Source organism: Varanus komodoensis, unplaced genomic scaffold (genome assembly GCF_004798865.1).
Source record: "Varanus komodoensis strain SLA01 unplaced genomic scaffold, ASM479886v1 scaffold15, whole genome shotgun sequence".
Lineage (NCBI taxonomy): Eukaryota > Metazoa > Chordata > Lepidosauria > Squamata > Varanidae > Varanus > Varanus komodoensis.
In genome coordinates this window covers 8,128,100-8,199,328 of record NW_025335440.1, presented here as the reverse complement: position 1 = coordinate 8,199,328, position 71,229 = coordinate 8,128,100, and the positions used below count along the sequence as shown (strand labels likewise).

The 71,229-nt window shown below is 47.0% G+C and overlaps 2 protein-coding genes and 1 long non-coding RNA gene across 3 annotated transcripts in view; 2 read left to right on the top strand and 1 right to left on the bottom strand.

The window, feature by feature from the left end:
• LOC123020639 overlaps positions 1-167 on the bottom strand; it is an 18,369-nt gene extending 18,202 nt beyond the window's left edge. The window contains exon 1 of the long non-coding RNA XR_006414164.1: positions 158-167. This is a non-coding gene — a long non-coding RNA (uncharacterized LOC123020639). The remainder of the gene's footprint in view (positions 1-157) is intronic.
• The window catches only part of AQP1 (aquaporin 1 (Colton blood group)), a 29,109-nt gene extending 27,239 nt beyond the window's left edge, over positions 1-1,870 (top strand). Inside the window, exons 3-4 of the mRNA XM_044424574.1 lie at positions 1-70; positions 660-1,870. The exon at positions 1-70 is cut by the window's left edge and continues 11 nt beyond it. Coding sequence (XP_044280509.1) covers positions 1-70; positions 660-833 — 244 coding nt within the window. The 3' untranslated portion in view covers positions 834-1,870. The remainder of the gene's footprint in view (positions 71-659) is intronic.
• An 18,211-nt stretch (positions 1,871-20,081) lies between these two features.
• Positions 20,082-51,392, top strand: GHRHR (growth hormone releasing hormone receptor). The gene is made up of 13 exons (XM_044424987.1): positions 20,082-20,252; positions 37,587-37,689; positions 39,976-40,083; positions 40,364-40,461; positions 41,791-41,888; positions 43,081-43,213; positions 43,594-43,747; positions 45,406-45,466; positions 46,995-47,064; positions 48,554-48,645; positions 48,954-49,083; positions 50,182-50,223; positions 51,267-51,392. The coding sequence occupies exons 1-13, from the start codon at positions 20,082-20,084 to the stop codon at positions 51,390-51,392; spliced, it is 1,386 nt and encodes a 461-aa protein (XP_044280922.1).
• The last annotated feature ends 19,837 nt before the right edge of the window (positions 51,393-71,229 follow it).

Sequence of the window (71,229 nt, the reverse complement as noted above, 5' to 3'; positions counted from 1 at the left end):
CGGTTGTGGAATTAATCCTGCCAGATCTTTTGGATCAGCTTTGATCGCCAATGATTTTGCTAATCACTGGGTAGGTTTCTGACCTTGCCAGTGAGTGGGTGCATGTTCATTCGACAAAGGTCCTTTGTGGTACCAAGTGATGTGAGCTGCGTGGTACAGCAAAGCATGGTGCTTTTATTTCATGTTCCGCACGCGTGCATGGTCTCATCTAGATTGGAACCAAGGGTCTAGCATGGTTTTAGAAACCCTCCTCCCTCCATTCTTCTGGAAGTCCCCTTCATTACCACCACAGAGAGATGAACTGAAGAAAATCTCCATTAGATCCAAGGAGACCTTAATGAACCTCTCTTGCGGGTGGGAGAGAATGATTACCCTTAGCCTCCTGAAACACAAGAACTTCTGAATCAAGTCATTTAATTTGACTCTTACAGAGTTTGGGATGTTGTTGGTGGGTTGGAAGCCTTGCCCATGGATGGAGAAGGCACCCTCGCACCGTTGTCCTCCCCCCGTGCCAGCCCTTGGGTCAGGACGAGTTGACCATCTCTCCAGTCCACAAGGAAAGAGGGCAACTGTTGGCCAACCATTCATGGGATCCTTTCTTTGAATGTTCTGTGTGAGCTACCTGAGCCCACTGACCCACTGTTGGCCCTGTGTTTCAGATCTTTTGGGTTGGTCCGATCATTGGCGGGGCCGTGGCCGCCCTGATTTATGAGTTCATCCTGGCTCCGCGGACTGGCAACGTAACCAGCCGCATGAAGGTGTGGACCAGTGGCCATGTGGAAGAATACGACCTTGATGCTGATGACTCCAGAGTGGAGATGAAACCCAAATAAAGGGAAACGATGGAGAGAAGAGACGCAACAAGACATTTCTGAAGATTTGTATCCGTATTATAGACTCTTTGTAAAGCAACACACCGTTCTTCCAAAAGTTTTTATAGAGTTTTCCTTCTGTTTTTTTTTTTCTCCCGTTCTTTCCAGACTTTAGACCTGTGGTGCCCAGAGAGAAAGAAAAAATACGAGTGTGGTTGATGATTCTATTTTCATGCAGAAATGGCAGAGAGAGCTTGTGTGCAACAATTCTAGATGCTTGAATTTCTCTTTATCCAAAGGGACCAACTTCTCCTAAAAAAGAGTGCCAGATGGTCGTCTTTGGATCTGTTACAGACACAGTCCAAAGGGGAGACCACTGAAATAGCATATTTTGCCCCTTGTGGAAAAAAAGTGGAAAGTAATGTTTGTCCCTTCTGGAAAGTATATTTAGCCATCCCCTGATCGAAACTGGCAGAAGGCAAACTGTTTTTTTTTTCTGTCCTAGAGATCCAATTTAGATGCCATCAACCAGGGTGTTCTCCTATTCAAGCATCATCAAAATGAATGGCAGTCATGCAGAAGTGGTCGTAAAACTCCTGTTTATTCCCGCAGAGGAGAGCTTTCTGGTAGATGGAGCTATTCAGCATTTTGTACATAATTCACGATATGGGACAAGCCAAATGCTACTCTTGTCTATTAACAAACATTTGTCATCATGGTGCATCGTTAATTCTATTGCATGTAAAAAGCTGCCAAAACCAGGAAATGTTTACATCGTTTTATACATATATACTCCCTATCTGTACATACCCACCCATGTAGCCATTTCTTAAAGAAAAGGGAATGATGACTAAACTGAAATACGAGAGCAGAAATTAAAACAAACATTTGCACAGCTTTTAAATCCGTTAAGAACAATTAGAACTCCAATTGTGATTGAAATCAGATTTAAAGTCCTACTGTTTAAACTTTTGCTTTGATGGGTATTTAACATAAAATATTAAATATTGTCAACGAACTCTAAGCATCTGTATTAAATTTTAGCTTGCCAAAGTCAACATGCTGATTCTCTTGCACTCCTTGTTCCCAAATGTACAGCAATGATAAGGACAACTGTATATCTCATTGGGAGTGTTAAAAATATAGATTAAGGGTGCAGTTTTATGCACAGGAAAAAATATCCTACAACCCTCTGCAATAGAATCGTTAAGCTCCAGCCAGGCATACTTACTGGAATAAGTGCCTTTGAGCTCAATGGAAGTTATTTCTGCGGAAACATACATGGATCAAAGGTGCTGTGGCAGCTGGGCCATGCTGGGAATTATGGGCTTTCTAAAATATGTATAGACTTGCATATTGAGTGTATTCAAATTTAAACGTCACACACAGCGTTTAGTTGGTTCTGCTGAACAATGGTAAGTATTGACTGTTGTTTAAATCCTGGTCTTCTTCCACAGCTAGGGTCAATGTGTCTTTCTTCTGATGTGCTTACTCTTCACAACAACCCTTTGAGGTAGGCTTGGCTGGGAGACAGAATAGTTTGAAGTCACCCAGAAAGCTTCATCGCATGTGGGAGTTTGAACCTGAATCTCTGCAGTCCAACTTCACTTTAGCACTGCAATCTAAGTGATATTATTTGGCTTAACGAGCATGCGTCATAATTATAGGTGGGATCAGACCTCGCCCCGCACTCCACAAATACGCACAAGTGGGGGAGGGTTTGCATGAATGAATTCTGCTCCTTGGCTGCTCATGCGCACCAGGCCACCTCTGGCTATTCTGCAAGAAATGGTCTCAGGTCTCCGAAACATGCTTTGAACACACGGCACGGTGCTTTTGGGGCCTCGGAATGTGGCGAACACGGGACTGGCTCGTGTGATCCCAAACCCCTGCAGTCTAGCTGAGAGGGTAGTCGAAACACCCCTTCCCTCAGGTCAGGGTGGAAGAATGTGGAATACCTGACTTTGCCTGGTTTCTCCAAACTCTGCTTCAAATTTTGGTTAACCTCATGCCTGTTCTCATTTGCAAGCTGGTTTTACTTTTTGTTCCATGGGAAAAGTGTGCATTTCCCTGCACCCAGCAGCCAAAATCCATGATGGTTTGCCTGTCTGTCTGGGTTTGCAGAAATGCACATGGTAAAGGATGCATTTTTCTAAAACCAAACGATCCAACATGCACGATTGAAATGTAAGGACACCTTTGGGAACCGGTGATCTTTTTCAGGAAAAGGCAAACCTGTCTGTATTCCAGGATGCAAAGGGAACAAGCTGAGAAGATTCTCAAATGGAAATGAAATTCTTTACATTCCTCATAGCAGAAGGAAAAGGCATCAGAGGTGTTGCTTCCCAATAAAATCCACATGTAGCTTCATGGACAGGTCAACACTCGGAGCTATTATAAAAGTACACTGGTGTGGAACTGCACCTCTGAAATCCATGCAGGAAAGTTTTTCTACCCGAATTGTCCTGCAGGATGGGAGAGAGTGATAGATAGAAAGTTCATGGCACTAATGTTCTGCTCAGTCACTCATTTATCTGGATAAAAGCCGCAGTTCTCTAATTGATTAAAAGCTTGCATGCTTGACAAGTCTGCCTGTGCTAAGCTCTCAGGCATACCTCTGCAGAAACAACCCTTTCCCCATTTTCTAAGCCAATTCTCGGAAATTCAGAGACAAAATGACACAGAGGACTTTAATAATTAGAGTTAAATGTCTGCTCCTAGAAATATTCATTATCACAATGGGGCTTGTTTCTGCTTTCTATACAGGCACATATATAGTGGTACCTCGGCTCACGAACACCTTGGTTCGCAACCAAATCGAGTTGTGAACAAAAATTCCATGAACATTTTGACGTGGGTCGTGAACTCTGCACTGGGTGGTGACCAAGATCGCAGCCATCTCCCCCTGACCCAGGGTGGGGAGATGGCCACGATCGCAGTTGTGTTCGTGCAGGGAAGACGTGCGTGATCACGGGCGCGCTCCTGCGGGAAAGACGGGCGCCATCTCGGCCATCCCCCCGCCCCAACCAGCACGATCGCGGCCCTCTCTCCGTCCCCCAGTGCACCCCATTCGTGCCCGTCTCTCCCTCCCTCAGTGCGCCCGTGATCGCGCCCATCTCGCCCCCCCGGAGCACGCCGGGATGATGGCCGCATGCAGGGATGACGGGCGCGGGGAGATGGGGTGGGGGGGGGGGAGATGGCCACAATCTTTGTTGTTCTTTGTCACTTTGCTTCACATTTTTCTGATTTTAAAAAATGGTTACAGAACGGATTAACCTTATTTACATTGAACCTTATGGGGAAATTTGACTTGACTCACGACCAATTTGGGTCAAGACCAGAGTCCTGGAATGGATTAAGTTTGTGAGCCAAGGTACCACTCTATGTTTATAATATGTATAAGTTTTGATAAAGAGGGTGATTTGCAAGGACACAGATAAAGAGAAGTGCCACCAGAAGTAGACTACACACACACACACACACACACACACACATATATATATATATACACACTGGAATTATAGAGGATGTTAACACAGAGCATAGGAACCTTAACTCTTCTTGTATTATTACTTCTTGAGTGAATCCTGGGAATGCTTATGGCACATTTTGCCAGATCATGGCCCTCTAATTCACTTTTTGAAAGTCCTGAAGCATAGTTCTACACTGACTTCTGAACAAACATGGAAAAAATATAATTGGTTTCACCCAAATTCTTTCAGCTTTCCTCAAAAAGTTCTCAGTTGCTCTACATGAGGATATTGGGACTGATTTTAGTTAAATTTAGCTTGAAATGGAATTTGGTGACAATTTTATTATAGGCAGAACTTGCATCATTGCACAGTTCTTCAGGAAAAAATGCTTTTGAGGGCACAAACTCCTTGTGATAGGATTAGATATGGTTGTTTGTTCACAAATCGACCTTTCCTGCATCTAAAGTGTGAAACTGTTCATTTTATTTCCTCAATTTGAGGAATTCCTGTCACTTCAAACATTTTTGTCTACCATCTTCTGTGAGAAGTGAAAGGGTGATTCTGGCCAATTTTCAGCAAGGCTGAGACTTGAGAGTGGCCAAAATCCTCAGGGACCACTAGATCATCTTCCAGAGCTGGCCGCCATTTCCCCCCATGAAAGTTCCTATAATATAGCATCATCACTGGTTTGGTTCTGGGGGCAGGGGTGCATCTGTTAGAAGGCACTCCAAAACTGGGTGCTGAAATTTACCCCCTCAATTAAAAAATAAAAATTACTTTGCATCCTATTCCCCAGAATTTGCCAGTGGAGTAAATTCCCCCCATTGAACTGAGCCAAAAGTTCCCAAATGGGAGTCTAGCTTCAAGAGACATGCATCTGGGAAAGGTTTGGCCTCATTGGTGAGGGTGTTCAAAGATAGGCCGGACATGCACATGGTGGGCATGTCATGAGTGGAGCCGGCTGGAGTGGGGGGTCAGACTACATGGCCCGAGAGACCCCTTCTGACTCACTCTGCTTATTATTTATTTATTTATTTATTTATTTATTAAAACATGTTTATGCCGTCCCATTCGCTGAAGCCTTGGGGCGACTTACAACAATAAGTTATGTCATCATAAGTAAAAATTCAAATATATACATTAAAATAAAATACAACTATACAATATAAAATAAGCTGCCCTGGCCAGGTAAAATTCAATAATATTAACATTTAAAATGCTGCTTAAATAAAAAGGTCTTTGCCTGGCACCGAAAAACAAATAACTTCTGTGTTTCTATCCCCTTCATATCTCTTTTTGTACAAAAGCTGATGTGATCCATGGCTCCATGGGACAAGCATGGTAGCACCCAAGCAAAGCGCTGAGAAATCACATGCATCAGGTACAACCAGCCCCTAAACTCGTTGCTGGATCACAAGAACTACACAAATTTCACCTCACCAAACCTCTTATGGCTCTAACAGCCGATGTATTCTGGCATTCATGAAACAGCGTGGGCCCAAGAGGGGTCAATGCATTTTGAGGTGGTCCCAACTACAGATCAATAACTGAAGAAATGAAAATCATTTGTGTTATTACTTCTTGAGCCAGTGCCGCACAAAATTTCTGGTCACGTGCTTGTAAATCTTACAAAGTATTTCTATGCCATATGCCGTAATTGGACGCGTGACTGGCATGTGATCAGAGTAATTGAAGTACAAACTCACTTGACTTCAGTGCAGATTTCGGATTTCACTTCAGCAAAGGAAAAGCGAGAGGAAGAAGGCTCTGCCTAGCCTACCATTCTTACTTTTCCACTTGCAGGAAGCGTTTTTGTCTATCGGAGCCCTGAAAAATATCTCCCATAGTTGCAATCTGGGGTGTGACTCTGTTCCATTTGCAGCTTGTAATCCACGGCTGGACAAACATCACACACACAATTCTCTGTCAACAAAGCCCTGTGCCACTGGCTTTCATTCTCCAGCCTCCAGGTTGAGCCTTTTAAAACCCAGCAGAGGAATTGCAGAGATGGGATTGAGCTCCAATCGGAGGCAGAATCCAAGCCAAGGTGGTGGGGGCGGTGTGGGGGTGGTCTGCCTTGCACCGGGGTTGTTCGGGTCTGGACAGAAGTGCTTATATTTTCAAGCGCTCCATTTTCAAATAATCATCCATCCGTACTGGGGCATAAGTCATCCAAGGAAAAAATTCCCATGTTTCTGTTGACTGCTGGACCTTTGGAGCATTTATTATTAGAACATTATTATTATTAGAACATTTCTATGCCGCCCCTTGCCGAAGCCTCAGGGCGGCTTACAACACAATAAAATACAATACAATATAAAAATAACAATATAAAATTAAAATTAATAATATAAATAAAAAATATAAACGATATAAAAGAAGTTATAAAAGAAAAGTTATAAAAGAAAAGAAAAGAAGTCGCCCTGGCCAGATAAATAAGTAAATATTGTTAACAATTAAAATGATGTTTAAATAAAAAGGTCTTCACCTGGCGCCGAAAAACAAATGACGACGGCGCCAGGCGGACCTCTCTGGGGAGCGCATTCCATAGGTTGGGCGCCACCGCAGAGAAAGCTCTCCTCCCAGGAGGGGTTCAGCCTATTCCTTTCCTTTCCTTTCCTTTCCTTTCCTTTCCTTTCCTTTCCTTTCCTTTCCTTCACACACAATTGTTCACCATGTAAGAGATGACACAAGCCATCATGAAGGTGAGCTTTATTCTTCCCCTCTACCTGCATGAACACTTGGGAATAATTTCCTATATATTTTCCCCAAAGGACCCCATTTTATGAATTTTTCAAATGCCCCATTTTCTCCCTATTATGAAAATAGGCTTTTTATTTTAAGTTTCAACAGAACAAAATTATACCAATAAAAAGAGGAAAATATGAGCCACACATATACCAAATATCCATGAATTTCAGCAAAGGCAGACCAAATAGCCATGCATTTATGCATTCACAGGTGGAACCTGAATGCGGCCCACGCAAAATGTTAACTGCACCAATCCAGTGCAATAGAGGAGGCAAGTTTTCATCTTCCCAGTATTGTCATATCAGTCTTTTAGCAGTGGAGAAGAGATAGAAAATCCATTTACCTCGCCCATGTATTTGCGCTAGAAGCACTTCTATTAATGAAAGTATGTTTCACTAATGTTTTTCAGAAAAACACAATTTTTATCTTCATTTTGCCCACACATGCTGCTTTTACTCTGCTAATCACACTGCGAACTTGGATGTATTGGCCCAAATTTGATTTAGGAGGCACAAATGGATAAATGCTGTTAAAAGCAGGCAAACTCTGAAAAAGGGTTTTTCTGACATCCCTAGATTATGGAAAGAGCTTTAATTTAGAAGTAATTCTGGCACACTAGAAGAATGTGTTGAAGCAGAGCTGAGGGTGTGGGGGCTTTACCCCAAGATCCAGTGTTTGGACTACCTGTGCTTGCATTAGCTGTGCCTAGGAAGGCGTCAGAAAGTATAGGCAGCCTATAAATATGTAAATACATACATACATACATATATACATAGGATGGATGCTTCTGAACAGGGCTGATGCTCTTCAGGGGAGTTGCTTCCCACCGTCATCTGACAAGCATCAAATGTGCAGAAAGATCACGGAAAGCCGTGGAATCAGAGAAGCGGCCCCAAAATGACGCTCAGCAGATCTCTAGCTTACTCGGAGGGCAGAAGGGCAGGCCCCACAGGCGGGCCCCTTTCTCTGCACCCGTCTCAGCGTGAGTGACAGCACGCCAGCCAGACTGAAGCCAGGCGCTTCCATCACACCTGGAAGCCGGAGGTCGAGCAGGAAGGGAAGAACAGCCCTGGCCAGGTAGAGTCAGTGTGGCAGAATCTCGGTTTTCAATTTGTGAGGAATGGACACTCGGATTCGTGGGGAATATCAGACGTTTGAACCTCTGTGGCTTTATTGATGGTGGCCCATGACGTGGGCCGGTCTTCGCATCACTGGGAGCGGAGACTCATTAAAGAATCCTCCAGAGCATTTCTTTGCAGGGGCGGCGAGAATGGTGATTGTGCCGTGCCAGGGTCATGCATGAAGGGTGCAGTCCTCTCTCCACTCCAATGCTGAGTGACTGGGACGGCCGGTGGGGTGGGGTGGGGAGGATGTCTGCCGCGACCATGCCTTGCAGCCTGCGTGTTTTTCGGGATGTACGAGGAATCTGTCGGGTTCCCGCCCCACACTCTGCAAGCAACGCCCCTCGTCCGTGCCCGGCAGTGCCACCCTGGCTGCTCTGGGAGGGGGAGAGGGGAGATTGCGGGAATGCAGCCTTGCGTGGCCACTCACTACACCCCTGCTCTGTGGGGAGCTGCCCGGTGTGCTACGTGGGTCCATCAACTTTTGCTGGCTCCTTCTTGGCTCGGCTCACTTTGAGAGCAGATGTTCGAAAGATGCACGGCAAAGGCTCCTGCCAACCCTCTGTTATCTAGATGGCCATTTTCTGCCGCCTGGATTCGGCACCGAGGAGGAGGAGGAAAGGAGGGGGCTTGGGGACACCAAACGCCATGGGCGGAATTCTGCAGTCCGAGCTCGTCTCTTCCACACTTCCTGGCACACTCCTTTCTCCGGCTGGGAGGCCCAGCTGCAGCCTTGCAGGGGGCAGGCAGCCGATCTTTCTCCACCAGTTTTTGGGTGGTTGGGTGGGGACTCGGCCTTCAAGTGGGTCAGGCAGCAAGGACACCCCCCCCAAACGATGTCATGAGGTCACTGGACACTGTAGCCTAAAGGCTTAGCCTAAATGTAACAGCAAGAACAGCTTTTGAACATCTATTATGTACTTTTGGGTCAGTATCTTTGCAAACCAGTTGGCGTGATTCCACCACAGAAACTCCAGAACAAATGGTGCTCATAAAAGGAAAGGCTTAGCAAGGAGTTTCAAAGGATTATTGTAGTAGCTACATCCTGTGGTAAGGACAGAGGTTATTAAACAAAGCAACTGTATACTGTACACAGCCCATCATCTTTCCAATTCATAGAACAAAGAACTTGGATCCTGTTCAGAAAAAAATGCAATCTCATTTTATTAATAGTAAACTAGTGGAGTTAGAAAGGCCCCTTCACTTGAAAGAAGGTGGCATACATAAACTTGGTGCTGCCAAGTTTTCCATCTGGTACTGCAGAACGTTTCAGAATCATTGATATGTTTATATTCTAAACTGGACATGGTATGTTTATTAACTTTGGCTTGACTTTAAAAGGGGAGTGGACAAATTCATGGAGGTTTACTATGTGGAACCTCCAGCTTCAGGTGCAGTGTATCAGTGAGCATCAGTTGCTGCATAGTTTCTGGTTTTCGAGGAAGCATCTGTTTGCTGACCACTGCTGGAAACAGGGTCCTGGATTAGACAGAATTTTCATCTCATCTGCAAGATCATTTTTATGGCTTTTTAATGTAATATATTCACTACAGTTTTATTATACTATGCTTTCTCCACATTTCTTAGGTTGGTGGCTCACATGTGCCTTTTTAGCCACACAAAAAGTCTGAGAGGTAAACAGAGATCAAGGCTCCACCTGTCCCAGTTCAGCTCTACCTGTCCCAGTTCAACAGTGAAAACAGTGAAGTTTGGAGACTCTGTGGGGATTTAAACCCACCTTTTGGTGCAATGAATCTCTAAGTTTGCAAACTTGAAAGGCAAAATGCAGAGAACTCCTTTCACCCAGAGACCAGATTGATGATTATAAGAGTGTAGAATTTGTCAGTTCCAGCTTTTTTCTCTCTTTCTCTGTCTTAAATTTGGCTTCTCTTGAACGTTGAGGATGCATCTAGTCTTCATTTTGGTTCAGACTTAATATTAAGATTTTCCCAAAGCACGCATGCAAATTCATAAGTATCACTGTGGATATTTCCCCTCATGAATTCACTTTTGTTCATTGTACACATTTGCACAGGTGAGTTTCCTGAAATAAGGCATTTTAGACTTAATTTTCTGAAATATACAACTTTGTCTGCATACTTTGGAGAGCTCCACTACCAAATTTGCGAAGCTCAACTTTCAGGCCCCTTAGGCCAGGCAAATAGGTTTGTCTGTCTTTTGACATACCAGGGATGTCGAAATGTCCTGAGGTCTGGAACGGTGGCCGGGGGTGGAGACGAAGATCAATGCTGGTTGTGCGTCACCACTGAAGAGAGTTGCCATTAGTTCACAACGGAAATTACACAAATGGCCGTCTGAAATGGTCTAAGACCATCTAACACACGTGACCTTCTGAGGGTCTCCTAGAAGTTCTAAAACACGTGGTCCTCTGGAACCATCCAAGACGATCTCATGCACCTGGTCTTCTCCTGAAAATGGCCATCAACGATCGTTCAATCCGGATTACAAAGTTTCCATTGCAAAGCACTGCACTCCCTCACTCACATGGTTATTTATTAAGTAAACAGTTCGAGAATGTTGCCATTGCCTTTTAGGTCACTCCTCCTCCATCATTTTGGTAGGTTCCCCCTGTTCTTCTGCATCTTGTTGTTGTTATTATTATTGAGTTCCTTGCGGATATATCCAGTTTAAAACGTATCACATTTTCCTTTAAAGTTTAAGCAGATCTCAAAAATATTTTTTAGGAAGGGGGTTTTGTTCTTGCTTTAAAGAAATAATGAAAAATGATTCTGAGCAGTGGGGAAAATATCAGGTTGATTTCATAAGGGCAAACCAGTCTGAGATGGCGTTCCCTGGAAGCCTCCAGCAGTGGCTTCTTCGGAGTGGAGCTGGGTGTTTATTCCCAAATGGTAAAGGTCCCAGGAAGAAACACAGGAAGTTGCCTGGCTCAGTATTGTCTTGATGGCCTGGCAGATGTTCTGCAGGTGTTCAGATGGGGATCTTTCCCAGTCCTTCTTCTGCATGCGAAGAGGTGAGAAAGATTCCTGACTTCAGTCCTTCCTTCTGCTCTTACTTCGGCAGCCTCTGAATTACTTACAGTACTTAAATTTTTTCATGTGTTATACTTCAGTTCTTAGTGAAATCAGCTAAAGGTGTATAGATGCAAAAGAAAAATGTACTGTACATGATAACGGTGGCCCAAAATGAGTTTGAGGGCAGTTCAAGCTTCATTTCCCAGCACGAATAATGCACACGCCCCCTGAAAACTAACATTATCTGAGCAGGAAGTTTCTATTGTCCTCCAACACACCCCAAAAGGAACAGCTGCCCACAGATTCTTTTGTTACAAATTAATATCATTTTCTATAACAATATAGTTCTGAAAGGGACTTACTGGGTTTTTTTGTGTTTTGGCAGGCTTACACATCAGACTTGGAGAAAACCAGGAAGCACAAAAACAAAGACAACGGCACAACACAGAGACGGCAGCCGTCTCCTGGAAAAAGAAATAAATGAAATGAAATGGAAAGAATGGATTGGGTTTGTTTCTCCAAGTCGGATGCATTTCCAGCTTGGTTCTCACTGGGACAGAAGCTAAATTAAGAGTTCATTAAATACACAAAGAAGAGAAGGACTTAATGCCTAAAACATAGGACAAAGGCAAGGACCTATATGGTAACTAAAGAACATGTTTTGCAGAAAACAGGGAGGGCCAGGTCCAATTCCTGAGATCTCTCTTTGAAAGGATGAAGGGGTAGATACGAGATGTTCTCTGCCTGTTGGAGAGGATTTTGCAGCTGAAGCAACAGGGCTGAGACAGATAGAGCAACAGGGGGCTCTATCCCTGTGGCATCCGCAGGCTTGCTCTCATGAGCAGCCCATTCCTGCAAAATGAGCCAAGTCTAGAGGAAGTCTGCGAACACTTATGGACCCCTGGCTGCCCACCTGGCCACCTTCCCCAAAGCGCGGCTGCAAGACACAGGAGTGGGCGCTGCATGCAGTTGCAGCTGGTGACATTCCCGGGGACCAACCTTGCTCCTGCCTGGTGCAGGAAGGGGGGCAAAGGAGGGCCACACCGCTGCCCTTGCTGGTGGCTTCCCATCTCCTGCACTCACTGGGGGGGGGGGGGGCGAGCGCTCCAGGCGCAGAAGACGGGTTCTGCGTAACGCAGTGCATGGGACACGCTTCCTGGCTCGCCAGGGTCTTGGACTCGGATGCTGCAAAGTGAACCAGACTCCAGGAAGCGGAGCCCAGATTTCAGTGGATGCTGGTCCCTAAGCAGATGCCTCTCCCTTCCCTAACGGGCAGCAGGAGGGGCGAGCAACCACTGTGTCCGTGCAGCTGCTTTGCAGGAGCGATCCCTGATGCTCCACAGTGGCGGATCTATTTGGGGAGTGTTCAGGACCACGGACAGCTCCTGGAATGCCAAGCAAGGGCTGCAAGAACTGTGGAGCTCCGTTGACATGCAGTGGGTTCGCACGACACAACAAGCCACGGTGGTTATTTACCAGGGCTGGCCTGTTGTGCCGTCAGTATGCCGTCATGGTATTTCAGCTTGGTGTCCCTAGCCTTTAGAAACCCCTAATGGAAACAGGGGCCTGTTTTATGGCTTCTCCAAGCCACCAAGGCTTGCCGTGTCCTCAGAACCCAGAAAACACAGCCTGCCAAAGTAGGCAGGCCGGAACCACAGGGTCATTTGGCAAGAGCAGCCGATGCTGTCCTTGCCAAGCCACTGGCCAGAGAGCACTGCTGACAGCTGCCATTTTGGGCCCCTGTCCCTGCTTCCCAGAGAGAGCCTCACTCCTCCGGCAGTGTCCCTTGGGATGCCTCTGGAGACCTGTGAACGAAAGAGGTGGCCAGAGGGAGCCAAGCTGCCCCCAGGTGCTTGGCCATCTCTCTGGCTCATCGAGGTCAGAAGCCACTGCTGGCTAACCGTGTGAGGTGGAGCTTCATGATGGGAGGACCCAGCCATGGAGTCCCGGACAGTCCCAAGGATGGGGAACCTATCCGAGAAGGCCGAATGGCTGCTCACCATGCCCCAGTTAGTGGCATCCTTGTCCTTCCTCTCTCGCTTTCCTCCATTCTAACCAAACACAGAGTTTCTGCCTCTCCCAGAGCGCATTAACAAACTCGCCCTGTGCAGAAAGCCTTGGGCGGAGCTGGGAAGAGCTGCCACTTCTCACAGTGCAAAGAACCTGTGGGATTCCTGCTTTCAGTTTCCCAGCCTCCAGTCTGCTTTGCAGCAGCCCAGACCTGGGAAGGTCCCCGGGGTTTGTGGGGTGCTGGCCCAGAACCAGGCGCACTGCACACGCATCGTTGCTCTTCCATGTTGCGGCTGCCAGGAGCGGAGAGCTGGGGAAAAGCTTGTCCACCAGGAATGGCTGTTTGGGACAGTCCCTGGCTGAGCAGTTGGTAGTCATAGAATCATAGAACAGTAGAGCTGGGAGGGGCCATGAAGGCCATCCAGTCCACCCCCTGCTGTTGCAGGACACCATGTTACACCATTCCATTCGGATGGCTGCCCAGTTTCTTCTTGAATGTCCCAGTGTGGGAGAGCCCCCCACCTCCCCAGGAATCTGGTCCCACTGCCGTCGTGCTCTGACAGTGAGGAAGCTTCTCCTGATGTCCAGCCTGAACCTGGGTTGTCGCAACTTGAATGGATGATTCCGTGTCCTGCACTCCGGCATCAGCAGGAAGAGATCTTCACTCTTGGTCTAGCACTAGGGCCTCGTCTGCCATGGCCCCAGCTGCAAGGATTCCCCCAGAACTTGCAGTCCGACCCGTTTCAACCTGGACTCATCCTGTGCGTTCTCTGACTGATCTTCCCTGAACAGAGGTTCACAGTTTGGCTGCCGACTAGGCTTTGTGCTCAATTTCCTCACCATCAAATCCTGTGCATGGATACTTTCCCCCACCCTTTTTTTTCTGCTTTGCATGTCTGAAATGCTGTCTTTCCTTCTTATTGTAACAAGTGGATTGCGCATGACCAATCATTTGCCCAAGTATAATCCATGTTTAAAAACACCCTTCCGTTGGGAGTGACCTGCATGCGCACAAGCCTTTGGGACCAATTTGCTAAGATGCACATTTGCTAATTTGCTAATTTGTTGAGTAAAGAGCCTCTTGATGCGGGTGAAGGAGGAGAGTGCAACAGTTGGCTTGAAACTCAACATTAAGAAAGTTAAGATCCTGGCATCCGGTCCTCTCACTTCCTGGCAAATAGACGGGGAAGAAATGGAGGCAGTGACAGATTTTATTTTCCTGGGCTCCAAGATCACCACAGATGGGGACTGCAGCCAAGAGATTAAAAGACACTTGCTCCTGGGAAGGAAAGCTATGGCAAACATAGACAGCATACTAAAAAGCAGAGACATCACCCTGCCAACAAAACAGCGTATAGTCAAGGCTATCATTTTCCCAGTTGCAATGCATGGCTGTGAAAGCTGGACCATAAGGAAGGCTGAGCGCCAAAGGATTGAGCCCTTTGAATGGTGGTGCTGGAGGAGACTCTGTGAGTCCCTTGGACCGCAAGGCGATCAAACCAGTCAGTCCTAGAGGAGATCAACCCCGACTGCTCTTTAGAAGGCCAGATACTGAAGATGAAGCTCAAATACTTTGGCCACCTAATGAGAAGGAAGGACTCCCTGGAGAAGAGCCTGATGCTGGGAACAATTGACAGCAAAGGAAGATGGGGACGGCAGAGGATGAGGGGGCTGGATGGAGTCACTGAAGCAGTGGGGGTGAGCTTAGGTGGACTCCGGGGGATGGTGGAGGACAGGAAGGCCTGGAGGAATGTTGTCCATGGGGTCACGATGGGTCAGACATGACTTTGCGACAACAACAATAACAAATTTGTTGAGTTCCTTAATGGGTGTCTTTCAGAACAGATGCACCTACACACAAATGCCTCGGAGGGGACATTGGATGGAAATCATTTTGCAACTTCTGCACCAGCTGGACCTCTTGTCACTCAAGTTTCTCGTATCGATGTGCAGAGATCAAACAGAGTTGAATATTTCAAAAGCACAATGAATACATAGTGTAGCAAGCCAGAACATGGACAAATCAGGAAATGTAATCTGAAAAAAGTGTGGAACGCTTCCAGTCTAACTTCCCAAATAATAAACATGTCAGAGAAAAGGTCATACAGTTCCAGTTCCAGCTCTTACGTTCAAAACACCATGTCCTGCAGTGTTACTCAGGTTAGCCTTCGGTGCAATGCCCACATCCTTCTGGTGAGCTACGAAGGCTACGCTTGTTCTGAATTTTCAACAAACTTCTACATTTTCTGATGGGCCACACAGAGCACATGCACACTGATGAAGTGTAGAATCTGGGGACAAACCAACGTGGCATTTTTTGGCATAGTTTGCATGATGCAAAAACCAACCAAGGATAACAATCATTGCTCGGTTGTTGTGTTGTATGAATCCAGCTTACATTACCCATGATAGGCTGTTTCATCCCCAACAAAGGAGAACCCATTGGTTCTCTTGCGTTGATATTTATTATTTTATTTTTTTTATAGGCCATCCATCCATGACTCTCCAGGAGCTTGGGAACCCATGACAGTGATTCTTCCCAGGTTTCAAGGGAATCTGAGCATGACTGACAGGTGGCTTGGATGGGTTCCCTTAAAACTGGTGCTGGGAAGTTGAGCTGGAGCTGGATGGATTTGTACCTTTGAATAGGTTGCAGTCCAAATTCTTGAGATGCCCAATTTGTTAACAGGCTGGGTCCAATGCAAACCTGAATCCAACTTCCAGTGGCCAAGGAGGTATGTATTGTACATTCCTTGGCAATCTCCAAATTCCCCCACCTTCCTGTGCTTCAGGGCTTTCCCACTGCAGCAAATCACAGGCAAAAACCTCCTCCCATGGGACTGTTTTAGATCAGGAAATTGGGCAGATATGGGGATAATGGTCAAAAGAAGGAAACTCAGCATCTTGGACACGTGGATGATAAATCTGCTCAAAAACATCACACACAAATTCTAAAGGGCACGACGCCAAAACTCTTTATGGGTGTGTGTTGGGGAAAGTGGAGGGCAGATTTTGGCAGAACACTGCCTTGCCTTGCTCCAAGCCAGAGAAGCAATTTTCACAAGTGCAGATCAGTTTGGAAAAAGAACCCAACAGAGGGAAGTTAGCCGGTCAGAGATCGGGATGTAGGAGGCCTCCTTCTATTGAATCAGGCCCTCCCCGTGCCTCAGCCCAGGACTGCTGACACTGACTGGCAGAGACTCCCCAGGGTTCCAGGCAGGGGTTGGCTGAGGTTCCCTGGAGATGCTTCCCGGGAATGAAGCCAGCTCCTCTGCATGGGAATGTGCACCACCACTGAGCCGCGGCCCATTCCCAGGACGTGTCCAGATGCCCATACACTGACGTCAAGGGGAGGCGTGCGGGGACACCTGCCAAGGGCCTCCACCCAACAGGGCCAACTGAGAAGGCCATCTATGGGCATGGTGGGGGCCAGGTGGACTCACTGGAGGAGGAAGACAATCGAGGTCACCATATCTCCTACAGCATTTTGTGCATTCGCCATGAGCACCTTCCTAAGGAAGTTCTCCCAAGAGGTACAAGCAGCATTCTTATTTTCTGGCGCTGCTGTTGGGACTTCTGCAGTAGGAGACAAGCTCCGCCTGGCCCTCAAAGGGACTGGGGCTGGCCAGGTAGCCAGCCCCCTCTCTGCCTCTTTCGGACCATGCCCAGCCGCTTCCTTCGTGCCTCGGTTGCACGGTGACTGCTGAAACTCTTTAAGAGCTGCTTCTCTTCGCTGGCTGACAAGCTTCTTCAGTGTGTGGTGCACAGGCCCCGAAGGCAGATGGTGGTGGAACTGAAGTATTTATTCATTCGCTTTGCCATTTGAGAGACAAAAAGCTCCCTTGTGGCCCGGGGAAAATGGAGGCAGCGATCCTTGGCAAAGACGGGGAGTTTTTCAGTGCCTTTGCTGGGAAGTGCTTGGGACTTCTCTTGCTCGCTTTCTTCCCCCCTCCCCCCCCCCCCCCCAGCCTCCCATTTGGAAGCACACGGACTGCTGTCTGCTGAAGGCTGCATTTTGGGGCCATGGATAATAGGGCGAAATGAAAGCAGGCTTTTCAGTCCAGTGAAGGGGGGAGGTGCGGAGTCGCCGGCGTTCCACTGCTCTTCCTTTTCAAACATTTCCCCTACACACTCCTCTGACAGGCAGATGCCATTTTGCACCCACAATGCACCAGGAATGAGGCTGAGCTATCACAAGCCATCCTTCTGGAGAGCACTGGTTGGCAATTTGTGGCTCTTCAGATGTTTTGGCTGGTAACCGTGGAAAATGCCAGCACCCCTGTGCACGCAGTCGGCCCCGGGTTCAAGAGGTGGCATCACCAGGAACAGCTGGAAAGAACTGCCTGAAAACCTGGGAACAGCTGCCAGTCAGTGTCAGTAAAACTGGCTTAGATGGACCCATGGTCTGATTCCATATAAAGCAGTTTCCGATTTCACCCCCATGACCCCTCACCATGGGCTGTGCTGGCAAGGGCTGATGGGAGTTATAGGCCAAAACACCTGTAGGATCACTAACTGCCCATACCTGGCAAAGGGAATTTTGGGTCACAAAATGGCAGCCGCAATGGAAAACACGTCACTAAGGCACAGATGACTTTGGTTTGGATCCAGAGTCAGTTGTGTCTGGAACAGAGCAACTGAAGTCAATGGGATTTAAGTTTGTCATGGCTTACAGTTCCATTAATATCAATGGGCCTACTACTCTAACTAGGACCAAATCTGGGACTAATCCATTCTTTCAATACTGGGGCATTTTGTTTTAGGAGAATCAGACTCCAGCTGCTTGAAGAATACAGTAAATTTCATTTGCTATGAAATACCAATACCACCTATCAGATTTCTTTTTGGCTCATCCTCAGTGTAAATTTCTTCCTGGCTTGTCCTTATTATAATTTTAGAGTAGAAATCATACTATGGAGAGAAAATCCAGCGGCCAGGTAGCCTGAGATGAAGAGGCATACCGGGTCTGGTTTCACAAACTTCTTCTGTTTTTCACAGCCAAGTCCATTCCAGGCTTGATTCTGGGCATCTGTTTAGTTTTGTGCTCCCACAACTCCATATGGCTGCTTTGGTGCGGTTTCCATGCCATGTGAATTTTTGTGCCGGTCTTTCAAACTGTGCTCCTTTTCATATGGGGCTACCTAGAAATTCAAGGACTCAAATAAACACTTTTATTAGGTAGATAGTTTTTCATTGTGCACTTTACAAAAGTCTCCATTTCATTTCAGCAACTAGATTTTAGTTACTATAATTTAAAGGGGGATCCAGTCCATTTCTCCATTCTGGGGAAGGCTGTAGCCAGGGGAAACACACACCCTTCAAACAGAGGATCGCCCTCAGTAAATGAGGTCACCTGGCTACCCACTTGTGCATATCTGGCTGGTGGAATAGGAGCCTCTACGAAGAGAGATAGAGAATGACCATCACAACCTACCTTGGCTTAGGTCCTAAAGCAACCCCTCTTCACTTGGGAGTAAATCCTGCAAACATCAAGAAAACATCAGAAAAGAATTGAGAAAATTTCAGTGTGTAACTGCCACGAAAATATGCACAGGAGAAGACAAAATATCTTGCTTTTTGGTCACAATGGAAAATCGTAGGTGTAGGCCTTACTGGGGAGAGAGGAAGAAGATGAGCATTGCTTGAGATTCAGGAGTAATGGGGCTATGAGCGTCTGTGCGAAATATATCCAATATGGGACCCACTCAGAGCCTTTAAGTAAGAGCAGGCTCTGACTCACACTACTGGCGGGCTCCTGCCTCCCAAATCCGCAGTGCCCAGGCCTCGGCCATTCCCCTTTCCTCCAAGCCCCCTCCATTCTGCTCGCGTCTCCTCTGCAGCTTTCAAGCACGGGCTCAAGCCAACCTCAGTCCTGCACAACAGAAATGCTTCCCCCTCACTCTTTATAACCCCTGAGCAACTGAATATTTACTCCTGTCCTGAATCCAGGAGAAAGAGGGCAAGTAGTTCCATGCCAGGTTCAAACGGCCCAACTATGGCCCAATTTCTTTGACCTCTGAGCCCGCGGGAGTCAGAATGGCTACTTTGGGGAAGTGATGTCTTTTTGAAGACAAAGCAAAGCACAGAATGCTCCTTTTGAGGGCTCAGCGTGTGAGTAGCGGAGTGGCCGTAACTTTCCTTGGAAACTGACAGAGCTCCGTGTGTCCTGGGAGATCCCGATTCCTTCAGAATTAAAATGCTCTCTCTGGCTCTTCTTTTCTCTTCGGAGCATCAAGAGTTGCCAGCCTGTGCCATTTTTGAAATCTTTCCTGGCATCTCTTCTGGGAAGCAGCCAGTGGGGTTGGTTCTGAAGCTGTACAGAAAGTCTATTTTTCTGTTTGGAAAAAACGGGTGGGGGAAAGCACCTCAGACACAGTGGGAAAAGCCAGAGAGAAAAAGAATTTGACTCACTTGACATTATGAGAAGTCAAAGGAACAGCGGTTCAAAGGACTGCCCGTGTCATGCCCGTACCCATGTCTAGATTGTAACAGAATGCAGCATTTTGGTGTTGACATCACTTTGGCAAAAACTGTATATCAGAGAAGAGAAATAAGCATTTAAATAAAAAAGAAGAGAATTGAAATGTTATCCCTCTCTCTCTCTCTCTCTCTATAGATATATATATATCTTGTACCAGAGTAGATCCCGATGAGTTCAATGGAACTTACTTTCAATAAGTGGGTACAGAATTGTAACCAAAAGTTGCAATTGCATGGAAAGGTTCTTGGGAATAAGTAATCCGTGTTGGAGTTAGCAGACCCTTTCGCTGAGCCAGCATGCATGGCATCTGCAATCCAGAGGGTTGCCCAAGGTCCGCACATCCCTGCCGGGGACTAGTCAAAGCTGAACTCAGTCGGACTTACTTCTTTACAGTTAAAAAGCAATTCTGCATTGAACCTTCAGCTTCATCTTTATCTTGGATGAATGTCGATTCTTGCATAGGAATTGGCTTCCGTGAAAATCACAGGTTTGCTGAACGGTTGCACAAAGGATTTGACAAGGTTTATCTCCTGTGCTTCCAAGTTGTAGATTGCCATGACAAGGAACTGGGCAAAAGCCCCCACAGGCTGAACTTTAAGGTTCCAGGGAAGGTACGTCCTTGAGCTACCAACATGGCACAGCCTAAAGGGGGCAAGCAGGCAAGATTTCCTGCCTATATAACCAGGAAGAGTAGCTTTTCCTAGCCTGGCATTCCCCAGATATCTCATATCAGGAAAGTGTAATTATCCATGACTTTCTTTTTCTCCAAAAACACAATTTAACTGGGTTGTCTAGCTAGAAAAATAGCGATTTGGCTAACAGATGAAGGATGAGGCAGAACTCATCAAAAGGAATCCTCTGCCCTTATCCTTCCATGCCACAGGGAGGAAAACATGTGTGAAAACTCTCTGGGAGCTCAGAGTTTGTTGTTACAAGTGAAGGAGATGGCCCGGTTATCCTTGGGCATGGATATCGGACAATCTCTGTGTTCTTCAGTGTGTGAATGAGCAGTTAAGAAAAACCCATTCCTCTCTGAAAATTGCATCTCAGAGTTTTCCTGAAACTGTGAATTGGCTTTAGCAGTGGTCTCATAACAGTTGTAAGGCAATGCCATTCATTGCTGGAATGGAATTTTTCTCTCCTGCTGTACTGCAGTAAGATTTCTAAGGCAGTTTGCAAGCCAAAGCATATTATTTAAACGTCATTTTAATTGTTAACAATATTTACTTATTTATCTGGCCAGGGTGACTTCTTTTCTTTTCTTTTATAACTTTTCTTTTATAACTTCTTTTATATCGTTTATATTTTTATTTATTTTATATTATTAATTTTAATTTTATATTGTTATTTTTATATTGTATTGTATTTTATAATGTTGTAAGCCACCCCGAGGCTTCGGCAAGGGGTGGCATAGAAATGTTCTAATAATAATAATAATAATAATAATAATAATAATAATATGCACAATCAAAGCAAACTGATGTTGGAAGACTATGCCAAGCATGTCTGGGGGCTAGAGAAATAAAACACTGACCTGAAGATGCTTAACTGGGGTCACAAGCAAGAAGACCCTGAGCGGGACACGCCCCTCACCCAGGCCAACGCCTCCTTAGAAGGGTGTTTCCAATGGACTTTCTAAAAACCCCTCTTCCTAGATCTAGAATATGAAGTTAGAAATGCAGCAGGAATCAGGACTGAAAGGGATGGACAGAATGGACCATTGGTATGGCTCAATGATTCCTTGAGTCTTCGTATATTTCTAAATGGGAGATATCCAAGAAACAAAGGATTAATTTTTAAGTCCTCTAGTTTGAAATCAAAGCCAAATCCAAAACAAAGGGAAAAAGGGGCAAACATAAAGTAAAGGATGGCAATTTTCTGACATAGATCTATTCCAGACAACCTGGATATTCTATATCCACCTCTGTCTTGTATATGCAGCAAGACATATTATTAGTAAAGATTATTATGCACAAACTTCAACAAAAGCAGCCCAAACACCCATATTTTGGTTCATTCATAAACTGTAGTTAAAAACACCAACCTCGAAAGCTGAAACTGTTATTATTCTTCCAAAAATCTTAGACTTTTATTTTTCCTAAGGCCATGGAGAATCCATGGAAAATGGCAAGAAATGGGTAGATACTTAAGAGGTCCTTGTGCATCTGAAAATATGGAAGAACTTTCCATCACCTAATTTATTTGAATGATTAAGGGAAATGTTTTATCCAGACCAGTCAGTCAATAACTGAAGGATAGAGATTTGTATATTTCCCTGTAACATCAATGTTTCCCCCACATTTCTTAATCCAAACTTTCCCTTCATAATTAAGAAGATCCCAGAAAAATCTAAAGTTTTGTGTTGAAAAGCTAGAATCTATCCCATCTAGGAGAAACATAAAAAGCTGGTAATTGGGGCTTGTTTTTGTAGACATGGTTGAAGGAATAACCCACAAGAGGCACGATTCAATGAGCTGTTAATAAGGGAAAACTGAGCAATGGATTTGCAAGGTGGCAGGGTGAAATTAGATTAGCTGTGTGTGTGTCTGTGGGGGTGGGGAACATGGGGCCCATCGTAGTTCCAGAAGAAGTGCAGGCTCGGCTCCAGCCCGCCAAGAGCGGAAACAGATTCATGCAAGGGGAAAATGGGGGACTAGGCAGGCTCTGTGAATGGATAATCTAATTGCCTCTGACTGCAGAGGAATGGGCCGGCTGGTGCTTTGTTGAGTTGACACAATCTTCTCAGAAGGAGATCCTGGCCCTCGTGCATCCTGAAGACATTATGCCCACGCTAACGGGCAACCTTGCTTGCCATGTCTGAACGTGAGCTGGGGAAAAGCCACTGCAGGATACACTACCATCTTTGCTCACACCGTGGACCAACACCAGCTGGCACTGGTTGGGGTCACAATGCAACTGGACCAGAGAAGCAAGGAGGAATTTGGCGGTGCGGGTGTGGAACCCCAGATGTGAAAGCCACCCTGCATTAGGCGTGGCCGTGTGTCCTGCTTTGCGGAGGGCAGTTCTCTGAAGGGCTACTAGAGGACAGCACCATATCTGGGGGCTAGAAGATAAAGAATGACCAGCAGAGCACCTCCCCCAGTCATGATCCAGCAAGACCCAACCATTAACAGAATTTAATGAGTTAACTCATGAGTGCCAACTCTGAGGAAGGCTTGGAGGACATCAGCAACGGGGAGAAGCCTCCTCAGTGGCGGCCCCTCTGCAGCAATGGACTATTTCCCCACTGAGGCCCACCTGGGGCCAACCTTGCCCCCCTTTAGGTGCAGGGTGAAAGATGATCCTTCATTCCATGGCGTTTTAAGACACTCTAGGCTTTTTAATGGCTTGAGGGAGTACCCATCCCAGCTCCTTTACAAATCTATTCTATATAATGCATTGTTTTAGCTGGTTTAATTTGTAAGAATCCTTTTAGCTTGGAAAGTTTCATGGCATTTAACGCGGCTGTCTCTTTAATGAAGTGTGGTAAATGGGCCAAGGAGCTTTCACTATTGATTGCTGCTGTCCACTTCAGGATTCGACAGGTTGCAAACACAGGCCAAGCATCATGTTGCAACCCCCCATGGGAAAGACAGCCCACCAGTCATGTATTAATGGGGAGCCCCTGCGCTGGACTGGCATTTTCTACTTGATGATTTGGTGGCCCAACATAACAAATATAAAGGTAAAGGTCAAGGTTTCCCCTTGACGTGAAGTCCAGTCATGCCTGACTCTAGGGGGCGGTGCTCATCTCCGTTTCCCAGCCGAGGGAGCCAGCTTTTGTCTGCAGACGGTCTCCGTGCTCATGTGGCTGGCATGAGTAGGCACCGAAGTGCCCGGAACGCTGTTACCTGCTCACTGAAGTGGTACCTTTTTACCTACTTGCATTTGCATGCTTTCGAACTGCAAGGCTGGCAGGAGCTGGGACGGAGCAACGGGAACTCACCCCGTTGTGCAGATTCGAACCGGCGACCTGTCCATCAACCAGCCCAGCAGCACAGTGGTTTAAACCACTGCGCCGCCTGCAGTCCCAAACAAGTATAGAAACCAGTTAATGCTGGAATCCTAGACCTACCTACTCAAGCATAGGGTTGTGTGAGGAAGCTCTTTTGGGGGGGGGGGGGTTGGCTCCCCAGACTTGGATCCTCATTGTCATGTCTATGAGTTGGAATTGCTGGAGAACTGAGTTGCCCCAACAGCTTTGGCTGGACATGACATGGAAGAGGAAAGCTGGCCGGTTGCACCACTGCTATTCAACAAGCTTCCGAGGACTTCCTCTTGGCTTGCATCGCCAAGGAAAGAGGAAAAATTCTTAATTAAAGAATTAAATTAAAGTTAATTAAATCAATAAAGGCACATTTGGGTCTAATTCTTTTCCTTGTCTTTGCATCTAGATCTGTCTCAATAATTCGTTTTGCCAATGTAATGGTCCGTATATTCTTATACCATGCTTTCCCTGACAAATCTTTCAAAGGTTTCCGGTAGTTCACTATTAGCACATGTCCCGCTCCAAACCAACTGGAGTTGAGAGCATTTCCTCTAGTCTTCACTTTCCTTTAATTCATAGCCTGCAGAGAGCATAAAATCCATCCACGTAGGGGAAAATGGGATTATTAGTAGGAAAGTATCTGATGGACCTAATCAATATGCAAATTGGCACCACTGGGATGGTCCATTTATACCTCCCATGAAGGAGAGACATTTTTGCATAGAAACATGTCATGATGAGGAGCTACCTAAATTATACTGACTTGGCCTCATCACTTTTGGCTGTATCAGAAACAAACATAATCAGTGCATCATGATGTAGCCGGCCAAACAGGTAGATGAATTTGTTTCATGTGGAGTTTTTTGCAGAAATAAATACCTGAGAGCTAACCAGGCAATTTGAATTGTTTCCACGGCAATCTGCCCTGGGTTTGCTGCTGCATACGAAATAACTCTTTCCAGTTCTTGCAGACTCACTCCGGAGTCTTTGTGAAAGCAAAGTCGGACATTTCTCGCCTGCAGTCCCATTCAATCAAATTTCTTGGTTGTGGGGAAAGAACGGTGTGTGCATTCATACTGCACATGGGTATGCTCATTCTTCTTTTCCCTCTCTTTCTTTTTCACACACACACACACACACGCACACACACAGAGTCATAGAATAGTAGAGCTGGAAGGGGCCATGAAGGCCATCCAGTCCAACCCCCTGCTGTTGCAGAATACCCATTTACACCATCCAGCTCAGATGGATGCCCAGTTCCTTTTGAATGTCCCCAGTGTGGGAGAGCCCCCCACCCCTCCAGGCAGCTGGTCCCACTGCCGTGTTGCTCTGACAGTGAGGAAGCTTTTCCTGATGTCCAGCCTGGATCTGGTTTTCGCAACTTGAACGGATTATTCCGTGTCCTGCACTCCGGCATCAGCAGGAAGAGATCTTGACCTTCCTTTCTGTGGCAGCCTTTGAGGTCCTTATAGAGGGATATCACGTCCGCCCTCAGCCTTCTCTTCTCAAGGCTGAACATGGAGTCGATGGAGCGGGGCCACTGTGCTGCAATCCCTCCATCCCGGGAAGAGCAGAAAGCCAATCTGGCCCATCTTTCAGCCAGAAGGGGAGCAGCGGCTGGCAGCAGCCTTCCTGTTCCTGGCCAGAAAGAAGAGCCAGGGCTTCAACTGGCAGTTGCTCTTCTGGGGCTGCAGGAAGAAGGAGCCTCTGTGTGCTGGCCTGGAGAAAGAAACCCAGCCCTGACCTCTGGCCAAGGAACAGCGGCCTCATTCAAGCGATGGCACCAGCGGCAGAAATGCAGCCTGGTTCAAAGAGAGTGTAAGTGCCCGGCGAGGCCTCACCACCTGGCTGTCGCTTCACCAAGTGGGCCTCCCTGCTTGGCATCCTGCCGCCACCCTCCCCTGCCTTGCGTGCTTTGCCAGCTGAGCCTTTCCCTCCGTCTCTCTGCTGTTACGGGTGCACGCCATGCAGTGCAAATGCAGGGACCAGAGACAGCGATACAACCACAACAACAATTTTCCAGAGGTTGAGAATGTACAGTATATCTCTCCAGGCACTGTTGAACTGCAAAGTATGTCAGTCCTAGGCAGCATAGTCAAGGGTGAAGCATAGAAACATAGAAGCAGAGTGAGGCAGAAGGGGTCCCCAGGGCCATCTAGTCTGACCCTCACTCCAGCCAGCTCAGCTCATGACATGCCCACCATGTGGACGTCCAGCCTATCCTTGAACACCCACACCGATGGGGCCTCAACCACCTCCTGTGGAAGCCCATTCCATACCCTGGGTGTCCTGTCAGGAAGTACTTCCTGGCATTCAAATTGAACCTCGGTACCCTGAGCTTGGCTCCGTTGCAGCGCATCCTGCCTTCCTCTGCGGGGGAGAACAGGTCTCTACCCACCTCCGTGTGACACCCCCTCACATATATTTTATTATGTATTAATATTATGTATTGCAGTGTGCATTATATTATTGTATTAAGGTTTGTTTGATTTTGTATTGCCTAGAGTTAAATATTGTATTGCTTATTTGTACTGCTTTAATGTATTGTTGTATTTCTATGGAATATGCACTTTTTTCCTATCGTAAGCTGCCCAGGGAGCCCTATGGGCTATGGGGAGGCATACAAATGTAATAAATGAAATTCCTAGATATCACCAAGAGTTCCCCTCTGAGTCTCCTCTTCTCCAGGCTGAAAGGACCCAGTTCCCTCAGCCTCGCCTCATACGGCATCCCCTGCAAACTGGCCACCAACCCTGTGGCCCTTCGCTGCACTGGTTCCAACCTGACTACATCCTTCCTGTAATGTGGAGCCCAGAACTGAGCACAATACTCCAATTGCGGGCGCACCAGAGTCGTACAGAGTGGCAGTAATACCTCTCTCGATCTAGGTGCCACGCTTCTGGCTATACCCTCTTGACCACTGCATCACACTGCTGATGGGAGCTGTAGTCCAGCAACATCTGGCAAGCCCCATGTTCCTCATGCATACCTTAGTCTATTCAGGTGAGTGGAGAAAACCGTCAATTTCGCAGCATTCACAAATGGCCCCGAGAAGGAGGGACAAAAAGAGGCACCAGGCAAAGAGATCCTTCCCGAACCGAGTGGGGAAGAACCCGACTTATTCCCAGCCCAGCCCCTGTTCTCCGAAAAGCCACATGGGCACAGTTGTATTCCCAGAGACATTTTTCTTGGCTTTTCCTTGGTTCCCTCTGTATATGGATTGGGGGAAGGAAGGCAAATGAGCAAACCTCTCAGATAGCGAGCACGTTCCCTCTCCCCGGTTCAGGCAAGGTGGGGGGGGAGCAACCGCAGCTGCATCACGCAGGCCTCACAGCTTGAGCTGCCCCACTCGGCCCTTTCCCCCACCCACGTCGACGCTTTTTATATATGTACGGAACACCTGCTTCTAGGCAACTGCCGTTTCAAGCCATCCTTAGTCAACATTTCCCGGAATCATCAGAACCCATCTGCCCATTTTTAGACATCATTTAAAGGAAAGCGTTGCCGTCAGCTCCCTTTCCGTGTGCTCGGAGGGGAAAAGTAACAGCATGGCAGAGCATCTCCTCCAGGCACACGGTGCAAAGGATGCGCTATCGGCTCGTGTCAGCCGCACATCCAAGGAGAATCCACCTTCTTCACCATACTTGACTTCTGTAACGTGCTCTACATGGGGCTACCCTTGAAGACGGTCCGGATACTTCAATTGGTTCAGAATAGAGCTGCCAGGCTGCTGACGGGGACGGGGCGTTATGTTCACATGACTCCAGTCCTCTGTCAGCTTCACTGGCTCCCCATTGAAGTCCGGGCCCAATTCAAGGTGTTGGTTATGACCTATAAAGCCCTAAACGGCTTGGGTCCTGGTTACCTGAAGGAGCGCTTACATCCATATATGCCCAGTCGCCCCCTGAGATCAGCAGGAGAGGCCCTTCTCCTGGAGCCCTCCGTGAAAGAAATTAGGAGGGTGGCTACTCGGAGGAGGGCTTTCTCAGTGGTGGCGCCCAATCTATGGAATGCGCTGCCCAGAGAGGTCCGCCTGGCGCCGTCGTTATTTGTTTTTCGGCGCCAGGCGAAGACCTTTTTATTCAAGCGGCATTTTAACTATTAATACTATTGAATTTTATCTGGCCAGGGCGGCTTATTTTATATTGTGTGTATATTGTGTTTTAAATTATTATTAGTATTCTAATATGTATATTTTAATTTATGTGGTTTTATTTATTGTTGTAAGCCGCCCCGAGGCTTTGGCGAATGGGGCGGCATAAAAATGTTTTAATAAATAAAATAAATAATAAATACTTACCGTGCGCTGAGTATCACTCACTTTCCTTTGATGCTCAGGTCTGCCTCCATTTCGTTTGTGTTCAGGTCACGTTGGCTGACGCCTGGCAAGCACGCAGGAGGGATGCATGCCACTTGCATGACCCACGTGTTCAACTCCGAAAGGTCTCTTACTCCCTGGTGCTTTGCACATGGCAGCAGCCCAGGGGTCAGGGAGTCTGGGAAATGTAGTTTTCCCCGTGGGTCCCAGCATTCTTTGTATGGATGTCTGGGAGAGGGGAAACTGCATCTCCCAGGACTCCTGGTGCCAGGAGCTGGGTGATGGATAATTTCCAGAGCATTTCACATCCATGGAAATGTGGGCAGGTTTGCTGGGGGAAATGGCGTGTGGGATGGAGCCATGGAGCCTTCCAGAAGTGTGGCAGCCATTCTTGCCACCAGTATAAGGCCAAGTGTATGGGGAAAGGAGAAGGGGGATTGTGCGAAGTGGAAAAGGTACTGGGAACTCATGCAGCACCAAGAGGAGGGGCCATCAGACCTCTTTGCCCTCTGGTGATGCCTGAATCTGGCTCAGGATTTGTCCTGAAGTTGTCTTGCGTGCGTGCCTGCACGGAATCCTGAGTCGTTCCATATTCTGTCTCTAACTGGTGTGTGTTCCCCCATATCGTCAGTCTGAATCTGTTCGGCAGCTTCATGAAAATGAGCGACAGAATTTCATCTGAAACTTTGCTCAGGGTCGAGGGTGTGTGTGTGTGTGTGTGTGTGTGTGTGAGAGAGTTATTTCTTCCATCCCATTCCAGTTGGGATTGCAACTGCAGATAGAATGGGCATTCTCCAGAAACGCACATTTTCTGTGTTCCGTTTCCAAATGTAGGCATCCACTTGTGTTGAAGAGAGAAGGAACCCCCTTAGTTGGGGTCATGGCACCTTCAGTAAGCCGAGTCCTTCCACCCATAGAAAGCAGTTTCTGGACCCAGCTGTTGGGAGTGAGAAAGGCAGTTGCTTTTCCCACATTCTCAAGGCCTCCTCACTGGGACTCCGAGGAAGAGGAGGCCGTGGAATGTGGGCCAATTCCAGATGTTGAGATGAGAGGAGCAGAGGTGCTCATCTCAAGGCCAGACTCCCCAGACTCTGAGACTGATAAGATAGAAACTTAATCTATACAAAGTCCTATAATCTATATGAAGTCCTAGTTTCTCTAGCCAATAATAAAAAGAGTCTCAAGTTTGATAGAATTCAGTATCTTCTTTCTCCTTCAATGACAAGGTCAGTCTATCCATTTCCACACAGTCCAAGATCTTTTTTAGGATCAGTTCATTGGTGGGTGATTCTTCACTTTTCCAGAGTTGAGCAAATGCAATCCTCGCCGCAGTGATTACATGTAAAATCAAGTACATTTCTTGTTTACTAATATCAGCAGGTATAATGCCCAATAAGAAAATTTCAGGTTTAAAAGCTAAAGATTGTGTAACATTTCCTCAAGCCATTTATGTATTTTAATCCAATACTTTTTTGCATTATCACAAGTCCACCATATATGATAGAAATTACCCAATTTAAGTTTACATTTCCAACATCCATTTGACATATTTCGAAACATCTTAGCTAATCTATTTGGCAACAAATACCATCTATACAACATTTTATACAGGTTCTCTTTATACAAAGAAGCTAATGTTACCTTAATATTTCTGTCCCAGAGTTTTTGCCATTTTTCTAATTCAATATTATATCCAAAGTTTTGTGCCCACATTATCATAGTTTCCTTAACCTGTTCATCTTCCATTCTCCTATCGAGTAAAAAATTATATAGTCTTTTAATCATTTTGTCATCTGATTTAAACATCACCTGATCAAATGCTGTTAAGTCCTTATAAAAACCCCACCTTTTATAGTCTTTAGCATATCTCGATTGTATCTGCACCTTATGCCACCAAGAGATATTAGATCCTTGTTCTTGTGTTTCTTGATTCAATTTCAATCCTCCATCCTTATCCAAAATGTCATCATACCTTATGATCCCTTCAAAGTTCAATGTATTTGGATATACCAAAGCTTCCATAGGTGAAAGCCATCTTGGTAATTCATTATGCAATTTTATCTTTAACTTTTCTCACACCGACATTAATGTTTTTCTAATATAGTGACTTAAAAAAGAGCCATGTAGCTTAGCCTTTTCGTACCACATATAAGCATCCAGCCCATTTGCAGATCATGCCCTTCAAGATACAAGATTGTCTTATTTCTTAAAGTTATCCACTCTTTTAGCCATGTTAACACAGAAGCTTGATAGTACAGCATCCAGTCAGGGAGACCAAAGCCCCCATTCTCTTTAGCCTCTTGAAGTATTTTTAATTTAATTGGGGACCGACCATACTCTTAAGGCGAGTTCCTAGAGGTAAATACTAGAATGGGTTCGATGAACTGCTCTGTGCAAGCTCAGAGATTCATTCTGTGTGTTTGCGCTTCTGGAAACTGCTTTGGTCAATAAAGAACATTTTGCCAGAAAGGACTGTGGCTTTGAGTGTGCAAAGAGAGGAACCGTAAGATCACGACACCGACCTGGAGCTGGGTGAATGGCAGCAAGCAATCAACAACCAGCTGGCAAATGTCACAGTCATTTAAACACAGACCTCTAAAATTTCAGCCCAGCTCTTTGTACCAGCACCCCCAGCCTGGTGCCCCCTCACATATGGTTTGGGTTACAACTCCCAGCATCCTTGGCTGGAGCACATGGAATTTAGTCTATGACACCTGTAGGGGAGCGGACTGGGGGAAGCTCACTTTATCCGCTACACCACACTGGCCGATAAGGTAGCCCAGACAATCCTGCTGCCTTCTGCAGGTGTCTCTGGGCTGAATGGATTTAGATGACTTAACCAAGCCTGCTTTCATGATGCTTTTTAAACTGACCATCTCTTGTTGGCAGCAAGTGGCAGATTTCTCAGAACGTGTGGCACAGAGACACAGGTAGAAGACCAATCACAGCAGAGAGAATTATTAATAAGATCGAGTCTCTTCGCCTGCCCCCGTCCACCCCCAACTCCCCCTGAATCATCTTGGTCATCCATGTGCCAAAAGGCAAAGCCACAGATCAGCAACAGGGAGCAGAGCAAAGGGGGATTTTCCAAGTGGGGAATTTCTCCGTTTCCTGAACATGAATTCCAGACACCTCCGGAGCTGTTGCATCCTCTTTTTCACGTTGCTGACTTCGTCATCCCTTGTAAGTATGCTTTTCAAAAGATTTCCTTGTGTTGTTTTTGCAGATTTGTGTGCTTCTGTCAAAAAGAGAGGCTCGTGCAGGTGGGACTTGGATTTTTTCTTTCAGTGCATGTCGATCGCTCTGCAGAGAGGCATTCTAGGTGGTTTCTTCCAGCGGCCAAGTTATGCCTTTTAATTGGGTGCATTTTCGGTGAATCAGATCTATATCATTGAGCTTGCTAATTTCACTTTCCAGAAGCATTTGAGATCAGAGGAACAACCGGGGAGGGGATTTCCTGCCCCAAGGTCCTTATAGGCTCGTTCTGACATAATGGCAGGGCTTGGAAAACGGTGTGTCAGGATGGACAGGGGGCTGTGAAATATCTGTTCATAAAGGATCCCTGAGAGAAGAAGGGGAGGTCATGGGGATTTTGCTGTTCATGAAGAACCTCCAATTGCCAGCATTTCCAGGGTGGGTTGCTAAAGATGGTTGCCTGAAAACCTGGAGAGATGCTGCCAGTCCGTGTTGGCAACACTGAGCTAGATAAGAGCAGCCCTGTTGGATGAGACCAGTCCATATGCTGTCCACCCAGCTGCTTGCAGGAAATACACACAGATGACCTACAGTAGCTACCCCATGGGAGGTGGTTGAAGCCCCATCGGTGCGGGTGTTCAAGGATAGGCTGGACATGCACATGGCGGGCATGCCATGAGTGGAGCCGGCTGGAGCCGGGGGTCAGACTAGATGGCCCTGGAGGACCCTTCTGACTCATTGTTTCTATGTGTCTATGTTCCATGTTCCCCAGCAACCGCCTAGGTGGAGCAATGCTCCAATTTGGAGCAAGGAACTTCAGCTGCTCATATGCTTCAGGGCTGAAGGGTCCGTGGGAGAGTACCTGTTTTGCCTGGAGAAAGTCCTGGGTTCCACTCCAGGAAGCAGCCCTGCATGAGACCCTGGAGAGCTTCTGACCCTCAGTATTGGCAGAACTGAGCCCCCGGAGTAGCGGTTTGACTCCGTTTTAAGCATCATCCCTTACTCTTATATCGATGGGTTTCCAAGATTCTGCTTAATATGATTCGGTCAGACTCTCTTGCCTCCATATCAGAGCCACACCATTTCTGCTGAGCTTGTTGTGTCCAGAGTATAACACGTTTGAGTTTGTCAGGCTGAAATTCCCCATTCCCATCCACATCGGCTTGCCCACAGCGGTTACTGCAGTGCTGAAGCTTTCCGTTCCTGGCTTTATGGTTTTCAGTTTCCTCGATTCATTCTTCTCATGTTCCAAGTTCCAGCGGGACGTGTTGCGCAGCATCGGGGTTTCCTTTCACCTCCATCCCTCTTGTCCGCTGCACTTCCTTCTGGCGTTGAGCTAGTTGCATCATTCACTACGAGAGCATCCGAACTTGTCCTTCGCCTTTCCCGCTAGCTTGGCATGTGTCTCCCAACCTGGGGACTCATATTCTGCCTCATTTTGTACTGACATTGTTTTAGCTGTTAGATTGTTTACTTAAATGCTGTATATTAGCAATATATTCATTCATTCATTCATTCATTCATTCATTCATTCATTTAAACAACTTATATGCTGCCCCATCGCATGAGCCTCGGGGCAGCTTACAATCATAAAATCATCAAATAATTAAAATACATAGAATAAAATACAGAAAATAAAATAGAATAGAATAGTGGACCCAGCCTGGTCAATTTGAAATAAACCATTAACAGTTAAAATAGCGTTTAAATAAAATAGTATACATACTATGCTAAGGGTTAGGGTTAGATAGAAAAATACTATTGATGTAGATATTGATATTAAAACAGCACCTATTTCTGCATAAAAAGGGATGCAGAAGGGTATTTGGGAGGCATGGAATTCCCCACCAGGACCTCTGCTGGCTAAATAATGTAACAGACACCACATGTTATAGTCCTCCCCTGTTCTAGGAGAGGCATCGTTTCCCAGGTGGAGAAACGCATTTGGGTAGCACTGGAAGGACCCCCCTTTCAGAACGGGGCCATTCTCTGTGCCGAAGCGTGATGCCTTGGTGGGCACCAGAGGGACCCCTCCTCTTCCCAGTGCTGGCCCTTCAGCTGCATCCCTCCAGTCGGAGACCCGCCACTGCTGCTCCACCCAGGGAAGGGCGACTGGCATGAAGGCAGGGGGGTTCTTGCCATTCCTGAATGCCTAGCATTCCATCCAGGGCTGGAGTTCATCCAGAAGGGGGCATGGAGGCCAAGCCAACCTGCTGGAAGAACCTTAGGCGTCTGTGGCTGGATGGGGTGTGCATGTGGAGGGACGGATCCAGCTCACGGGCTGGTGGTCCTGCACTCTTGTTTCATAAGGTTCTTAAGCCTCAAACTTGGTGTAGAATGGCAGGAGATTGTGCTATACCCATCAGGCCATTTAATTCTGCATTGTCTGCACTGACTGACTGAGACTCTCTGGGGTGTCTTTTCCGGCCCTAGCCTACCCTGCAGATGCCAGAGCTCGAAACCAAGGCCACTCACATGCAAAACAGAATCGTAGAAAGAAACAGTCGGAAGGGGCCCAGGAGGCCTTCAGGTCCAACCACCTGCAGTCTCCCATCCAGGTTTCAACCTGGCCCGACCTTGCTTAGCTTCCAAGATTGAGCCATGGCCCTTCCATGGAGGACAGAGAGCCAGAAGGTGCAGGCCATCCACAGAGTAAATACAGGACCCGTGTGCCTGGCAGGTGGGACAACCAGCCCAAGGGGAGCCCTGCTCCTGTGGAGCTTGCGTGGGTCCTTCAAAGGACTCGGAACAGCTCCCCTGGTTTGCCAGGCAGCCTCCAGTCCAGGTATTGACCACGCTTGCAGTGTGCTTGTTCCAGCTCCAGTGGATGATTAAGAAATTAAATCAAAAGGAGGTCAAACTGACCTACTTGCACAAGCGCTTAACTGGCTGCCTGTTTAATCAAGTTTCCCTGCATGTTCCACCCCCGGGCTGAGTCATTTTGTCGGCTAAACTGCCTTTTCTGGTTCCATCGCTGTGGCTGAGCCGCTTCGGAGCCAGCCCCCTTGCAAACCCACCTTGGGTTAAAGTCATGGCTGGAATCATTGCTTTCAATGGGATAGGTGGCACTGAAGAACTCAACCCGCTTGTGGTTGTGCAGCTTTGGTGGACCTCAGCGCCGTGAGAGTCAAAGGTGGGCTGAATCGGAGGTTCTTTAATGGCTTCTACTTTGAAAGTGGGCCGTGAGACACACCCTAAAAAAGCAGAAAAACTGCATGTGGATATACATTCAAAGGCAGAGAAATCGGCATGAAATAAAGCTGTACGTTTGCAGAAACGGCAGCTGCATTTTACATCTTTCGGCCCTGTCTGGGGCCAATTTCTCTGCCTTAAAAATGCACATCACGGCTTACTTTGAAAGCGGCAGACGTCCTGCTGGCTAAATTCACGCTGAAGCAAGTTGCCAGCAATGGTGGGCAGGTGGGCTCACATCCAGCGGGTGGCTGGGCCAAAAGGACAGGGTTGAGCCCCCCAAGCAGATGCCTCACACATCTCCCAAGCTGCGGATTCTGCCTTGAGCTCCTGCCTTTAATCAGGAGCCAAAATATGGCGCACCTTTTCTAGGGAGGCCCACCTGGCACCTGCTTTGCCGATTTCTAACTCCAGGCCAAGAGCTTTTATTCTCCCAGACTAATTTTTGCAATTGCCACTTGCTTCATTCTCAGAACATGCAACACAGTAGATTAAAATAACAATCTCTTTCCAGCCAGTTGCTGTTCTCTTTCCACGCTGAGCATTACTTTTAAAGTAATGCTTTTTAATATGTGTTTATTACTGGTTTTTAATACTGGCTGGACTGCTTTTGTTTCAATTGGATATTTCACTGTCAACCAGTGTAGCATACTGGTTGAACTGGGGCCTGGGAGATCCATGGGCCAGGCCCCTCTCAGTCATGAAGCTCACTGGAGAGCATTGGGCCAGTTGCTCGGTCTCAAGCGAATCTACCTCACAGGGTTGTTGTTACGAAAATAAAATGAGAGGGGGAGAGCCTTGTAAACTGTGTTGGTTTCCTTGCAAGAGGAAGAAAGATGGGGAATATATGAGAAAACTGAGGCTGTCCTACTTCATGAGAAGGCAAAACTCTCCAAGGAAGACAATCAGGGAAAATTGGAGGCAGAAAATGAAGAGAAAGACCCAGTCTGAAATCGATGGGCTCCAGCAAGGAAACGACAGGTGGGAATTGACAAGAGCTGAGCGGGGCTGTCCTGGTCAGGACCTGCTGGAGAGCTTTTGTGCATAAGCTGGAGATGACTAGATGGCACATAACCGCAACAGCAGCAACATTCTGACAGCTCCGGCTATAGAGGAACTCATTCTCTGAGGGTTGTTTAGGAAGAAAGTTGTCAATTGTCAACTCGGCTTCACAAGACTCCTTTGCAGAGGAACCCCGCACCCCAAATCAACCAATAAGCCCCACATTGTTTCAGCAGATGCAGAAAATTGCTGGACTGTTACGGATCTCGGGGTGGTGTGGCGTGGAAGCCCGTGGGAATGAGGTACCTTGGAAGGACCCTTCCCAGGAAGACTCCGTCCTGCTACATTTCTCTAATCACCATTTCGATTTTGATGGGAAAGGGGGAAGGATTGCTTTCTGCACTCTGCGTGACCTCCCAAGAGGGAGCCGTGAAGAGATCGCCACATGTTGCTGAATATTTATCCCTCTGGTGTGGAAACAAGATGCGTAGAATAAACCCGCCACCTGTTCCGCAGGTCAATTTCACCATGTTTTGATCTTTCTGGGTTCATTTCTCCTCTTCCTACCGCCCGTGAAAGAGAACAAATCAATAGCTCGTAACATTCTGCCATGAATAGGGAAGAGAAAAGGGAGCAGAGCACAGAAGCCAAAAGGAGGAGGATATTCATGGTCCTTTGAAGCGAATTCACGTCATATGTTCTGTACAGGTCTGATTTGGTGGTTGCATTATAGCCCCTTGGCTAAAATGAATCGATTTTCCCAACATGGAGCGGTGTAGCTTTGAGGGATGGATTGATCTCAGGATAAAGCTTTTGCAAACTTGATGGAATGAAAGGCTGGCCTCTGCGGATGTGTGGGCCCCTGGATTATGCTCCAGAGATGTGCAGTGCTGAGCCATTCTTGTGTAAGAGTTGCGAGATATTGCCCAGTTGTGATGGTCTTTTGTGTGCATCTTTTCTACCCTGCTTCAGAGATCAGTTGTGTATGTTCTTCATGTTTTGGTAAGAAAATAGATGAACGTGCTTTGAATTGCCATGAAAACATTGCAAAGTTGGGAGGGATGCCCATTATTGACTAAGTCCCGGGGTGTTGACTTTTCCCTGTTGCTTCCTTTCTGTCAAATTTCTCCCTTGTGATCTGATTAATCTTATGGGAACACCAGATAGCAACCGGCAAGGGACCCTTCCAAGCCTTCGTTCTGGTCAGAATGTGCGTGCATGAGGAGGAGACAGGCCTTGCTCTAACCTATCAATATTCAGGACAAATTACGATATCTTTTTGCACCAGTATCCCAGCCCCCACCGCCGTTCATGCTCCGTTGCTGTTAGAGATCCACAAACAGCAAGGAAAGTCAGGATCCTGGATCAGGATTTTTGGGAAGTCCGTAGGGATGGGAGAGAAATCTGCTCAGTTTGCATTTTAATGCTGACCTACTATGCTCCTTAAGCTGAACCGCCGTGCAAACCCAGGCTTGGCGACCCTTCAAAATTCAGGCTTCTCCAAATTTGACAGTGAAATTCTGCAATCATAAAAATCATGATTGTATATATGTCAGGGATAATAACATTAAAACTTCATTTATTGGGGAAAATGGAAAGAAAATGGTGGTATTAGGAGAAAGGTGGACAAAAATGCTTCTGAATGTCAGTGTGAGCTTGAAAAAAAATTGACAGTGCAAGATGAGCCAGATTTAAGATGGGGGGAAATGAGAAGCTGAATGAAACCCACACTGATAAATGTGTGCATCCTTAAGTTGTGTGTGTGCAATGAGGATGTGTATGTTCACGGTCCCCAACTACCAGTGTGAGATGAGTCCTCCGGGACTGAAAAAGTTGGGCATTCAAGTCTATCGCATGCCACAACACAAGAACAAGTCACCATGCAAAATAAAGATAATGTCATTATGAATTGTGGGCTCTGAATACCAAGAGCACCAGAACTGAGTCACAGAATAAATATTAAAGGCTATCTGCTTATTGATGGTTGAATAATAGAGCAATCATGAACCCATACATGCTCAACAGAGGGGAAAGAAGAGGATCTATCTATCTATCTATCTATCTATCTATCTATCTATCTATCTATCTATCATCTCTACTCCACCCCCCACCACCATCTCTGATGACAGGAATGCAAAGTAGCACCTTTGTGATCTAATTGTATGAAAATTAAATGAGGAAACGGTTCCTAGGGAGAAAAGCAGCAAGGTGTCCATTCATCCGGCCCATTTCTCTCGCCCTCGCTTCCAGGGTCAAGCACAGTCTCGTCCCGAGTGCGATTTCATCATGGAGTGGAAGCAAAATGAGAGCAATTGCTTAAGGGAGATTGATCAGCATGTGAATGCAACGGCAGGTACCCTTGGGGCAAGGTGTTTGGGGAATGGGAAACTGGAGGGTGTGTGGGGTGGGGAAGTCACAGAGAGAGAGAGAGAGAGAGAGAGAGAGAGAGAGAGAGAGACTTTATTTCCATAGAATTACAGACCAGGAGTAAAGAATCCCATTCACTTTGAGGGCCAAATTCCATTCTGCAAAATCTTGCGGGGGCTGCATTCTAGAGCTGGGTTTATTATTTATTTATATATTTATTTCGGTAACTTCAATGACACCCCATTTGTCGAAGCCTTGGGGCGGCTCACAAACATAAATAAATAACATCCTATAAAACAATATAATTTAACAGTGTAAATTAAGTCACCCTGGCCAAAAGAACAAGAATAAAATAAATAAATAATATTAACAATTAAAATAACGTTTGAATAAAAAGGTCTTGGCCTGGCGCCGAAAAACAAATGACGATGGCGCCAGGCGGACCTCTCTGGGGAGCGCATTCCATAGATTGGGCGCCACCGCAGAGAAGGCCCTCCTCCGGGTACTCACCCTCCTAATGTCCTTCACGGAGGGTTCCCGGAGGAGGGCCTCTCCCACAGATCTCGAGGGGCGGGCGGGCATGTATTCAGAGCATTTGTATGCTGTCCCATCGCATAGCCTCAAACAGACTGTGCAACCTTTGGGTTGAGCCCCAAACAGACACAGCAACAATGAAACAAACAGACACACAAATGCACAGACAACGCAGGGTATTGCAGCTTAAAGTCCTTACTGCCAGTGGCTGCATAAATATTAGGAAGGGCAGCTCAGCCTTTCTAAGACAGGAGAAAGAACTGCAGCAAAACCTGGAGTACCCAAGACGATCAATGGCTGGGGGGGAAAGGGGTTAATCCCAGGGAACATGTGGGGCTTTCTGAGAACTCCGAGGGCCAGTGCAACGTGTGCTTGCAAGCACACACCCAGACAATCTTTAGTTCTATATTCTGCTCGGAAGATGTGTAATCGACGTTAGGATACTGCAGCATGAGCTGCAGTTGGCTCCCTTTGTTTAACTTTCGTGACGGACTGGGCAGGTAGGATGCCTCATGGACAACCTCGGTGATCCTGGGTTTGTAGTCCCCTTCTGATGTATTTACTGCAGTGCTACGTAGGAACAGGCTTGCGTACTGTCCGGGCAGTGCAAATGGCCAAAATGGGCCTTCCTGGCTGGGTAAACTGCGGACACCATATTAAAGGTCAAGGTTTCCCCTTGACGTGAAGTCCAGTCATGCCAGACTCTAGGGGGCGGTGCTCGTCTCCCTTTCCCAGCCAAGGGAGCCAGCGTTTGTCTGCAGACAGTCTCCGTGCTCATGTGGCCGGCATGGCTAAACACCGAAGTGCACGGAATGCTGTTACCTGCCCACCGAAGTGGTACCTTTTCATCTACTTGCATTTGCATGCTTTCGAGCTGCAAGGTTGGCAGGAGCTGGGACGGAGCAACAGGAGCTCACCCCGTTGTGCAGATTTGAACCGGCGACCTTTCGATCTACCAGCCCAGCAGCACAGTAGTTTAAGCCACTGCGCCACCTGCAGTCCCTGGACGCTCGTGAAGTAGTGCCTGTTATGCTATAAAGGGGAGATCCTGTTAAGTGTCAGACTAGATGGCCCTGGAGGCCCCTTCTGACTCGCTCTGTTTCTACGTTTCTAAGTGATGTGACTGCAGACCAGGCAAATGCTATTTCGGGCTGCTTTTGAGCTGTATCACCTCCAAATCCCATGCAGTAGTAGTTTCCTGTTCCTCAGCAGTGGTCAGACCTCACCGATTCATTCTGGCTGCAAATTAAAACCTATATTGAACATTATTAAAATATCGTTTAAATAAAAAGGTCTTACGCTGGCACCGAAAAACAAATAACGACTAAAGTAAAAAAACAAATTTAGTCTTTGGAGCTGGGACAGAGCAACGGGAACTCACCCCGTTGTGCAGATTCAAACCGGCGACCTTTCGATCTACCAGCCCAGCAGCACAGCGGTTTAAACCACTGCGCCACCTGCGGTCCCTATTAGACAAATCCAAACAGGGCCTGCATTTTGACAGCCAAAATAATCAGACCCTTGAGGGTTATCCTGAGTGCTGGGTTCATATACCCGTGCAAACGAAAGACAGAATGCACAAATGCTGGCACTTGTGCTATTAACAGTGGCCTTTCACAAGCAGATCTTGGTGATAACGCAGAGTGAGACTCGCTCAAGCGGTTGGTGGGGCACAATTTGTCCAGGAGTGGGGGAGAGGAAGTACATTTTCAACAGCCATTTTAACTCCCTTTGCGAGGTTGCAAGAGGATATGGGACCAGGTTCTGTGCTGGCCGGATGCAAACCCTGGACAAACACTCACTTTTACCTGCCCGGGCATCTTCTTCCATTTCACACAGCAACCAGGTAAGGAGGATGGTGGCACAGGGGAACGGGGAGGGCTTTGTTTTTTTATGTTTGCTTTTTATTTTTGGTTCTCCGTTGCAGTCCTCTGCTCCTGCTTTCCAAACATCCCTTTTCTAGTGCCCTGAAAAATGCCACAGCTTTGGTGGTGATGGTGACATGCACAGAGAGGGTTCTCAAGATCCTGCTCCACCCCTGTTTGTGTGTGGCCCCAGACTGCCGACAGAGACGCAGTCCTGGAAGGAAAGGCGCCGTCTGATTTTGTTCGCTCTGGTTTTCATAGGCTTGGTCAAGAGGAACTGCACGGCTCAGGGCTGGACCGACCCGTTTCCACCATATTCAATTGCATGTCCGGTGGATGACGATGCTACTCTTGGCGAAGTGAGTGGAGCCACAGGGGTGACTGATGGAGATGACACTTGCAAGGGTCTAGAGAAAGGAGGCAGTGCCACCTCCAGGTAGTAAGAGGAAGGAAGGGAGTTGTGCCCCTTGGCATACCAAGCAGGGGTGTGAAAAATATCATTCTGCTGCACCTTTTTTTTTTATAAACATGAATTATAAGGTGGGATCTCGTTGAATGAATGCAATTAGCTGCTGGAAATCCATACAGTTTTGAGTGTGGGGCCAGTTCCACAATCACATGCAAAATCATTAAAAAACATTTGCATATTTGAAAACTGTGCTAAGAAAAATATGCACATTTCCAAAAAGTGCACAAACACGCTTTGGTCAATGGATACTTTTATCCATTATTTATGGTTCATCCGTTGTTTAGAGTTTTCCTATATTGTATCTTGCACAGAGAAATTGAGATATTGGGCTGTTTAGCAGTATAAGGGGAACATGCAATCTACAGGTACAGAATCTACAAGAACTAAATTTACTTGTAGTTCTACAAATACAAAAATACGTCTGCATCTACCCAAAAAGTGCCTGTGTGAATGCATGCATTACAACAGTGTGTGTAAATTTCTTTATAGATGGCTCTGATGCTTTGCTTGCTTGCTTGCTTGCTTGGTTTTTAAAAAACAGCAAGCTTGTGTGGAAATGGAGTAGAATGAGCTTTACCCTAATTAAGGGCAAGATCCCATACATGTTTAGGCAGGTGAAAGAAGGGAAGGCCTGCAACCATGCTGGCTGAAGCATGATGGGAGTTGTAGTTGCAGGCCATTCTCTGTCTGCACATCCATCCGACTGCACCTTATAATAGCTCCATGGCTAGGATTTGACTTCTGGCAGGCACTCTTGCGTTGGTACATTTGGGGTCAGGAAAAGAATTTCCTCTCTATTATTTGGCCATGACCCTTTATCCAAATAGCTCAGCAGGCCTCAAGTGAGTCAACTAACTTGTCCCATTGATTTCAGTGGATCTACTCTGAGCATAACCCAACTCTGGATCCAACCAATAATGCAGAACATCACCAAGTTTTGTGCTATCTTATTTGAGGCTGAAATTCTGTGCGTGTTAAATTGGAGGTTCAGCAGGACTGAATCCCGGCAAACTGTGTACTGAATTGCAGCTAGAATGTTGTATTCGAATGTGTCCAGTGAACTTCTCAGAGCAGGAAACTGAGAGAGAGAAATGAGAGAACACGAGATCTGGAAATTTCTCTCTGGGAAAAAGTTCCTTTTTCTCAAGTCAGGGTTTTAGATTTAGCTCCTAGTTTCTGATTAACTTTCTAGTTAATGTGTTGTCTGTTTCCACAGCAGATGGCCTTCCTCTCAACCATCAAAACCTTCTACACGGTGGGTTACAGCATCTCTACCACTTCCCTGGTCGTTGCAGTCATGGTCCTTGTTGCATTCAGGTATGTCCCTGGGAGTCGTAGACCAGAGATCACAGAAGAGTAGAGTTGGAAGGGGCCATGAAGGCCATCCAGTCCAACCCCCTGCTGTTGCAGGACACCAACTCACACCCTCCCACTCAGAGGGCTGCCCAGTTTCTTTTTGGATGCCTCCAGTGTGGGAGAGCCCCCCACCTCTCCAGGCAGCTGGTTCCACTGCTGTATCGCTCTGACAGTGAGGAAACTTTTCCTGAATCTGGGTTGCCGCAGCCTGAATGGATTACTCTGTGTCCTGCACTCTGGTATCGGTCCCGCAAGCAGAATGCAGGAGGGTGGGCAGCTGATGCAAAGGTTGCATGTATGGAATTGGCCATTTCCTCGCTCCGGGTTCTGTTCAGTACTGCCTCAATTACTCACTGCGTATTGTGACTTAGCTTTTATCAATGTCGCACTCAAATGTCCATTCATAATTAGTTACCACTTCCTGGGATGGAAGATCACTATTTAGGGATGTGTGAGGAATCCATCTGGGGGTGGGAATCCACTGGGCTCCCTGAGCTTGACTCTCTGGACTCTGGTCCACTGTGTCCAAGATCCTTTCAAGCATCGCCCGTGTCCATGGGGCACTTGCCAGGAATCAAGCCCCAAGCCTTGCCCAAGCCGGGCCCCTCTCCCTCGCCAAGTGCTGCTGTTGGCAATGGCACCGGAGGGGAAGCAGGTTGATTTCTGGGAATGGCACCTTGCAGAGCCTCTCTCCTGCTTCCCAGAGAGTGGCTGCACTTGATGGGAAAGGTTGCCGGTCGTGCAACAGGGGTCCATAAGCTCTCGAAGGCTTCTTCTTGGCTCAGCTTGCTTTTCAGGACCAGGGTGAGCAGGAGAGGAAGTCTGTGGCTGCTGGAGGGTTGGATTCTGCCAGGGTTTGCCCAGCCTTAGATGTAGGCCCTTGGCAGATGCCCAAACACAGGCTGCCCTTGGCATTGGCTTGTCTGCAGCCATATGAGAAGACGCTTCCTGGGTTTTCTTCACGGTAAAGGTGAGAGTCAGAGCAGGGACTTTGAAAGCCTAGGATGTGCTTGTCCAGGTGCTTACCTGGGAGTAAGAACTACTGAACAGGTAGTATATCTGAGCAGTAGATTTGCCAGATTGCCCTGCCAGTCTTGGAGCTCCGGCAAGACTGCAGCCCGGCCTTCTACGGTGCCTCTTCCTGTCCCCGCAGGAGACTTCATTGTCCCAGAAACTACATCCACATCCACCTCTTCCTCACGTTCATTCTGAAAGCAGTTGCCATCTTCATCAAAGACGTGGTGCTCTTCCAAACAGAAGACCCCGACTCTTGCGGCTTTTCTACAGTAGGTGATCAAACGGGGTGAACGTTTCGCTCCAGGAGGGCATGGGTCTTGCTGCTGGCGGGCCCTTTTCTCCACTCGCTGCTTCTCCAAACACAAGCTGCCCTTGGCATTTGCATGAGTGTCGAAGGCAGCTTATGGGATGGCCGTAAGAGTTCTCCCACTGGGGAGCCAGTATGGCGGAGTGCCGACCTGGGACTCGGGAGACCCGTGTTCTAGACCCTACTTCGCCTTGAAACTCCCTGGGTAATTTGGGGCCCATCACTGATTCTCAGTCCAACCTGTTGCTGTGAGGACCACACAGAACGGAGAAGCAGGGTTGCGAAAGTCCCCCTCGGTTTCTCGTAAGGAAAAGTCACTGACTCGCCCTCTCCATTTCTCAGACCGAATGCAAGATTTCCATGCTCCTCTGCCACTATTTCACAATGAGCAACTTCATGTGGCTGCTGGTGGAGGCCCTGTACATCAACGCTCTGCTCTTGTCCTCCTTTGCCCATGGGAGAAGGTATTTCTGGTGGCTGGTTCTGTTTGGCTGGGGTAAGTACCGCGACTTACGGCATGCTCCTGATCCCTGGTTTACAAGTGGACAGTCTGAACGGGCATTCCTGTGGCGCGGTTGTGATTCCGGCCCTCCTTTTCTTGCCTTTTGGCTCCAGAGAACCAAAGAGTCTCTTTGCGATGCAGATCAGCATTAGCGCTTGGCAGCCATAGGACAAAGCAACTCTAAATCCATTTAGAAAGCTGGAAGATAAGCCTCTGCTCATGTGAAGAGTGTCGGATCCAAACTGGGAACTTGGTCCCCAAATCCCTTCCTCTTGGTAACACTGTGGGCCCCAGCTGGTGAAGGGCCCGCTGGCAAGACCTACGCCAGCCCTTCTCTGGGCAGCTCATCTCCCCCGATGCCTCGTCATGGGGTCAGGGGCCAGGCGAGGCAACGGCTCTTCCTCCTCCCCTTCTTTGACTCCTCCCATCTCTTCCAAAACATCTCCTCTCTCTGGGTTGGGCTGGGAAACTATGGGAAGTCACTTTAAGGATGCTTCTAAGGTTCGTGATCCCCGAAGTTCCATTTGCATTTTTCCCAGAACTTCCATCTCCACCTCTTCAAGGTCTGCTCCTCCTCCTCCTCCTCCTCCTGAATCCCAGCCCTGGTGGTCCTGGAAAGCCCACCAAGAGCAGCACTTCACTCGCTACAGGTGTAGAAGCAAGCACACGGACCATGAGACAGCAGAGTGCGGAGCCCAGATCTTTTCTCCTCTTCCCAAAAATATATTAGGTGTTCTGCCAGACTAGGAAGAGTCTCCCTGGGGGGAACACAGGATTATTCCAGGTCCCAGCTCTGATGTCCTCTGGCTGCAGGGCGGGGACCCCAAAGACAGATCCCTGGTCCTGCCTCCCTCATGGGTGGTCCAGAAAGGACTATGCCAACTCAGAAGCCTGAAATTGACCCCGGAGAGGCCTAAAAGGGGGTCCTGGGAAGCCAGGGAGGGGAAGAGGCTGAGGCGCTCGAGCCATTCCAACTGGCAGCTCAGTTCTCATGGGGCCTCATCTAGATGGTCCAAAATGGCTGACCAGATGAGCTGCAGGGTGCGAGGTGTGGGTGGCTTCTGGGTTCAGAAGCTCCTGTGTGCTGAGCACGGTGGAGACGGGATCGTGCCCTCGGCCGTCCTCCTGCCGGGCGGAAGTGACGCCTTGCCAAGTCATGGCCCATGTTGCAGGCCCAGAGCCCCTGTGCTCTGCTTCCAGCACTTGACTGACATGTTGCACTGCAGGGGCAAGGCCGTATCCAGCTTCTGCATAGCCAGAAGTGCCTGATCCTGCCTAATCTTGGAAGCTAAGCGGTGTCTGGCCGGGTCGAAATCTGGATGGGAGACTTAAATATGGAGAACCACCCAGAGAGCTTTGGCTGTGGGAGGTATAGAAGTCCAATGTAATAACAATAAGTAAATAAATATTCTGGAGCAGAATAGAGAGAGGATGGTGCTAGTCTTACAGCTGAGGGGGAGAAGTCGGGGGACTCTAGCAAGTTAGCAAACGTGTGTGTGTGGGGGGGGGTCCTTTGCTTCTCATTCCTATGTAGAAAGGCGAGTCCTGCCTCAAGGACGCTTCGTGTCTCCCCCTAGAAGGCAGTCAGTTTTGAATGAGCAAGAGGTGAAGGCATGCAAAAAAACCCGGTTTTCTCTGGTTTGGCCCTACAGGTGTTCCAACTATTTTTACAATATTGTGGATATTCGTGAAGGTGTATTTTGAAGATATTTCGTAAGTAATCCCTGCTTTTCAGATTCACACTGGTGTGCTCACATATTTGCTCTGATTCTGACGCTCCGTTCCTACTAGCCTTGTGGGGGGGGGGGAATTACCTCAAGCTTATTGTCTTTCTGATACTTACCTGCTCGTGCAACTGCAGATAGGTAGGTAGCATAGCTTGTAGGGGTTGGATGAATGATGGTACAGACAGGTCTTTTCCTGGTGATCTTTTGTGGCATGTACAAATAGGACATTTGAACCTTTTAGAATATGATAAAACCAGTACAGAAGGCAGAAAACTGCCAAATTATTGGAAAAGGGGTGGAGTCAGTTTGGGATCCCAAGGGGATTGGATGAGGAAGGCTGAGCTGTTGCAAACTGGCCAGAGAGCTCCAGCTATTGGAGCTATTATTAATATATTAATAATATTCATAGGCCTGCAGGCCTAAGGTTCTATGCCCTTACTTTAAAGGCACAACTGTTCCTTTTAAAGGGAGAAAATGGCATTCTTGTCATCTCTTGGGAACTCAAACTTCCCCTGGGGAGGAGGAAATTATTCCAGGTATACAAGATCTAAAACTGCTGAATAAGACTAGGACAGAAGCAACTTGAACCAGAGATATTGGATGTGGCCATGGTTTGAGATGTTTTGAAATTCCTAAGGCTTCACAGTTTGAAATCCCCAACTCTGAATCTGCAACAGACTGAATTTTCCCAACTTTTGAAAAATATGACTTAATTTTATGCAGATTTTATGATGAAATATATAAATTTTAAAATAGAACTGGCCAAAAGTGCATTTCTTCAACAGGGTAAAGTGAAAAATATTTTTCAGGGATTCACATACTCTTTTGGGTGGGAAAACCTGCAATTTTGGGAGTGTGAATGTGTGCCTTTCTGAATTTGCATGGATGTATACCAAATCATTTGTGCAGAATAAGATTTTGTCAATGAGTTGAGATCAGAATGAAACTAGTCTGCTCATTCAGGGAATATAGTAAACAAAACAGAGAGAATAAACTGGGCTTCCAGGCTTTCAGACAAAGGATGTCCCAACATAAAATGACCCCCCCGCCCTGTAGAAATAGAGGAATTGGACACAAGGGGATGGATGAATTTGACAAAGTTATGAAAAGGCAATATATGCTTATTTACATTAACTATGGGACTGCAGGTGGTGCAGTGGTTTAAACCGCTGTGCTGCTGAGCTGGTTGATCGAAAGGTCGCCGGTTCGAATCTGCACAACAGGGTGAGTTCCCATTGCTCCGTCCCAGCTCCTGCCCACTTTGCGGTTCCAAAACATGCAAATCCAAGTAGATGAAAAGGTACCACTTTGATGGGCAGGCAACAGCGTTCTTGCACCTCGGTGTTTAGCCATGCCGGCCACATGAGCACGGAGACTGTCTGCGGACAAACGCTGGCTCCCTGGGCTGGGAAACGTGATGAGCACTGCCCCCTGGAGTCAGGCATGACTGGACTTCACGTCAAGAGGAAACCTTTACCTTTACCTTTACATTAACTATAATGCACTATTTTCAGGTGCTGGGATATATACCACGGATCTCCCTACAGGTGGCTAATCAAGGGCCCTATTATCGTTTCTGTTGGGGTGCGTATCAAGTTTCAGGCTTTGTCCATATGAATGGTGGGAAGTTACGGTTCGGGATGAGTGAGAGAGGCATTCAGTCTGCATTCCAGGGCACATGGACCAAGCGCACTCTTCCCACATCCAAACCTGAATGCAAACAAGGCTAAATGGACTAATCTGCCATTTTTTCCAGCTTGCAATGGTTTGTTAAAACAAATTCAAAAATGTGTGCATTCAAAAAAAAAAAAAAGCAACTGTGGAAACGGCTTTCCATAGTTGTGCTTGCACAAGATGGTAAAGAGTGGAGAGGATCTGAAGACCCCTTTACAGGCTGAATGAACAGGCAAGAGGACACTTTGGGGGTCGCGCTTGGTTCCTGAGTCGCTCTTGACCAGTTTTGTCAGCACTGAGATTCCAGGCAGGAATTCTTCCTACCCATTGTCCAACAAAGCAGGTGATGTGCCATTTAGTGGTGGGTTCTCTTTATCCAAGAACTGATTTTACAGGCCCAAGGATACTTGGTATGTTAGCACTAATCACGATGACAGGACGAATGTCTGGAGGCTAAGCAGGTGCTTGGGGTCCCTGCAGAGTGAGCCAGTTTATATACATGCTGCAGAAAGCCTTGGCTATTGGGTATAAGACAGACAGACAGACAGACAGACAGAAAGACAGACAGAAGAAGCAGGAGAAAGCTTGCCCAAGATTCTGCTGCTTGAGTCTATAAGTGAGCATTCACACCTTTAAGTCCTCGAAAAACTCTCCCTGCACAAGGAAAGAGGCGCTTAGCTGACTAGCTACCAAAAAGATAAGTTTCTGTGTGCAGAGCTTTTTCCTGAATGGGGAAAGCTTCAGTGAGGTGAACCTCCCTCACCTCCAAGCTATTCTGCAAAGCTTCCCAGGTATTCTAGGGACACAGACCCCTGCCTTTATGGAGCCAGCTGCTTGGGCCATCCGGCAGGCGTTCAGTTACTGAGCTAAGGATAACTAAGGAATCACTCCCAGGTTTTGGTCTGTGTGGATTTCTCCAATCTACAGCACCGATTACAATGCATTGCACAGAAAGTACTGTGTCTGATAGAGATAGGTATTTATTGCTATGTGCTATCAAGTTGTCACCGACTTATGGCGACCCCACAAATGAAAGCCCTGCAAAGTGTCTTATCCAGAACAGTCCCACTCAGCTCTTCCAAGCTCGAGACTGTGGCTTCCTCCATGGAGTCAATCCATCTCGTTTGTCGTTCCTTTTCTTCTTCCACCGTCAAGTTTCCCTAGCACAATTGTCTTCCCCTTTGAGTGTTGCCTTCTTATGATGTGTCTGAAGACACGTCAGCCTCAGTTTTGTCATTAAATAGAATTAGATATATATTTACAAAGTGCCCTGGAATCAAATTAGCTGGGCAAAGGAACAAACAATATAGAGTAAAACAAATTTAATGTTTTGTTAAGGCTAAATTTGCTTTCTTTCTCTCTCTTCTCCTGTCACAATCCTCTGGCACTTCTGGAACAGGTCAACTTCATTCTTTTTATCAACATCATCCGAATCTTGCTGAAAAAGCTGGACCCGAGACAGATCAATTTCAACAATTCATCTCAATACAGGTAACTGAAGAGATAAGAATGCCAGCAAATAATGCCATTTATCAAGGAGGCTTGGAGGAACAGTCAAGGTGTGTAAATTAATTTTATGTCTTGGAACGAGTGAGTGAGCAAGAGAAAAATGCGTATCTTTCTCTGTAACATCAAAACTCGGGCATCCAAATATTGGCCTTTGATTCAGGACAGTCAAGTAATAGTCCTTCTAAGAGCAGATGAGATGATAAGGATGCCATCTGATGGCCATCATTAGTCACTGCAGAGGTATCATGACCTTCTTCCCTGTTTCCTCCTCCTTTTTCACCCCACAATAGACGTCTGTCTAAGTCAACTCTACTCCTCATCCCACTGTTTGGAATGCATTACATCCTCTTCAACTTCCTTCCCGATTACACCAATGTGGGAGTCCGCCTTTACCTAGAGCTCTGCATAGGATCATTCCAGGTGAAGTATGGCAGGACGAAGGGATATTAGGTGCTATGTGGGATGCAGTGTCCTCAGGTGAGCTTTGATGAGTTGTTGCTTCGTTCTCATTTTCACCCTAAATGGACCTCTTGGCTGCTTGTCCTCCCCTCTGATCTGAGATTTGAATGGTTCACTCTCCTGATTAGGGGTACCATGTACATATTTGAAACACACTGGCAGTCAGGTTGTTTCGAGGCTGCCAATGGGATGATGTCTTCCACTCCACTGGAGGGTGGCGTGAAAACTGAGGGGTGCACGGCAGGCTGAGCGGCCCAGAGAACTCTGTCCCCCAAGGTCACGCTGCCCTTCCTCACCCTTCTGCACCACCTGCCTCTAATGGCTTCGGCGAATGGGGCGGCATAGACATTTTCTAAATAAATAAATAAATAAATAAATAAATAAATAAATAAAATTGCCCTGCCTAATTGCAGGGCTGGCTTCAGCCTGTGCAGTTTTCTTTGAGCTCATGCACATGTTATCCTCTGAACTGCCTCTTTCTGATTCCACCAACTCTACCATTAATGTTGCGGTTTCCTTAAATTTTTATATTTCAGTCCAGGCTTGGTTAGATTTTACTTACCAGCAAGATATAGGAAGGATATGGTGCTTCTTTGGACAAGCTGGATGTCGGCTCTTGATCTAGCCTTCTGGGGAGGGAGAGCTGAGATGCTGTTGGACTGCAATCCCATAATCTCCAGCCAGTATATCTGATGCACAAGGATGCTGGGGTGTTGGGCCCTAAGCCTAAGCCTAAGCCTAAGCCTAAGCCTAAGCCTAAGCCTAAGCCTAAGCCTAACCTCAGGCTGGAAAGGTAATTCAGTTCAACTGACTGCAGAGCTTTCCCTTGGATGCCTCAAGAATGTTCTGTTCCCCAAACCTTTCATCTAGAGGCGCTAGGAATGGAACCAAGACCTTGTCATTTTTCACTGGGCTCTGGCTCTCCCTGCGTGGGGAAACGGCTTAGCTTAGAGAAGACCTATGTCCAGATAGCATCCATTGCTATGCCAGGAGCGTTCCTGGGTGTCTACGGAGTTTCTGTTGGCTGGTAGCCTGACTTCTGTGCCTTTTCTTCTCCAGGGCTTCATTGTAGCTGTTCTGTACTGTTTCCTAAATCAAGAGGTAAGGTGGCTGCATGTTTTGCCTTCACTGTAATTCCCATGAATGCAACAGAGGTAAGCATCTATCCCTCCCTCCCTCCCTCTCGCTCTCTCTCCCCACATTTCTGCGATATAGCAATCCCAGGTCTGAAACTTCTATCCATGGAGATTTGGACATTTGTTGTACCATGTCAAAATTTTAGTTTCAGTTGACAAATCACTCAGAAATGTCTTGTTCACAACCTTGAATGCAAATGTGAGCACATATTCTCCAAAACTATTTGGAAATTCCCAAACATTTGCTTTCACAAGTGTGTATTTCAAAAAGTGAACACTTTAAAAATAATAGCACATGATACAGACTTTTACTCATACAGACTTTAATATCAGAATCTTTTAAAAAGGCACACTTTTAAAAATGCACAATTTAAAGGCCACGGGTTTGAAAGCGCACACTTTCGAAAGCTTGTGCTTTTTCAAAAAATGCACACTGTTGTACTTTGATCACACTTTTCTTGTTTGAAATATGCTCTTTCCCCATCCAAACGGATTGTGGCAGTGGGAAAACATGTCCGAATGAGAGCAGGACCAAGCTTTCAATGGACTCCCCTCCTCTGCAATTCTTCCCTTTCCTTTTCTGATGTGTATGTTGCCCTCTAGTGGGAACAGAAATGAGTGCCTCCCCTCCCCCCCCGTCCCCGCTGTAGCAAGGCACTAGTGCAGATGGGAGAGCCAAGAACCAACCGTACGTTTGCTAAAAGCCGGAAACGTGGGCAGCTCAGGGTCCTGGTGATTCCATGCATCAAGGCTTTCCTCAACTTTTCGAGCTAAATCGTGCCTTTTGGCATTTTTTCCCACTGAGGAATTCCAGTAAAATTTTAACAAGAGTTGAGAACTGGCAAAAACGAACTAGAAACTATATATTTAGGAATGATCATTGGTTGTGGGCGATGCTATTCTATAATCCTGAAGGAACATCTCGTTCAAAGTCTGCTCTCCTTTACTGGCTGTATCTAGAAAAGAAAATGACAGGGTTGCAGTCATGGTGGGTTTTTAACTTTCCAGGTACAAGCAGAGATTTGCCGGAAATGGCGTGGCAGCAGTTACAGATTCATGCCTGTTTGGAGGAAGAGGACAAGATGGACCATGCCTTCAAGTTCTGGCATCAAAATGACAAGTTCTGTGAGTTAGGTATGATCAGACATGTGAAAGAAGGGGAAAGTTGAATGCCAGGAAGGAAGGAAGGAAGGAAGGAAGGAAGGAAGGAAGGAAGGAAGGAAGGAATGGAGGGAGGGAAAGATTTCACCCAGATTCATCACTAAGTTTAAGGCTGTTTCCAGCAGCCAGCTGCATCTCTTCGACTCTTCAAGACTGCAGATACCATGAGGAAGGATGCTCCACAAATTCACACCCCAATTTCTCAGATTCTGCGACTGAGAACTGTCCGCTCTTGCTTCTAAAGCTCAGCTCCACATTCAGAATTCTCTAATGTGACCTAAATTCCTGAATTTGTACAGTAATCCTGCTTGCCCCTTATTTCAGCTCTTCCCTGTTTTCATGGGAAAGGGACAATGAATTAGCTGTAGAATACAAGGTTTAAGATGGAGAAGGCTCCAAAGTCAGAGACATAAAAGATGGAAATGGCTTCTCTTGAGATCGGCTGCCAGAAATGTGTGGAAGGAACCGTCCTTGGACCGACTGAAGCTTCCCATGTTATTGATATACAGAAACACGTTGGCAGAATACTGCCAAAATCTTGCCGCTGTGTATTGGGTTGTACATACAGATGCATCATCCACCTTTTTGTGTGGTGTTTTACTAATGTCCTGGAACTCTTGCCATGGTTCTCCTTCCAACCTAACTTCTGCAAATTTCCTGCTTTTCTCTCCTCTAAGTGTTTCATACCAATTCCATCCTTCTAGTAGTAGTAGTAGCAGTCGTTGATTTATTTCATTTCTCTACTGCCTGTAGGTGAAACTCTCGGGGGGGGGGGTTCGCAATAAAGTATAAAAACAATAAAATACAATAGATAAAAGATCAACAAGAATTTTAAAAATGAACAGCATAAAATACATTAAAACAATAAAAAGACCCAGCAGAGAATAAAAGAAGGGCACTGAGCTAATTGCGTCAGTCCCTGAATGACCAGAGAGGTCTTGAAAGGCCTTTGCAAGAAGCCTGCCTTAACTTGGTGCCAAAAAGTTGACAAATTTGGCTCCAGGTGGACCGAAGCAGGGAGGTTGTTCCAAAGTTGGGGGGCTACCCCGAAAATGCCTTTAGTTGCTGCTCTCCAAGCCTTTTGAGGGGGTTGGCACTCCGAGGAAGGCTCTCTCTATTTATATACATGTAGAGAAAGAAATACATCTGTTTATTTTTGTGCCTAGGGGGGAAAAAATACGTGGCTGCCCAAAACTCCAAGCGCAGGTGTTCATGGGTTAGGGTTGTTGTTGTGATGGTAAAGTGGGAGAGAGGGGAACCTTGTCAGTTGTCTGGGGTTTCTTGCAAGAGAAAGACAAGCTGAGTATGAATGTAAAATATTAATAGTAGTAGCAATAACTCCCCAATGGCATTGGCCATGCATTTCAGAGGACAATTCCTATAGCTGTCTGCACGTGGGGCAGGATTGCTGGACTGCAGGCTGAGAGGCCCAGAAGATGTTGGAGCAGATGTTGGGGTGGGGGGTTCCTACTGCCCCCATGTGTGTTGGGGGGGGTGGGGGTGGACTGAGGCGATCTGCAGAAGGGGCCCCTCGCTTTACAGTGGCTTAGTGCCAAGGGCACAAGCTTCTCGTGTGCTTTCCTGGTGTGGGCAGCCCTGCAGACTGATGCAGTGGACAGCTTTCCCTGTGCCCAAACGTCCAGCAAACCTCCAGCCCTGCTCAGCGCCCACGGATGAACTGCGGAATAAGAAGTTATAATCTTCACAAAGTCCACAGAAAAAGATCGCCTCAAGTTGTCATGGCGATGCCACCCCTCACGGGTCTCTCTCGGGAAGCGCCTTCCTTTTTCAGGAGGGGATGGGATCTTTTATCATAATTTAGGAGGGCAGTGGAGGTTAATAGGAGAATTTTCATCTGGCAGCGTCTGATAAAAAGAAAGCAAGTGTATGTTTAACTGGCAGAAAGTGTAAGATTTATCACATTAATGTAAATATCTCCAGAGGAAAGGGCGTCCCCCGCCCCCCGCTGCCACCGTCTGGGCCCTACGTAATGTGAGCATGGAGAGGGGGCAGTGGGAATTAATTTGAAGGCCTTGTCAGACTGAAACCCCCAGGCAATTAATTGAGTTTAAAGCCCAGACAAAAGAAATTACCCAGTTTCAATATGATTATTTTCCCACCGTGATGTGAAAGGACACTGCCTGACAGTGTGAAGAACTATCTGAATTTAGAGATTCGCCTCCAGAGCTCTTGGGAGTGTCAGTTGTAAAATGCAACACAATTTGATTTGTATATTTGAATTAGCATAGCATTACACCTCGAATATCTAATTATTGGCAACTTGTGCTTCTTCTTCACTCTGCTGTATTAGTCCTCACTCCACAGTGGGGCAAAACCTGAGAAGGATGGTTTAGCTCAACTGGGAGCCGATGAGAACTGGGAATACTCTTACAGCCCAAACCTACATGTATTTCCTCATAAGGAAACCCCACTGTAGTCATTGTTGCTTACTCCCAAGTAAACATGTAGACAGTTTCCTCCTAAGCCCCCTTGACTTCACTGGGCCTTCTTCGGAGTGTGATGTGCAGCAGGAATTTCATAAAAATGGTGACAATTTTGCTGATCCCCTGCTACATAAAATGCCCATCTGGCATGGCATTTAGAGGACTGTTCCTGTTTTTCCTACTTTTATGCATGCATATTATCCTACTCTGGTTTGTGAATAAAGGCGCTTAACATTACAAGCCACGTTTTCCCTCTTCTGGTCCTTTGGTTTTTATGGCATAATTTAAACAGCATTGTGAAAACTGTCCGTTAACTAGGCAGGTCTGGGGCCAGCCGGAGCTTGGAGGGGGGACCGCGTGGGACCTGCATGCAGCTGCCTTGACTTCCAACAGGAGCAGGAAGGTGGGATATAAATATAATAAATCCGTAAACACTGTTGCTCTTCTTTTCCTTGCACGAGGTTTTCTAAGCTGCTGTGAAGGTAGGCAATGCAGCAGATGCCCGTGGGGAGGAAGGGGGTGCTGCTGGCAGTCTCGTGGGGCTCTGTTCCTGGTGAGCAGTGCCCCTTTCCATGCCCCTCAGGTAGCAGTTGTTTGGCTGCAGAAGAAGGCTAGGCATGTGGGACTTGCCCCTGAGGAACACACCTGGCTGGCCGGCATTGGGCAGGGGCCAGCTAGTCATGTCCCAAGTCTACACACAACAACAGAGAACCTACAGCACGCTCGCACGACAACAGAGAATCCCCAATGGCAGGCGACTGAGTGATCTCTTGTCCAAGGGCTTCTCCTCCACCCTCAGGTAGATCAGCCTCGGAGGTGTGCATGGAGAGCACATGGATAAAAATGTGCCAACCAGGAATCCTGGTGGGAATTTTCACCTGAGGAGCAGCAGCTCTTGTTACCTGGTCATGCAGGTACTAAAGGGGGCTCCGCCACGGTCCTGGGTCAATTGCCGTTTTGCTGTGATAGACCTTATTCTTGAGACTTTTCCAGTCTCTCTCCCTTGCTGTGCCTACTTGGGCCAAGCACGCCAAGGCCCGGACCCCTTGAGTCCAACACCGGGAGCAGAGCTTGTGCGATCGCTGCAGAAGCAGCATCCTCCTTCCAGGTGGTGGTTGGGCAACCTTTGCTCTGTGAGGTTGGACTTCCTCTGGATTAGGCTGGATTTGCATGACTGGGCCAAGCATGTGGAGAGCTCCATCAATGGTGGGCGGATGGATTCCACTAGGGTTTTCCCAGCCCTACAACATGCCAAATAAAAACTCTCCCGGTTTTGCCTAATTCTACAGAAATAGGTTTTGGTGAGCAGGTGGGCCTTGATGGAGCCAAGAATGACCTCAAGGAAGTGTGACTATCTGAATGGCCCCAAAGTGAAGTTTGAGATGAATCCAGCATTCTCTTTCCTTGGGGTAATATTTGGAGCCTGGAAAATGGGGAAAACATACAAGAAACTAATAAGAAAGACTTTTGAAAGGTGCCGTGCCCAAACATGGCAAATCGTTGGAGTTGCCAGAGTGCTGTTGGGTTGCTGAAGCAACTCACAGAAGTGCTGGTGAAGAGAGCAACAAAGGCCCAAAGGCGAGTTCCCCTGAGGAAACCCCCTTTGTATTTCTCCCCAAATAGCAATGAGCTTGTTTTATCCAGGCAAACAGGAAACCGGAGGCAATCGATTTCTCCTAAAACTCACCGCGTTTCTCTTCAGATCAAAGGCAGTTGATCGCAAGTGTTCTAAGGGTCGAAAGAGCCATTAATTCTGCATTCTTGTAGCAAAAGTGGCATAGATTTCTACTTTGCAAGGCTGAAAGAAAAAGTGGAGCGCACCTGGCAGATGTTTTTGGAATGCAGAATTTGACTGTCCTCAGTGGGCACCTTCTCATGGTGTGCTTTCTGGAAGATGGGTGCTGCTCATCAGGTCCAGAAGGTATGATTTGGAAGGGGCTGATGGCATTCCATCTCTGATGGGAAGCACTTGAGGGCCTGAGCGGCTTAAGGGCAGGAGAACACCATGCATCCCATCTGGAGGCTGCCATGAAAGAAGAAAGCATAGAAGTAATATGGATGGATATATCTAAAACCTCAAGGATCTGCCCTTTGGGTTGCTCCATGGAAACCCAATGCCCACTGAGTCTCACGTGCACACCCACTCTGGGTCTAGAATGATCATGAACCTCCTAGCAGCGGTAGTCATTGGTCACAGCTACTAGGGAATGTTTGGTGTCCTTGCAGGACTATGAGGTCTGGTGTCAACTGGGAACATCTGGACAGGGCTCCTGGTTGCCCAGTCCAGACAATTTCCCATCTTTTTTTTTTAATGCAAACAGGCTTTTCAAGTTTAGTGCTCACCTGGATTTGGTTTAGTGTTGCTTATAATTTTTAAAAAGAAATACTGCAATGACGGGCTCTTTTCTTACAAAGTTTAAGCTTTCTTGTTTTAAAGCTTGGATCCGGCAAGCTCTAAGGCAGTGATGATGTTTGCGATGGAGGACGGTGACGGAAGACTGAGCTCTGGGCAAGCAGCTTAGAAATGTGGCTGGCCCTTAGTGGCCATCAAAGAAGAGCTGGCATCTGGCCAGAGGATTAAGATGAAGAGCAAATCCTAGATATGCAAAGATGCCGACATGCTTCAGCTGCTTAGTGTTCATGTGGAAGTTGTCCTGAAAGCAATGGAACGCAAAGAAGCACATTTAGGTGACTTCTTCCTTGGAAAAAGCATTTCTGGGCTAGGGAGGGTGAAATAACATGCCCATTCATGTGCTTTGTTATTCGTTGACATAAATCTTCACCTATAATTATCGTTATTCCATTTGCACCCCAACTTTCTTCCTCTTGCAAGCAAGCCAAGGAAGATCACACGTTTTTCCTCCTCTCCATTTTCTCCTCTTACAGCGACTGGCGAGGCGGGTTGGGCCGAGGGTCAGTGACTGGCCCAAACTCACCCAGTGAGCTTGCGCAGGGACTGGAACCCAGAACTCCCATCCCAGCCCCCTAATCGCTGGGTTACACTGGCTCTGTGATACCTTCTCTGATCCAAATGAAAAGGGCTTCAGGATCAGCTTTACAAAAGGAGGCAAGTTCATACCATTTCTCTCGAATTTTTCATCTCCCTATCACCTTCCCTTTCCCTTCTGGGTTCTTCTTCCTTTGTATTCCACTCGTGCTGACGAACATAAATGGATCCACTGGCTTGGTGGGTATAAATTATGTCAAAGGAATGTCTCAGTGATTGTCAGGTTAAGGGCTACAGGCAAAACAGCAAAACTTGAGCTTGCCCAAAGTTCTCGGAATTCCGTCTTGAAGCTCATTCTCACTTAGGATGTTTCTCTATCAAAATCCATGTTCATTTCATGCATATTTTTCCCAATATATACATGACCGGGGACATTTTCTCCCTCCAATTAAACCCTGTTTCTGTGTATTTTTAAAAAAGTATGCATTTTGAGGCACTTTCCCCCCTAAAGTATGCAATTATACAGTTGTCTGATTTTTGAGGACCTGCAAGTCAGACTGCAAGCACAGAAATGTATCAGCTTGCACGTTGGGTCTGACTCTGCATTCGGTCTGTGAATTGGATGAATGCTGATCACAGACAAGCTGAAATGAATTTCTCCTACTTCCCTAGCTAGAGGGAGATATAGGCCTACAATTACTATCCAAATAGCTTTGAATGCTTCATTAAATGGCATTTAAATAAGATTCTTGCGCTATTCTTAAACCATCACGTTGTTTTGTTGGATGGTTGGCTGCTTTCTTATCACTTGCTCTATTAATTTGCAATAATTTGAAATAGTCTATCAGTCTTCTAGTATTATTTTCTATACGAAGATAGTATTATCTTTAGGCATCCTGTCTCAATTAAAAAATTTGTTTCAGTTAAAATACTGAGCCTATGATCTTTGACTCTGTTTGTACCTTACCCTCAGATTTGCTGGGTTGCCAAAAGAGAATTCAGTCTTAAATTAGATCACTAAATTAACAGCTCTTTCAGCTGCCATGACACAAAACACTGATGAACTTACTTCGGTCCTGAAATTAAAAAAATAAATAAAATAAAAGGCCTCTCTCCACTTTCCATTCTCTACTGCCAGAATATCTATAATTGGTCCTGGGCCTTTAAATTATATGACAATGTGCATCAAATAACCTTTCTCCTTCTCCACAAATAAATCAAGGTCAGACTTTGAAGGGCTGCTTGGCAACCTGATCCCTGTATGTCATAACAGCTCTTAATTATACGCATTATGCTCCCCGGAATAATTGATTTCCTTTTTTGAGTGCCCCTAATAGCAACCTGGGAGATATGAATAGCGACACGGGGCAGGTCCTCCGATCAAGAAAATAATTGCACCTGTTCCAGTCAGTGATGTGTCCAGTGTCCGGTCACTGGGGGACCATTTTTTCACAAGGAATATTTATTCTGGCTGCAGCATGAGTGACCTGGATTCCATCAACTTGGTGCTTGACCGCTCCCTCGTTGGAATTCTTGTTTCGGAGTCCCCTGAGAAGTTGCAGGAAGGGAGCTTTTTTGAATCCTGTTGGGCTACCATACATGGCTGTTCGGCTGCGAGTGTGTAGCTAGCTGGGTTCCGGGTTGTTGGTGGTGGGTTGTTATGCCCTGTGGTCAGCCTATGTGTTAGGACCCTGCTTCAGAGGTGGGAGCCTAGTGGGTTTCTTTGGCTTGGCTCCCGGGACTCCAGCCCACCTTCTCGCAGCTGTGAATTCGACTTGGTGTTGAGCATTTGCACGGACACCTGCCGGGAGTCAAGCCCCACGAATGCTATGCAAGCAGCGTCCTTCGTCTGTCTGTGCGTGGAGCTCACGGCCTTTGCTTGTGCTGAGCATGCCATGGAAGGGAGGTTGCTGGTTGCACAGCTGGAGTTCTGAGAACATTTGTGGGGTTCCCCGCAGCTCAGCTCTCTTCCTAAGCCAGGGCTAAGAAAGGGACGCTTGATGAATGGAAGAGAACCAGATCCCAAGAAAACTGTCACAACCCTAGTTGATAGAAGCCCAGATTTTCCAGTCTTGCAAGACTGGAACGGGTGCTCTTCAACTTCCCCACAAGCCACTGAGAATAATCCTACAGCACAGAATCCTAGAGCTGGAGGGATCTGGTAGGCCAGGAGTGGGAAAAATGAGATCTATAGAGGCTGTGGACTTCAACTACCAGCATTCCTAACCATGCAGGCAGGTGCTTCTCGGGATTAAAGTTCAAACATCTGGAGATCTCCATTCTGCCCACTGTGCTAGTCTAATCGCTGGTTCAGCGCAGGGAATCTGGACCCTTCAAGATGCTTTGGTGCCTCAGGTGGACCAGCCAATCACCCCACCCCGCAAGAGACAATACGGATGTGGGAGATTTAGAAAGTAAACAAAATTTACTTTGTTGAAGATTCCTTTCCTTTATAGCTTCGCCCAATTTTCCAGAGCTTTTCAGCAAGCCAAGGCAAAGCTCAGGACCAGTCCACCAGAAGGACCTTGTTCAACTGTCGCAATTTCCCATGTCATTTCTGCTATTTTAGGATGCTTTTAACCGATTATGGGTTTTATGGTTTGGATCTTTTCTGAATTGACTTGGTTGGTCTCATAAAGGTGGTGCAGAACTATTATCGATAAAGAAGGGTGGCATCCAGTGGGGTAGACTGTAACTGGAAGAGAGGCAGTGTGGTGTAGTGGTTAAAAGCATGGGACTGGGACTCAGATGATCTGGGTTCTAGTCCCCGCTCAGCCATGGAGCCAACTGGGTGACTTTGGGCCAGTCACAGACTCTCAGCCCAACCTACCTCACAGGGTTGTTGTTGTGGGGATAAGATGGCGGAGGAGAATGATGTAAGCTGCCTTGAGCCCTTTGCAGGAAAAAGGCAGGATATAAATCGAAAAATAAATAAATAATAAATAAAGAAACCCTCCAAATTCCAAGGGCGATGGGCATTCCACGGATTGTCTCTTCATTTCCCTCACTTCACAAAACATTTCTGTACAGATATTCTTTAAAAAACCACAGGCTTGTGAGATGTCAACAGAGAAGAGCTTGGGCTGGAAAAATGAACAATCCCCGAGAGATCAGGACTGGCAGAACTCTCTCTTCTTACTACCCCCACCCCAAAATCTCAGGTGCAAAGCACCTGAGGCTATCCAAATTATTCTGGTACCCGAGGCATCAGTGGGTGGTTTAGGACAGATAAAAAGAGGTCCTTCTGCACAGGAAGTATAGTGCTCCATGGCATTTGCTGCCACAAGAAGCGGTGATGGCTGCCAACCTAGATGGCTTTAAAAAAGGATGGGACAGATTCATGGCGGAGGAGGAGTCTTTCTGTGGCCACGAGCCTTGCTGGCCAGTGTGACCTCCTTTCTCAGAGGTGGCCTGCCTGCAGACCCCTGTTGCTGAGGAGCTGGGCAGGGGGAGGCCTGGCACGCATCCTGCTGGGGGGGCCCTGGGGGCAGCTGGACTCGATGGCCCTTGGGCTCCTGCCCTGCAGCCGTGGGAGTTGTTGTGGCAAGAACCACATGCGTTGCCCCTCTGAGAGTCAAAATGCCCCTTGGACAAAGCACGGGGGGGTGAGGTGGGGGGGGAGAGTGCCACTGCTGTGCCTTATTCCATGCATAGGATGCACAGGGGCCGCCGGGTTCAGAGGGAAAAGCCCTAAAGAACTATCCATTTGCTGCTTTTCAAACATGGGTTCCAGGGCCCAGAGCATCACAGCCGTGGCTGCCGGTCCTTTCTCTCTGTCTTAAGGTGGGACCAGCCTGGCCTTAGGCCTGTCTATGGATGCCGATATGATAAGGGCTGCATCATGTACACGGCGCTGAACGCAGCCTCATCCCACCCTGTGCAAAACTTCCTTTCCCTGAGACGATGGACAGTTTGCAAGGCTTTAAAGAAGAGATGCTACGAAGTCACGAAAGCGCTAGGTGGCAGGCAGCCGCTGGAAACCCGCTCTGTGCAGGCCTGTCTGTGTCTTTCCAGGGCAGTTGGTTAGGTAACACCCTTTGCAGCAAAAATATGTTACATAGAAAGGCCAATGGCTAGAACTCATTGGCTGTGCTGCAGGTGAATTTCAGCCGAGAGCCAAAAAGGAATCCCAAAGATAGATGGATCCCAAATGAGAGAGATACTTCTTGCTTTTCTTTCCGTGCAATTCCTTTTTTTTCTTTTTGAGTTGACGTTTTTGTAAATGACAAAGATGGTAAAAAATGACATCTGCCGGAGCTGAAAAGTTTGTTTCGGAGTGGTGCTCTACTATTTATAAACGTTAAGAATAGCAAACCATATCCTGGCCAACTCTACCCACATTGTCCCTTTGCACTATTTATATCTAGGTGATCGCATTAAGATGCATGTATATTTCTGCATGCAGGAAAGTATGGAGAAAAATGAGGGCGGCTGGTACATCATGTGCAAATCTAATTTATTTCTAGTCTAAAGCACTTCGTGTAAAGGCAACCGAATCTGAGGCAACGCAGTGCGTTGCACCCCAGCCTGAGGGACACTTCTTTGGATTCCAGCCTAGCCATATGGCTGTGGTGATGCTTTTTTATGCCTGTTTGTCCATCCGCCTCTTCCATGGTCCACAGTAATATTCACAGTATTTTGCAGGCTAACAAAATATAAGAAAAGAGTTGACCCCATAGCGTGGGTAGATAGGGTCGGGCACCACCAAGGGCTGAGGTGCCTCCTGGAAGGCGGTTCAGCCCTCCAGGTGTGTGACATCAGCCCTGTCCTGGATGGGGCTGCACCCCCTAAAGGACAGGGTGAGCAGTTTGGGGTGCTCCTCGATCCAGAGCTGTCCCTGGATTCCCGGGTGGCAGCGGTGGCGGGGAGCGCCTTTGTCCTGCTTCGGCTGGGCCACCAACTGCAGCCTTACCTGGATGAGCGCTGCCTGGCGGCAGTGACCCACGCCTTGGTAACTTCCCGACTGGATTACTGCAGTGCGCTCTGCGTGGGGCTGCCCTTGACGATGGTCCGGACACTTCGGTTGGTTCAGAAAAGAGCTGCCAGGATACTAATGGGGAACAGCAGGTATTCACATATAACGTCGGTCCTCTATCACTTACACTGGCTGCCAGTTGAAGTCCGGGCCCAATTTAAGGTGCTGGTGATGACCTATAAGGCCCTAAATGGCTTGGGTCTGGGATAGCTGAAGGAGCGCCTCCTTCCCTCTGTGCCCTCCTGCCCCTGGAGATCTGAGGCGGAGACCCTTCTCCAGGAGCCCTCCTTGAAGGCAATCAGGAGGGTGGCTGCCCAGAGTAAGGCCTTCTCTGTGGTGGTGCCCCGACTGTGGAACATGTTCCCCAGAGAGGTTCGCCTGGCGCCAATGCTTCTTTCCTTTTGGTGCCAGGTGAAAACCTTTTTATTCCCCCAATAATTGAATTGCTAATTTGTTTTACTCTGTGGCTGGATAACTAATACTGGATTCTATGCTACTTTTTCTTCTGTTTTTCTCCTATTGTATTACTGTTGTTGTGAACCGTCCCAAGATGTCTGTGATGGGACGGTATACGAACGTTTTAAATAAATAAATGAGGGCCCACATCCTGGCAGGATCCCTCTGACAACAGCCCCCCAGCCTTGCTCTTCTTCTTCCCCATGCCCCCGGGCTTCTTGCTCTGACCCGGGGTGCAGCATTGGTGAGAACGCCAAGCAGAGGATTCCACAGCCAACTTGCTCACTGTGGATGCTGGTGACTCCTATGTCTGTGGAGCTCCTCCTCCACGGCAGCTTTCATGCTGAGCTTCATAGGAGCTACCCATTGGATGGGGAACCGTCCCTAAAAGAGGTTCACCTTCATGGGGCAATGGATGGGGAGCCCCACTGACCCCTTGGTAACCGTAGTGGTGAGAGACGCAACTCATGGATGGAGTGGCCATCTGGAGGGTATCTTGCCCAAGGGCCTTCAAAAATATGGAACCACGCATGGTCCTGAGGAAAGTGAGGCCTGCCACAAGATGCCCCCAGGAAGCCCACAGAAGGGCAAAAGCCTCTCCCTGGTTTTCCATGACACCCTCTAAATATGGAGGACCGTTTAGCCAGCCATCATGGCTTGCAGTCACAAGGTTTCTACTCCTCCAGGGAGAATCAGATATTTAGTCCTACTCGCTCTCCTTTGCATTTTTTTTTACCAGTTACCCATCCATAAGAGGACCGTTTGGTTATCCAACAACTGCTTAATCTGCTTAGGAGTCTTTGCTGAGGGACTTTGTCCAAAGCTCTTTGAAAGCCCAAATGCCTTCCAGACCACCCTGATCCAATTGTCATCAGAAACTCTCAAAGGGGACTAAGAAATTATTGTGACAGGACTTAGCACCGTGGAAAGCCAGGCTGGTTCTTGCTCAGCATGGCTTATCCCTCTGTACATTTGTCTATTTTCCACTGATTCGTGCTTTCTGCTGATTCTCCTTGGATGGACAGTAAGTGAATTTTCTGGATCCCCTTTTAAAGGCTGATGTTACATCTGCCACTTTGAGGCTTTTGGTACCTTAAGAGGCTGAATTTCAGCCTCTTACCTACCTTTGTTAGATCGGCATGTTCATAACTGAATTCTTTAATAGCCCCTGTAGATGGGATCCCGCAGTCCCGAAATGCTTATCTGCACAATACAAACAATATTTGAAAAATGTGTACAGATCCCAGGTCAGAACATCAGGTGCAAAGGTGCTGATCTCGGTTCCCCATGCCCTGAGAGTCAAACTGGGGAGCCTTTGACATGGGGACACATTCCCACAATCACATTCAGAAGTGGCATGCAAGCAAGAGGACTGCCCTGGGCTGCACTGTTGAATGTGTAGCTCAGTCCTCTCTTATGAGCTCCCCCACACTCCCCTCAGGCGCTTCTGCCCTTTCTGGCTGCCTGGCTTTATCAGAAAAAATAAATGATGTACTTCTGGTTGTACGTAGCTCTTGAGAGAAGGTGGCTGAATGCCTTTCACTGGGTTTGTGAAAGGAAATGGGAATAGAGAACAACCTTCTGCATATGAGTTGCAAATTAATCAAATTAAATCACACTCTCAGCAGTCGTTGAAGAGACTGGGAGAAAAGGGGAATGATTGCCATTCCAGCAGACGGTCTTTTATTAAAAGCTGCTCTTTAGTCTGCTCCCCCCAATCTCGCCAAAGCTTTTAAAGCTCAGAGAGGTAAATTAAAATCCATCCAGCAGTAAAAGGTACTCAGAGTCTGCTACTGAACCAGAGAAAAAAATGCATTCAGGAAATGGGATGCATTAAGAAAGGCAAAAAAATAATGGGGAGAGGCAGCCGAAAGAGGGATATCACCCGCTTCACCCCCAAATGGATCAAAATGGGACTTTTGAAATATCAGGGTGAGCCAAGACCTGAAGCGTAGACGGAGGGCTAGGGAAAGGATGTGCCGCCCGCCAGCCAAGCCGCCCCCCTCTCTTTCCGTGACGCATCATTAGGGAAGTGGGTCACATGACATTATCCCCCCCCCGTGTGCTTCCTGCCCCACCCTCAGCAGCAGTCCCAGCCAATCACGGAGCAGAGGAGAGCAAGCAAGAAGGTGATGTCATGACGCATTTTATTAGCATCATGGCCAAATTATGTTTTAGTGGATTTGCTTTCCAATGGATTTAAAGGAGTATTTAGCTTAACTTTTTGGTTCGCCTTGAGTGCCACTTCTGGGGTGGAAAGATGGAGTAAATAAACGTGAAAGAGTGCTTAAAATAATGGAGAAAGTGGAGAGGGGGTCCTTTTCCTCTCTCTCCCAGAACACTCGAACCCGGGGTCATCCCATGAAGCTGATGGATGGGAGGTTTAGGGCAGATCGAAGGAAGGGCCTCTTCACACAACCTATCATTAAACTGTGGAATTCAAGGCCGTGGGAAGCGGTGATGGCCGCCCATTTGGATGGCTTTAAAAGGGACTGGACAGATTCATGGGGAAGGGGGCTATCTGTGACCACTAGCCTTGCTGGCCATGGGCTCCCTCCTTCACCAGCAGCAGCCTGACTGCACACGCCCATTGCTGAGGAGCTTGGGCAGGAGGAGGTCTTGCACCCATCCTGCTGGAGGGATCTGGGGGGCAGCTGGTTTGTCCCATGTGCATGGAGTGCTGAATTGGATGGATCCAATCTTGATCTGATCCAGCAGGGCTTTCCTTATGCTCATCTGTTTTTATGTGATAGTTTATCACATAAAATTTAATAATTTATATTGTTAATTTATATCATTCTATTTTGAAGTTTATTTATGGTTGTGAGTCGCCCTGAGGCTTCGGCAAATGGGGCGGCATAGAAGTCTCCTGAATGAATGAATGAATGAATGAATAAATAAGTAAAATAGTTTGGATGGGAAAGGGGTGGAATATTTCTTTCCCGATGTTGTGTCTCCCACCCCAGTTCTGATCAAAGGGAGAAACTCACATCAAGGGAATACAGGGGAGGCAGTGGGTCTTAGCATCACGCTCTATTCAGACATAAATGTTTCGGGATGCTCAAGACTTTCATTTCAGTGTGCAAAGCACTTGGAACTGTGCCAAGCGCAAGCTGTAGGCTCAACAAGAGCACATGTTCTCTGAAAACCTGTGCAGATTCCTGAACTTGTATTTGTATCTGCCAAGTGCCCCCTTTAAAAACACTCAGCTTTAAAAATGTACAAATGTTTCACCGCTGAAATGGCGCATTTTAACATCTGTGCATGTTAAAAGTTGCACATTTTTAAACATTTGCAATTTTCAAAAGTTGGGCATTTGTAAAGTTCTGTATTTGCATGCTTCGATGGGAGGAAAGGACAGACTTTTAAAATTGCACACATTAAGAAATGCACAATTTTACAAATGCACAACTACTGAAACATGCCCACCTTCCTAATTAAAACTCCAGAAAAGGGCTGCTAATGGGAACAGGAGTGAGCCATACTTTGAAGTAAAGTTCTGAGAATTTCAGCACCCTTGAGCACACCTGGTTCTCCCATTCATACAGAAAATAGATTTTCTCCTCTCCTTCTCCTGCTTAACTCACAAACAAGGTAAAGCAAGCAAAACACTTGTGTCTGTTTTGAACATAGGAAGGTCTATGGAGGTTCACCTAGTCCAACAGTGACTGAGGAAGAAAGAGCTCTTGGGAGAGTGGAGGACAATTCAATGAGAATGTCAGCCCAGGGCACAGCTGCTGTGAAGAGGTCAAATTATGCTTGGCATAATTAGGAATGGAATCAGAACTGCCAAGATCTTGCTTCCCTTATACAAATCTTTGGTGTGACCACAGTTGGAGTATTGTGTTCAGTTCTGGTCACCTTACCTGGGAAAGGGCGTTATTGAGTTGGAACAGGTAGAGGGAAGGGCGCCAGAAATGACTGGAGGACTGGAACTCCTCTCCTGTGACGATCGGCTACAACAGGTCCTTCAGGCAAGTAAGGGAGGCATGACAGAGGTGTAGTGACAGATTTTATTTTCTTGGGCTCCCAGATCACCGCAGACAGTGATTGCAGCCAAGAAATTAAGAGACGCTTGCTCCTTGGGAGGAAAGAATGGCAAACATAGACAGCATACTAAAAAGCAGAGACATCACCCTGCTGACAAATGTGCGTGCAGTCAAGGCTATAGGTTTCCCAGTTGCAATGTATTATTATTATTATTATTATTTTTATTTATTATTATTATTATTATTATTATTATTATTATTATTATTATTATTACATTTCTATGTATGGCTGTGAAAGCTGGACCATAAGGAAGGCTGAGCACCAAAGGATTGAGGCCCTTGAATTGTGGTGCTGGCGGAGACTCCTGTGAGTCCCTTGGACCGCAAGGCGATCAAACTGGTCAGTCCTAGAGGAGATCAACCCCGACTGCTCTTTAGAAGGCCAGAGCCTGAAGATGAGGCTCAAATACTTTGGCCACCCTCAACTCTCTCATATTACAATCTGCATAGATTTGTTCAATTTCAACGGACAGAGCTGGGCAGATGACTTGGCATCTTCAAGGTGACCTAGAAAAGATCCTCAGGTGAATGTGAGGAAGAGGAGGCAGATTTCAGAAATGGGGTGAGGCAATTTAGAGGGAATTCCTTGATCCTGCCAGGAGACAACAGGCAAAGAAAGTGGACCCATTATTTAGTGCCCAGTATTCCTGCCATCTCTCCCTCAAACAGATGGACTGGCCCTGAAGATGGAGTGGGAAGCTTGGCTGAAAGGGAGAGAAGGAAGGCAGGATTCGGTTTGGATTCAGCTCTGCACATGGGCAGATGCTGCTCCCACATCTCTAGGGGACCTCTACTGAGCTGTATCTTGTTTTATAACCTGTTAAACACCAACCAAATGATGGTGCTTCTAAAGTCTTGTCTAAATCTGCTGGAGAGGAAAAGAAGGTAGGGAAGATCTGCTCACAGCATGAAATTTTATTTTATTTTTTGGTCTTTGGGGGGTCGTTTTGGTTTTTATGTTGGGGCAGCACCAACCTGGTTCTGCCCCCACTTTGCATCCACCACAGGGGCTGTGTGAGTGAGTCAGTGTTGTGCTAGGGCAACTTTGGGTCTTCCGTTAGGGATGTCCGACACTGGAAAACTTGCTCTGCTTGAGCTCAACGGGCTTTTGACCCATTTCTGACCTGACTGCCAAACTCAGGATGAGATTTTGCTCCTGCTTTCATGGACAGGAAGGTCTGCAAAAGAGCTTCAGCTATTGGATGCTCTAGAAACATTATAGATAAATGACTAGATGCATAAGATTGCTTGAAATATTTGCACAAATCCGAAGCTGAGGACTGTGCATCTCTTGCTTATTGATTTGCACATATCGGCACCAACATGTTACATTCGAGTTGCTGTTTTGTTGCTCTTGTGAACACGAGAAATACATAGAAGCATAGAAGTATAGAAAAGTAGAATTGGAAGAGGCCTGCAAGATCATCAAGCCCTACTCCCTGCTCATTGCAGGGACATGGACCATGGGAAGCTCGGACACATCCTTCCCTGGCGCATATGCAAAAACCAAACCTCAGCCAGCCTGAACGTTCTGACAATGTGCTTCCGATCAGTGCAAGATTCAGGCCTCGGCTTTGACTGTGTGTGCAATCCAGACCTTTCGTCGTGCTTTTGAGCAAACACGTTGCATTGCTTGCCTGGGCTTCCAGCATTGGAAAGGCCTTGTTGGAAGACTTCTGGTCCTGAGCTGAAGCTGTGGAGGCTGCCGGCTGATAGCTGAGCACACAATGGAAGGCAGGAAGCAGCTGCCCTCTTACCCACCTCCCAGCTGAGAGAAGCACAGGAACCCAGGAAGACTGGCACCTCTGCGGGGCTGCTCACCCCATCGAACTTTCAATGCGCTATCCATGGTGCTGCCTGGTGATGAACCTAATTTGAAGTGGGCTTGCATGCCAGGAAGAGCGGTATAAATCTCAAAATAAAAGCAGCATTGGGTGAAGAGCCCCACCACAAAGGAATGCCCTCCACCCTCTTCTGGCAAGGACCTAGTCCTCATGATTTCACAGCATAGCTGGAATATACAACTGGTCCTTCCCTGGCAAAGCAAACCACATTTCAGGCAGAAGTGTGTGTCTTCCTCCTGCACACGATCTCTCGAGTCACGACATCCCCCTGAATATTGCTGCAATGATTCACTCGGTGTCTTTGTGTATGCAAAGGCGATGCAAAACACAAACTGTAGATTTCTGTGACTGAATGGGACCTATTCATTCAGCCGAACACTGTTACAAGTAAGCACAATCACCAGCCACCAGAGATATTAAATTACAATAAAATTACAGGCAGTTTGTGGAACTGACTCTCCGGAGTAATTTCCCAGCATTATTGCTTGTTTGGATGGATGATCATAATTTTCACATCTGTGCGATTGCTGACAAGCATCACCATAAAGCAGGGGCGGGGAACTGGTGGACCTCCAGATCTTGTTGGATTCTGACTCCAGGCAGCCCCAGCAAGCAGCCGAGGGTGGTGGGAGCTGGTAGTGCAGGAATGTCCGGTCGCTGTCCCATTTTGTAAAGAAAGCTTCCTTGGTCAGAGGAGGCATTGGAGATTTGTGGTGGGGGGAACCAATAAATACATAAGACTAGCAAGATATCTGAAGATAGGTGAACTCTCGACGCGAGGTCCGATGCAAGAATCTGTGGTCCCTTTGTCATGGTCCGAACACTTCCTGTTCGACTAATGGTGACTTTTCCCACCTGCAAGGAAAACTCACCTGTGGCCCTGTGCATTCCTGATTCTTTGCTTATCCTAAGGTCCTGACTCCGGACTCGCTCCCTCTTGCTGCTTCCGGAGTTTGTCCTCCTGCTCTGGCTTAATCTCTGTCTGGAGGAGAGTCTGTTTGTGGCTCCTGAATCCCTCTAGGCTGCTGCTTACAATCCAGCCCTAACTCCAAGGAGGAAGACAACGTTGGGTGAATTAGAGGCTCAGCTTGAATCTGGATGCTTAATGGATGCATCGAACCCCCAGGGGCACGTGTGTTTGGACACAGTTCAGCGGCCTACAAGGGCTGGCTTGAGCTAATGTTGTGATACACTTGCCTGCAACTGAAGAATGAAAAAGTTTTGTGGCTGATGACATGATTTCTACTTTCTTTTCTTTTTTAAGGAGAACTATGGCACTCAATTAAAAGATAATACATTTGACACAGTGTTCCTTCATGCCTTGACTTGGCGTACTTCGCTGGCATCCATCAGCCTGATCAAACCAAGAGAAACTCTGCCTGCCGCAGCTGGGTAAATGTTAAAATCGTCGCCACTGTCTGGGTATTATGCCATTTCAAAGGTCTGATGTGGCTGCAGAACTCAAACCAACTGAATAACTACATGAAACCACAAGAGATATTCAAAGCAAACTCATTTGCATGTTTAAAGCAAATTGCTTTGCCGCATTTTATCAGCTATGCATTAGCTTTCCCATTTTTATTTTTTATTGTATGTTTTACCTCCAAACAACAGTGGCAGCAACACAGTGACACTGAATGCGATGGGGAAAATCTAATTGGCTATCTCATTAAAATCCACTCCCTGCTACTGCAACTGCACAGCTTATCAAAACTGACACGGAGGAAAGGGAGCAGTTCTTAAGGCTTTTTCTGCTTTTAATTCTCTTTACCTATCATAAAGCTGAGGAATGAGATCCTTCTATAACGAGGAGGCCTCATTGGTTTTCTGTTTGTATCACTGAAGCCTCTTCACTTGTAGGCCCAATTCAAGGTGCCATTTTTAACCTAACGCCCTACACAGCTGGGAACCCCAACACCTGTTGGAGAGCCACCATGGAGCTTTCTCGAGAAAGTTGCAGGGAAGGAAGGTGGATGAGGTGTTCCTTCATGAATGGTTCGGGACCAAGTGAGGAGGAGCTGTACAAATGGCCCTCTTCTCCATCCCTTCCCGGAGCAGCGTTTGCTCAAGAGCATGTGTTGGTTCTTGCTTCTGGGAATGGAGGAGCCCTTCCCTCATGGAGGAGACAGGCCAACTGTCGGTGACCAGCGGAGACGGAAGGCCTAGGTACACCCATTACTGGGCCGTGTGCATATGGAGGCTGCACTGCTCTCATCTTCTGGTTGGTCAGTGTATGGACCAGATGCTGGAACTGATGGACCTCTGGCCTGATCCAACACAGCTCTCCCAAGGGAAATTTCATCCTGCCAATCAGGCACTTGATCTTCTGGTCTGGATGTCCACTCGGACTGTCCACCATTGCTCCTGATTCTTACATTGGAAAATCCGAAGCTGAGGTGAAGTAGGGTGTGGGCCAGCCACGTCCCACATCTGTGGACTTGCTGGGGGAGGCAACTTCAGCGTGGTACTTCCAGGGTGTTTGGTGGTCCTCACGGGCTGATCCTGAGTCCCTTGAGTGCTAAGGCTGGTGTTGAAATGCTTCTACAAGGAGCTCTCACCTTGTTTTCGTTTGTATCTGTGGAACTGGCAGACATGGTGCGTCCCTGTGGCATTCCTCACGTGACCTCGTCTATGACCTCCAAGCCTGGTAGAGCTATGCTTGTGTAACTCATGCCACACGGAACAGTCAGCCCCAAACGGTGGTTAAGAAAGTTGAGATGCACCCAGAGAAACATCTTCATGCCTGTATTTCATGGGCCACATTGGATGTTTCACACAGGTTGAATTTTTTTTTTAGGTTGAAATTTTTTATTTAAATAAAAACATACTACCAAAGTTGCAGAAGGCACAAAAGTGCAACGTTACAAAATTAGAAAATCACACCATCCAATATTTACAATGTATCAAAATGCAAAATGTACACACATTTACAGGATTCCCAAACTCTACAAATCAAATTTACAAAAAGGACGTTCTACAGACTTCTCCTTGATAGGTTCATTTTATGCATTTCACCAACATTTTCCATGTATGAGCGCTATGTGTACATTACGTGATCGGGGCATGAGCCCCACTCAACCACAGCCACAATTTCC

What these genes read in the sequence shown, in the direction of transcription:
- GHRHR (XM_044424987.1), top strand. Translation starts at nt 20,082, where the DNA reads ATGAATGTCGATTCTTGCATAGGAATTGGCTTCCGTGAAAATCACAGG. An exon ending in ACTTTAAGGTTCCAGGGAAG is followed by an intron (nt 20,253 to 37,586) that starts GTACGTCCTTGA and finishes CCTCGCTTCCAG; the next exon opens with GGTCAAGCACAGTCTCGTCC. An exon ending in GTGTATTTTGAAGATATTTC is followed by an intron (nt 45,467 to 46,994) that starts GTAAGTAATCCC and finishes CACTATTTTCAG; the next exon opens with GTGCTGGGATATATACCACG.